The sequence below is a fragment of the Osmerus mordax genome, chromosome 4 (genome assembly GCF_038355195.1).
Source record: "Osmerus mordax isolate fOsmMor3 chromosome 4, fOsmMor3.pri, whole genome shotgun sequence".
Classification (NCBI taxonomy): domain Eukaryota; kingdom Metazoa; phylum Chordata; class Actinopteri; order Osmeriformes; family Osmeridae; genus Osmerus; species Osmerus mordax.
The window spans coordinates 22,517,047-22,589,135 of NC_090053.1; the positions used below are offsets into that span (position 1 = coordinate 22,517,047).

At 45.3% G+C, this 72,089-nt stretch overlaps 3 protein-coding genes across 5 annotated transcripts; 1 reads left to right on the plus strand and 2 right to left on the minus strand.

Moving 5' to 3' along the window:
* Nucleotides 1-7,310: 7,310 nt before the first annotated feature.
* On the minus strand, nt 7,311-23,816 carry ldhd (lactate dehydrogenase D). Of its 3 annotated transcripts, none has more exons than XM_067234304.1 (11): nt 23,615-23,816; nt 23,368-23,480; nt 21,840-21,981; nt 21,616-21,757; nt 18,306-18,465; nt 17,457-17,656; nt 13,045-13,173; nt 12,830-12,957; nt 11,905-11,950; nt 9,666-9,777; nt 7,311-8,138 (listed from the first exon to the last, which is right to left on the minus strand). In XM_067234304.1, exons 1-11 carry the CDS (start codon nt 23,696-23,698, stop codon nt 7,973-7,975), a joined length of 1,422 nt encoding a protein of 473 aa, XP_067090405.1. In that variant the 5' UTR covers nt 23,699-23,816; the 3' UTR covers nt 7,311-7,972. The 3 variants fall into 3 exon arrangements, with proteins under 3 accessions (XP_067090405.1, XP_067090403.1, XP_067090404.1); XM_067234302.1 differs by having other exon boundaries at nt 11,905-11,995; XM_067234303.1 differs by having other exon boundaries at nt 11,905-11,995; nt 23,368-23,530; nt 23,615-23,807.
* Nucleotides 23,817-31,838: 8,022 nt separating this feature from the next.
* On the plus strand, nt 31,839-53,606 carry snrkb (SNF related kinase b). The gene is made up of 7 exons (XM_067234301.1): nt 31,839-32,077; nt 38,594-38,884; nt 39,049-39,499; nt 42,695-42,836; nt 49,993-50,202; nt 51,101-51,202; nt 51,389-53,606. The coding sequence occupies exons 2-7, from the start codon at nt 38,750-38,752 to the stop codon at nt 52,623-52,625; spliced, it is 2,277 nt and encodes a 758-aa protein (XP_067090402.1). The 5' UTR covers nt 31,839-32,077; nt 38,594-38,749; the 3' UTR covers nt 52,626-53,606.
* Nucleotides 45,135-47,729, minus strand: LOC136941586 (uncharacterized). Its single transcript, XM_067234124.1, has 2 exons — nt 47,532-47,729; nt 45,135-45,587 (listed from the first exon to the last, which is right to left on the minus strand). Exons 1-2 carry the CDS (start codon nt 47,727-47,729, stop codon nt 45,135-45,137), a joined length of 651 nt encoding a protein of 216 aa, XP_067090225.1.
* Nucleotides 53,607-72,089: the final 18,483 nt, after the last annotated feature.

Genomic DNA, 72,089 nt, shown 5'->3' on the forward strand with positions numbered 1-72,089 from the left:
ATTCCCTTTAAGAGCAGGCGCGCTTGTTCCATGGCGGATTGTAACGGTGGATTTGCCAGGCGCACGCCAGGAGCGGTTCACAGCCGAGGAGACCAACGTTCTCGTCAGGGCCGTAAAAGCCCTTATTTTTATATATTATTTTTTAAATTGTTATATTTTTTAATTGTTTAGTTCTTAGAATTAGTTTAACCATTGTACTTTTTTACTTAATTTAAGACCCGTATATGTTTATTGTTTGCACCTTCCTGCCACAGTAAATTCCGTGTTTGTGTAACATACATGGCGAATAAACCGAATTCTGATTCTGATTGGGATGGGAGAAGAAACCCACCCAAATTAGCTTCGGTTAAACAGGCGTGGGAGGAAATTGCCGCAATTGTTACAAATCAAGTTCACATACATAGAGATTTCTCATGAAAATCTTTTTAATCATTGACATGAAAGAAATGTATCACAGGCATACAATAAATTAAAACAATGTAACGTAGCTTCGCAGGAAAAAGACCCTGGCCTCGCCAGCAGTGCGCACGGGCCAAGCATGCGCCCTTAAAATAGCATCTGAATAACGCGCCATTGACTTTAGACTACGTTTTTCGTGTTCTGTGGCGGATTGTTTTTCTGAAACTGAAAAATAGCACCAGGGAACATTTGCGCCTGAACACGCCTTCTTTTTTCGCTGAACCGCCCCCGGCAGCGCAAGGTCATTCCCTAATTTACCTGTGTGTCTGTGGAGGGAAAAGTCTGTTTTGCGTCGAGTGCAAACTAGGAATGATACTTGCGCTGGGTGCAAGATTGGGACCTAAGACTAGGTCTATTTTTATGCAACTGGCCCCTGGTCTGTTCTGGTCTGATCTAGTCTCGTCTGGTCTCATATAGTCTGGTTTAGTCTGGTCTGGTCTCATCTAGTCTGGTTTAGTCTAGTCTGTTCTGGTCTCATCTAACCATGGTCTAGTCTGGTCTCATATAGTCTAGTCTGGCCTCATCTAACCATGGTCTAGTCTGGTTTCATGTAGTCTAGTCTGGCCTCATCTAACCATGGTCTAGTCTGGTTTCATGTAGTCTAGTCTGGTCCACAATACATAAATCTGGGCCACATAACACGCTATTTGAAACATAAAGGACAATGAAAAGATTACGCAGCACACACTATACTACTGACATCTGCGTAGTTTCATAATTGCTGCCTCTGAGGAGCACAAAGTTAAAGACAGTACCTACGTCAGTTTCTTGGAACATATTTCCTCCAATATTTGGCTACCAAAACAAACATGGTTGCCATACAGCTCACAACTGTTTGTACATTATCATTGTGATAGGTTGCAGATCTGTTTTGTCTGACATGTTTTACAGACATTCAGGAGTCCATACTAGCTACTAGCTAGTTTCTGTGAGGTGAGCATTGTGCATGTTTTTCACTCATCTTGTGTCGCAAAACTAATCTAAAACACGAGTCTTTCACTCACACACACAAAATGATTACAGCTACGACTCTACAGCACAACTACTGTGGGGTACCAGCAAAATTGTTGCCACAAAGACTTGTCAATGGCCTTCTGCAGACAAATACAAAAAAAGGAAGATCTTAGACAACAAGATAAAAGAGAGAAGTTAGACATGAAATGGTTGGATGGTGTTTTTCCCTCCATTTATACCTTATGAGGGAGTAGAGATCCTGGCCTGAGGCTCTCTTCAGAGGCCCACTGAGGGTTAGGGTCACTAACTCACCATGGCAACATCCCGATGGTTTCCACCCTTCCCTTCTCCATTCCACACAGGAGAAGATGACACGCCATAACCTGAAGAGAACCAGCTGATCTGACCAGACAGCACCAGTAGGAGGGAGGAGTGGAGGTGGGAGATAAGAGAATGACTCCTGGAGACCCAGATGAGTTTCCATCAGATCATTCAGCAGCTTGTGTAGGCCACTATAGTGCCTGAGGATTGACCTGCCTAAGCAACAAAGGTTAAAAGGGGAGAGTATAGCTCGTTGGTTAAATAATTTGACTGTCCAGGAGGTTGCAGCTTTAAATCCCCCCTGTACTGTATATCTCTTCGGATAAAATCACCTGTTAAATGAATATATTATTATAATACAAGTACATTAGTAAATCATTTGAACAAAACTTTAACATTTATGACCTGGTTTTGTTGTGATGACCAGTCAGGTCAAGCAGCCTGCCAGTACTATTACATACAGGGGTGCACTTCATTTAGGTCAACCTGTAAAACTGCGCCAATGGAACCAACCTATAGTGTAAACTCTGACAAAAATCAACCACACCTTCAGTACTCCTGTTATATTCAGGTGTGTTTACTTTAAGTCCCCCTCCTATCCTTTCTCTATAAGCCTCCCCACACCCATCCACCCCCAAGGGCAGTACTGTACTCCCATCTTTTGCTTTCTTTCTTTCATTTGACTTTGTATTTGTTTTTCAGAGGATGTGAATGGCTGCCTGGGTTTTGAGGTACCAGATTACTGTCAACTGGATGTGCAGTACAATATATATATATATATCTATATATATAATGACAATAAAAAAAGGTCAAAATTAAATTTCTCCCGTCTCATTTCCACAGTTTCAGTTTGAGCTGCATCACTACTTTGATGAGTGTCCTGTAACTTCTGGACATATTTACCATCTTCGCTGTATTGTTTAATCCTGTAAATAACCTTTAACCTTCACTGTCCTTCTTTTCATTGATGTAGGTTTGACTACATGAACATAATAAGTTGATTTCAAAACATTATTTTCCTGAACATGAAGTTACAGTAAATACAGTTTTGTATCTTCAGCTCACCTGGTTACCTTAAAGTTGTAAGTGCAGTCTAACAGTATAACTGTTATTATTAACTCTATTAGCTGTTCCAGGAGAGCTTTATGTTGCTGTTCCTGGTAATCTGCCTGACCCGCGGTAAGCCCTGCCTGCAGCACCCTACAGCTCCTCACTATACACTACACACTAACCCTCCCAGTGCCCTACAGCTCCTCACTACACACTAACCCTCCCAGCACCCTACAGCTCCTCACTACACACTAACCCTCCCAGCACCCTACAGCTGCTCACTACACACTAACCCTCCCAGCACCCTACAGCTCCTCACTACACACTAACCCTCCCAGTGCCCTACAGCTCCTCACTACACACTAACCCTCCCAGCACCCTACAGCTCCTCACTACACACTAACCCTCCCAGCACCCTACAGCTCCTTACTACACACTAACCCCCCCAGCACCCTAGAGCTCCTCACTACACACTAACCCTCCCAGCGCCCTACAGCTCCTCACTACACACTAACCCTCCCAGCACCCTACAGCTCCTCACTACACACTAACCCTCCCAGCACCCTACAGCTCCTCACTACACACTAACCCTCCCAGCACCCTAGAGCTCCTCACTACACACTAACCCTCCCAGCACCCTACAGCTCCTCACTACACACTAACCCTCCCAGTGCCCTACAGCTCCTCACTACACACTAACCCCCCCAGCACCCTACAGCTCCTCACTACACACTAACCCTCCCAGCACCCTACAGCTCCTCACTACACACTAACCCTCCCAGCACCCTACAGCTCCTCACTACACACTAACCCTCCCAGCACCCTAGAGCTCCTTACTACACACTAACCCTCCCAGCACCCTACAGCTCCTCACTACACACTAACCCTCCCAGCACCCTACAGCTCCTCACTACACACTAACCCTCCCAGCACCCTAGAGCTCCTCACTACACACTAACCCTCCCAGCACCCTAGAGCTCCTCACTACACACCAACCCTCCCAGCGCCCTACAGCTCCTCACTACACACTAACCCTCCCAGCACCCTAGAGCTCCTCACTACACACTAACCCTCCCAGTGCCCTACAGCTCCTCACTAAACACTAACCCTCCCAGCACCCTAGAGCTCCTCACTACACACTAACCCTCCCAGTGCCCTACAGCTCCTCACTAAACACTAACCCTCCCAGCACCCTACAGCTCCTCACTACACACTAACCCTCCCAGCGCCCTACAGCTCCTCACTACACACTAACCCTCCCAGCGCCCTACAGCTCCTCACTACACACTAACCCTCCCAGCACCCTAGAGCTCCTCACTACACACCAACCCTCCCAGCGCCCTACAGCTCCTCACTACACACTAACCCTCCCAGCACCCTAGAGCTCCTCACTACACACTAACCCTCCCAGTGCCCTACAGCTCCTCACTAAACACTAACCCTCCCAGCACCCTAGAGCTCCTCACTACACACTAACCCTCCCAGTGCCCTACAGCTCCTCACTAAACACTAACCCTCCCAGCACCCTACAGCTCCTCACTACACACTAACCCTCCCAGCGCCCTACAGCTCCTCACTACACACTAACCCTCCCAGTGCCCTACAGCTCCTCACTAAACACTAACCCTCCCAGCACCCTACAGCTCCTCACTACACACTAACCCTCCCAGCGCCCTACAGCTCCTCACTACACACTAACCCTCCCAGCACCCTACAGCTCCTCACTACACACTAACCCTCCCAGCGCCCTACAGCTCCTCACTACACACTAACCCTGCAGCACCCTACAGCTCCTCACTACACACCAACCCTCCCAGCGCCCTACAGCTCCTCACTACACACTAACCCTCCCAGTGCCCTACAGCTCCTCACTACACACTAACCCTCCCAGCGCCCTACAGCTCCTCACTACACACTAACCCTGCAGCACCCTACAGCTCCTCACTAAACACTAACCCTCCCAGCACCCTACAGCTCCTCACTAAACACTAACCCTCCCAGCACCCTAGAGCTCCTCACTACACACTAACCCTCCCAGCACCCTACAGCTCCTCACTACACACTAACCCTCCCAGCACCCTACAGCTCCTCACTACACACTAACCCTCCCAGCACCCTACAGCTCCTCACTAAACACTAACCCTCCCAGCACCCTACAGCTCCTCACTACACACTAACCCTCCCAGCACCCTACAGCTCCTCACTAAACACCAACCCTCCCAGCGCCCTACAGCTCCTCACTACACACCAACCCTCCCAGCGCCCTACAGCTCCTCACTACACACTAACCCTCCCAGCACCCTACAGCTCCTCACTACACACTAACCCTCCCAGTGCCCTACAGCTCCTCACTACACACTAACCCTCCCAGCACCCTACAGCTCCTCACTACACACTAACCCTCCCAGCACCCTACAGCTCCTCACTAAACACTAACCCTCCCAGCACCCTACAGCTCCTCACTACACACTAACCCTCCCAGCACCCTACAGCTCCTCACTAAACACCAACCCTCCCAGCGCCCTACAGCTCCTCACTACACACCAACCCTCCCAGCGCCCTACAGCTCCTCACTACACACTAACCCTCCCAGCACCCTACAGCTCCTCACTACACACTAACCCTCCCAGTGCCCTACAGCTCCTCACTACACACTAACCCTCCCAGCGCCCTACAGCTCCTCACTACACACTAACCCTGCAGCACCCTACAGCTCCTCACTACACACCAACCCTCCCAGCGCCCTACAGCTCCTCACTACACACTAACCCTCCCAGCACCCTACAGCTCCTCACTACACACCAACCCTCCCAGCGCCCTACAGCTCCACACTACACACTAACCCTCCCAGCACCCTACAGCTCCTCACTACACACTAACCCTCCCAGCACCCTACAGCTCCTCACTAAACACCAACCCTCCCAGCGCCCTACAGCTCCTCACTACACACTAACCCTCCCAGCACCCTACAGCTGCTCACTACACACTAACCCTCCCAGCACCCTACAGCTGCTCACTACACACTAACCCTCCCAGCACCCTACAGCTCCTCACTACACACTAACCCTCCCAGCACCCTACAGCTCCTCACTACACACTAACCCTCCCAGCACCCTACAGCTCCTCACTAAACACCAACCCTCCCAGCGCCCTACAGCTCCTCACTACACACTAACCCTCCCAGCACCCTACAGCTCCTCACTACACACTAACCCTCCCAGCACCCTACAGCTCCTCACTACACACTAACCCTCCCAGCACCCTACAGCTCCTCACTAAACACTAACCCTCCCAGCACCCTACAGCTCCTCACTACACACTAACCCTCCCAGCACCCTACAGCTCCTCACTACACACTAACCCTCCCAGCACCCTACAGCTCCTCACTAAACACTAACCCTCCCAGCACCCTACAGCTCCTCACTACACACTAACCCTCCCAGCACCCTACAGCTCCTCACTAAACACTAACCCTCCCAGCACCCTACAGCTCCTCACTACACACTAACCCTCCCAGCGCCCTACAGCTCCTCACTACACACTAACCCTCCCAGCACCCTACAGCTCCTCACTACACACCAACCCTCCCAGCACCCTACAGCTCCTCACTACACACTAACCCTCCCAGCACCCTACAGCTCCTCACTACACACCAACCCTCCCAGCACCCTACAGCTCCTCACTACACACTAACCCTCCCAGCACCCTACAGCTCCTTACTACACACTAACCCTCCCAGCACCCTACAGCTCCTCACTACACACTAACCCTCCCAGCACCCTACAGCTCCTCACTACACACTAACCCCCCCAGCACCCTACAGCTGCTCACTACACACTAACCCTCCCAGCACCCTAGAGCTCCTCACTACACACTAACCCTCCCAGCGCCCTACAGCTCCTCACTACACACTAACCCTCCCAGCGCCCTACAGCTCCTCACTACACACTAACCCTCCCAGTGCCCTACAGCTCCTCACTACACACTAACCCCCCCAGCACCCTAGAGCTCCTCACTACACACTAACCCTCCCAGCGCCCTACAGCTCCTCACTACACACTAACCCTCCCAGCACCCTACAGCTCCTCACTACACACTAACCCCCCCAGCACCCTACAGCTGCTCACTACACACCAACCCTCCCAGCGCCCTACAGCTCCTCACTACACACTAACCCTCCCAGCACCCTACAGCTCCTCACTACACACTAACCCTCCCAGCACCCTACAGCTGCTCACTACACACTAACCCTGCCAGCACCCTACAGCTCCTCACTACACACTAACCCTCCCAGCACCCTACAGCTCCTCACTACACACTAACCCTCCCAGCACCCTACAGCTCCTCACTACACACTAACCCTCCCAGCACCCTACAGCTCCTCACTACACACTAACCCTCCCAGCGCCCTACAGCTCCTCACTACACAACACACTTATGTGTCTCCATCCTGGCTGGCTTCCTGCATGTTAGAGGATGTAAAATCAGGTTTGGACCAGGAATTTCAAGAGGAGAGAAACTTGTGAACAGGACATATTTCATTAATCAAAATTCTTTTTTGAACTACATAATCTTGAGTTCTGTACCAGCACTCGACCCAAGTGAAGCATAGAAAGAAATTTAATCTAAATTCATTTATTTATTCCCACAATAAATAAATAAACTGGTTTTATCTATACAAATAAGCATCTTCTCATTCTAAGGGATCTAAAAAAAACGGATACATTAACTGTTTTATTCTTGGTGCTTATGACAGAAACACAAAACATCACACTACTGACGTCTGGTGGCTGGGAGATGTACTGCATGTGCCAGTGCTATTTACTGTATGGCATGCTCAGGTGAAGACTCAGTAACCTCCCTGGTTTGCACATATATAACATATATAAGTTATAAACGCACATAATACCACATTGCTGCTTCATAGTAGAGAAGACTAGCCATCTGGCCTGTAGATCAATAGAAGACCCAATTTAATTGAATAGATTAGATTAAAATATATTTTGCTGGTACAATGTAATATAATAACGTGTAATGGGGTTCCTAGCTCCTCTGGTTCCAGCTGGTCTCAGATATTGAACCCATGTGTTAGAACAGACAGTTTACCAGGGAGTGTATCACATGATCAGGACTGGGTCATGGGCCAAACAGAGCAGAGAACAGGAGGCTATACTGGAAACACAGCAGGCTACAGAACCTTCCCAGGATTCATCAAGTTCTTGGGGTCCAGGGAAGCCTTGAGGCCCTGCATGACCTTCATGGCCTGGGGCCCCACCTCTTCCCTCAGCAGAACACGCTTCCCCAAACCCACACCGTGTTCCCCAGTACAGCTGCCATCCAGGGCCAGGGCACGCCTGGGGGTGGAGGAGGGGGCAAAGGAGGAGGAGGAAGGGGCAGAGGAGGAGAATATATGTAGTTAATCCAGGGCACGCCTGGGGGGCGGAGGAGGAGGTGGAGAATATATGTAGTTAATCCAACCATGTACCACAGTCGCACAGTAGATAGATAGATACCACCACTGAAAATCAGTTTGGCTTTAAACCCAAGCATAGTACCGACCTATGTATTTATGCTCTGAAAGAGGCAATAGACACATAGAAGGCAGGGTTCTACTATGCTTATAGGGTTTATTGATGCATTTGACCTCGTCCACCACTTTAAGTTGTTTAATAAGATCAAGATTAGTGGTGTGCCCAGTAGCTTAGTACGCATCCTAGCTTACTGGTATGCAAACCAGAGCATGAGAGTAAGATGGGGGAGCACCTTATCTACCCCTTCTAAAGTTGGTAACGGTGTCCGGCAGGGGGGTATATTATCCCCACCCCTTCTCAATATCTATATGGACAACCTTTCCAGGCAGCTGGGGGGATGCAGAACAGGTTGTATGATAGGTGATTCTCTGGTCAACCACTTTATGTATGCAGACGACCTAGCTTTACTGTCCCCTAGTAGCAGTGGGTTTCAACATCTGCTCTAATTATGGGGTCGATTTTGATGTTAAATATAATGCCAAGAAGAGCATGGTAATGTTCTGTAGAACTAAGGATGACATGGATATTAAGTTCCCTGCCTTTCAACTTTCATCTTTCTGGGCAAACTCTGGGGGTGTCCAGTAGTACCAAATACTTAAGGCACATTATCATTATTACAGACACATTATCATTATTACAGACACATTGGAGGATGATGCCGACATGTTCAGATAGAGGGGATTGCTCTATGTCCAAGCTAACATGTTGGTTAGAAAATTCCACCACTGTACATTTGATGTTAAAATTCATGAGTTTAGAGCCTACTGCACCCCTCTCTATACAGCAGTAGCCTAGGGTTAGGGTTGAAAGTAGCCTATAATGACTCTTAGGATACTCCTGAAGAAACCCAAAAGTACTACAGCCAGTGAGCTGTTCTGTAATATGGGTCTAACCACCTTCATGGCCTTGCTGAGGAACCTTACTTTTAAGTTTATGAGTCGGCTGGACCGCTTTACAAATGTTATAATTGATCTGAAGACAGACCCTGGCCACAGCTCTGTCAAGTACACCTCTAAGATCTGGGAACACTGGCATGAGTGCCTTTTTTAGCTCTTCTTTCCTTGTATATTTCTATGTAATAAATTGTTTGTATGTATTTTCTTTTTTTACCATGAAGGCCTTGAGCCTGTAATAAAGTTTATCAAATAAATAATAGATCGTTTTTATTGTCATTCAACAGTACAGCTAAGTGCATATAAGAACGAAATGTTATTCCATCTATCTATCTACTGTATGAATGTGGTCCATGTTAGGGAAGTTACCAGCAGAGGGTGTGCTGGGACAGGGGGTGGCAGGGAGAGTAAGGAGGGAAAGAAAAAGACACAGAAAAGGAGAGAGAGAGAAGCCTACCTGGCGAGTCTGTCAGTGAAGAGGTGAACCCTCTCCACCTCATCCTGATCCTCTGGGTCCAGCACCAGGATACAGTGGAAATTCCCATCCCCCACATGACCTGCAATCGGCCCTGCAAGAGACACACACACACACTCACACGCTCCGTCTCTCCCATGTGTGTCTGTGTGCATGTAGGTGTGTATATGTGGGTGTGTGTGTGCATGTGGGTGAATACATGTGTGGGGTGTGTGTGTGTACATGTGGGTGTGTATGTGTGCATGTAAGTGTATTTGCTGTATGTGTGGGGTGTGTGTGTATATGTGTGGGGAGTGTGTGTGGGTGTATATGTGTGGGTTGTGTGTGTGTACGTGTGGGTGTATATGTGTGGGGTGTGTGTGTGTGTGTATATGTGTGGGTGTTTGTGTGTGTGTACAGTTAGGTCCATAAGTATTTGGACATTGACACAATTTTTATAATTTTGGCTCTGTATACCACCACAATGGATTTGAAATGAAACAATCAAGGTGTGCTTTAAGTGCAGACTTTCAGCTTTAATTTCAGGGTATTTACATCCAAATCAGGTGAATGGTGTAGGAATTACAACACATTTTATATGTGGCCCCCCCCTTTTTAAGGGACCAAAAATAATTGGACAAACTAACATAATCATAAATCTAATTGTCACTTTTAATACTTGGTTGCAAATCCTTTGCAGTCAATGACAGCCTGAAGTCTGGAACCCATAGACATTTACATTACATTTACATTTAGCAGATGCTTTTATCCAAAGCGACTTCCAAGAGAGAGCTTTACAAAGTGCATAGGTCACTGATCATAACAACAAGATAGCCAAAAAACATCGTGAGTAGCCAAAACATGAAGCACACATTGTGAACAACCAAAGTAAGTGCCAAAGGGAAGAACCATAAGAGCATGTAGTTAAACAAGTTACAATTAAACAACATGAACCGCTATAAGTGCAAGTGTACCTGTGGAAAAAAGCAAGCAACAGTAATAAAAACAATATATCACAGCAAGAACAAAAATTTAAAACAGTTACCACTAACCACAAGAGCAACAAGTCTCTAAGCAAGAGTCATTGTGATCCTTGAGGAAACTAACATCGGGTCAAGCGAACCATTCCTAAGTACCGTTGTACTCCCGGAACAAGTGCGTCTTGAGCCTTTTCTTGAAGGTGGAGAGACAGTCAGTATCTCTGATGGAGGTGGGGAGTTGATTCCACCACTGGGGGGCCAGACACGAGAAGAGCTTGTGTTGGGACCGGGCGGTCTGGAGCGGTGGGACCACCAGGCGGTTGTCTGAAGAAGACCGTAGGTGACGGGTGGGAGTGTAAGGCTGCAGGAGACATCACCAGACACTGGGTTTCGTCCCTGGTGATGCTCTGCCAGGCCTCTACTGCAACTGTCTTCAGATCCTGCTTGTTCTTGGGGCATTTTCCCTTCAGTTTTGTCTTTAGCAAGTGAAATGCATGCTCAATTGGATTTAGGTCAGGTGATTGACTTGGCCATTGCAGAACATTCCACTTCTTTGCCTTAAAAAACTCTTTGGTTGCTTTCGCAGTATGCTTCGGGTCATTGTCCATATGCACTGTGAAGCGCAGATGGACAGATGGACTCTGCACTGTGAAGCGCAGATGGACTCACCAATGGTTTACATCTTGTGGTGAACCCTCTGTATTTACTCTGGTGAAGTCTTCTCTTAATTGTTGACTTTGACACAGATACGCGTACCTCCTGGAGAGTGTTCTTGATCTGGCCAACTGTTGTGAAGGGGTTTTTCTTCACCAGGGAAAGAATTCTTCTGTCATTCACCACAGTTGTTTTCCGTGGTCTTCCGGGTCTTTTGGTGTTGCTGAGCTCACCAGTGCGTTCTTTCTTTTTAACCCTTGTGCTGCCTTCGGGTCACATGATCCAAAGGTTCATAACGAACCATCGTTGTGTTTACCCAATTTTACCCAATACAAAAACAAATAAAAATATTTTTCTTTTAACCTTCGCAATGTGGGGGGTCTGAGACAGCCCAACGGTTAAAAGAAAATGCTTCACTTTGTTTTTGTATGCGTTAAAGTTGCCGCAATACGACGGTGGGTCACAATGACTGATGGGTCAGAATGACCCGAAGATAACACAAGGGTTAAGAATGTACCAAAATGATGAAAATTGTGTCAATGTCCAAATACTTATGGACCTAACTGTATGTGTGTGTGTGGGGGGTGTATGTGTCGTGTGTTTGTGACCTGTGAGGTGGTTCTGGATCAGGTCCCTTTTGGTGTCCACGATGATCTGAGGGAGGTGGGACAGAGGCACACACACATCTGTGGAGTATGCCTGCGCACACACACACACACAGTGCATAGTTCATTACAGTATGCCAGCACACACACACAGTTATTACACACACACACGCAGAGAACACAGTAGCTCCACACACACCAACAGATCCCCCCACATACACAACCCTAATCCCAGACAGCCCGGGTGAGGACCCATACCCCAGACAGCCCAGGTGAGGACCCCTACCCCAGACAGCCCAGGTGAGGACCCCTACCCCAGGCAGCCCAGGTGAGGACCCCTACCCCAGGCAGCCCAGGTGAGGACCCATACCCCAGACAGCCCAGGTGAGGACCCATACCCCAGAAAGCCCAGGTGAGGACCCATACCCCAGACAGTCCAGGTGAGGACCCCTACCCCAGACAGTCCAGGTGAGGACCCATACCCCAGACAGCCCAGGTGAGGGCCCTTACCCCAGACAGCCCAGTTGAGGACCCATACCCCAGACAGCCCAGGTGAGGACCCATACCCCAGAAAGCCCAGGTGAGGACCCATACCCCAGACAGCCCAGGTGAGGACCCATACCCCAGACAGTCCAGGTGAGGACCCATACCCAAGACAGACAGACAGACAGCCCAAGTGTGGACCCATACCCCAGACAGCCCAGGTGAGGGCCCATACCCCAGACAGCTCAGGTGAGGGCCCTTACCGCAGACAGCCCAGGTGAGGGCCCTTACCCCAGACAGCCAGACAGCCCAGGTGAGGGCCCATACCTCAGACAGCTCAGGTGAGGACCCTTACCCCAGACAGCCCATGTGAGGGCCCATATCCCAGACAGACAGACAGCCCAGATGAGGGCCCATACCCCAGACAGCCCAGGTGAGGGCCCACCTTGCAGCCTGGTCTCAGAGCCAGGGCAGCATACCAGGCGTCGTGCCTAGCCTTCCACAGACGCCCTCGTGTCTCTGGGTCCCGCGCCCAGCTGAAGTCTGACCCCCCGTTCTCCTGGACGATTTCCTCTGATCACACACATACATACAACATACAGTATATACACACACACTATATTTATACACACACCAACAAACACACAGACACACCCACACCTGTGGAGGTCACCTGCTCCTCCAGGCTCTTCTCAGTCCCGTGGAACTCCAGGAAGAGGGTGGGGCAGACTGGGTAGGAGAGGGAGCTGAACCGGTTACATGCTGCTATCATCACGTCATCCAGGAACTCTGGTGGACACACACACACACACACACACACTTAAGGCCGAATTATACTACTCCGTTTTCACGGAGACGGACACAGGGAATGCCCTCTCCGATGTGGAACGCCCTCTCCGAGCCCCTCGGAAAGCTCTACGTGCACCTCCTGATTTTCCTGACTATCCGTCCGCTCGTCAGTAATTTTACGGATACCCCTTGGCTGTGATTGGTCCGCAATTGGTTCCACACACGAAGACGTCATGTGGCAGGATTAAAAAATGTTGCTCCACCTACTTTTCTGGCAGTGAATTGTTTTCAGCACCCATAGCCTTCGGAGTACTATAAATTCAACGCATCCGTCAGACTCTGTTTGTCTGTCTCTCTGTAACGCCTGGGACACACTGGCTGCAAAGCGCCTGGAAGCGCTGTGCAGAGCCACGATCAGCTACGATCGTCTCAAAGCTGTTCACACCAGACGCGCATTTCTCGGCGCCGGTCACCAAGCCTTTCAGCTACTCTGAGCTTTCCTTTACGCTGACATGGTACATAAACATGGCTTTGGCTATATCCCAGCATTGATCCTTATCTACCAGGGTTTTTCCTGCATAGAGAAAATTTGGGCACACGCCAAAGCCGTTTTCCCAAGCACCAATGACAAATTCCGAGCGCCAAAGGCAAAAAAAAGTCTGCGATGAAAAAAAAAAGAAAAAAAGCTGTGTTTATCACGCGTGCAATGCATGTCAGCGAATATGTTCTCAATAGTATGTTTCAAATAGGCTACAGCCGAACCCTCGTTCTGTTTTGATCAATAGTCATCGAGTTGATAAGCGTGTCTTCTTGTCTGATCAATACGCAACTGTGAGGTGCGCGAAAGGACAGAGCGGCCAGTAAACTGTCGTTCCGCTGCGAGGGCCAGCCCGACGTGCACGAATACACCTGTACAAATGCGAATGAAATTTCCACTCAAAATGCTGACAGAAGTTTAATTCACGATTTCCAACGCAGCCTCCATTGGTATTCTTAACCTTAACAGTGTTTCCTCTATGGCTAAATTTCAGCCACGGTATCAAATCAGGCTGTACAACATTTTAGGCCATCTATCAGCAGTGATTGCATGTCAGAGAATTGTACGGACACGCGCTTCACACCGCAGTTGAGATTGCGTGTGTGCGTCCTTGAGAACTGTAAAGGCCGAAGGAGTCGGACGGATTGGTTGAATTTATAGTACTCCGAAGGCTGTGGGTGCTGAAAACACTTCACTGCCAGAAGAGTAGGTGGCGCTGCACTGTGATGCTAGCTAGGTTATCGAAAAGTCGGAGCAAATTTACAAATTAGCCGTTTCATCAATAAAATACGCACATTTTCAGCAACTACACTCCCCATTTCTAGTCCCATTTTAATTCAGTTGCTGATTTACGTGTAATGTTTAGCTGAAATATGAATTGTAACAACTTACAGCAATGGCGGTCAAAGGATTCTGTTCGTCCTGTTTATCACGGCGCCCCCGCCCCTGACGCAAGCGGTTCTTAATACGGACCAATCACAGCCAAGGGGTTTCCGTAAAATGACGGACGGACAGACGGATAGTCAGGAAAATCAGGAGGTGCACGTAGAGCTCTCCGAGGGGCTCGGAGAGGGCACGGAGAGGGCGTTCCTTGACGGAGAGGGCGTTCCCTGTCTCCGTAAAAACGCAGAAGTATAAATCGGCCTTTAGTCGTATAACTTATGTTGTCAGTTCATTTAAGCCTGTTATTGTATACGTCTATAGTTCTTGCAAATTTAAATCAAGTTAACTGGTGATTTTTGTTGTTTGTATTCTTCCCCTGCTAGCTAAATTGTCTGTTGATTCGATAGCGATTGATGCCCTTGCTCAGGTTTGTATTTTAGGTGCATTATTATGCTGAAGTAGTTTTAATTAATAAAAAGTGGGTTTATTGTTATTATTTTCTACAGAATGCTTAGCCTATCAAGATCAAATGAAGCAGGCAGTGTACATGCTTCAGAGTTGCCTACCTTAATCGATAGCATGGGCGTAGATTTAGGGGGGGACGCTAGGTACTAGTCCCCACCAATATTTTAAGATGACAAAATTGTCCCCACCAATATTTTAGAGAACTCCTTTGTGCTGTAATTTGGATCGTTTCCGAAAAAATATTTTGCACAATATATTTGCAAAACTCATTTGTATTATTGTTCGGCGCCCAGAAAAGTGAAAAATACATTTTCAAGTTATCCAATGCGCCCTCGAGCCTGCGAGACAAGATGATGTAATTTAATTGGCTGAAGTGGCAGTCAGAAACACTTCGTGAATCTTGACTTGCAGAAAGAGAGCTGTCAGTAGTCTGACACGGTAAACTACTAAATACGCCAGGAAATAATAAAGCCTCATATTAGTATTTCGTGTTAGTGTCTGTATTAAATTGATGAATTACTGTGCAGGAAAAACAGCACTCTGAAGCTACAGATGTAGAGCAGGTTGGTGATGAATCAGCATCAGGGGTTAAGGTTAGAAGTTGAATTTGTTCATTTTGCTAAAGATTGCATTAAATTGCTGTTTTTTAAGGGATGTTTAGACAATGTTACCCATGAATGTTATCATTCACACTTATACTTGTAGGTAGTAAAAAGGTGCTATAAATTGGGATGCCCAAATATAAATCCTTATTTCATTGCTCAGAAGTCCAGTACAGATGATGTAGGCCTAGTACAGCTTTAGTACTGCTAGTTTATGTACCCTTAGTATAGATAGTCCCCATATTTAAATTTTAGGTCCCTATATGTTTATTGTATGCACCTTCCTGCCAAAGCAAATTCCTTGTCTGTGCAAACTTTCATGGCGAATAAATCCCATTCTGATTCTCCATAAAACCTAAACCAATTACCTACATATATTATTTTTTTTATGGGGGGGGGGCGTTCAGTGTCCCTACCAAAGCTGAGACCAAACCTACGTCCTTGATCAATAGGCTAGGCTACTGACCATTTACAATAAGTTGTTATGTCAATTATTAATTGGCAGCATTTATGCCATTTACAACATACTTTGTGAGTGCAAGGTGTCTTTAAGTAGCCTAACTTTATTGCTTTAGGGGAAATAGGACGAAAATATGTGCAATATTACATAAGCTATTAGACTATTACATTAACCTGTTCCAAGAATATATATATATACATATATTTAATTTTTTTGAGCACCGAAGACCCATTTTGACCCAGGAAAAACCCTGTCTAGGTTGTCCTTGTCAAATTGGTGCTGGGGGTCATACAACTCTGTGTGCTTTTCAACTTCGAGATCAAATTAATTTGATCTCGTCCATCTCCTTGAATTTCTAGCTGATTTTATAAATCGACTTGGGGGTTTTCTCCCGGTAGGCTATATCTGCACGCGTGTGTATTGCGTGCAACGCGTGACAACTCGTTTCTCTCAAACAAACAAAACAACTACGGGCATGCTGGCTCAACAGATCAATCCGTTTATTTTCATGAGGATAACCACATGGAAAGGCCGCTCGTTACCAACATTGTGTAGTTAGGTTTTATATAGAGTGAATATTGTACGTAGGCCTCCAAAGTAATATAAAAAAAATATTTATAATGTCTACAACTTTACAAATGTTCACTGTAGTCTACAATTAATGTAGTAAAATCACATTTTAATAAGCGTCAAATAACTTTTTTTTCTCAAATATATAAACTAATATGGTGTATCTTATCCTGCAGCCGATTTCGCAAGCGTCTTGTGATAAAATTCCACCAGCTGCCGAAATGATTGCTGCAGATCGCAGGCAATCGCGATGCTTTGCAGCGCTTCGCAGCCAGTGTGGTCGGTCCCATTTGATAACATGGGTGCCGAAAGAAAAAAGGCAGCGCTTCCAGCACTTAACACCAGATCACAGCAGAATGCACGTAGTGTGTCCCAGGCGTAACAGAGTCGGAGTAGTATATTTCAGCCTTAACTCTATCCCCCGTTCCTATGCCTATCCCCTACCCCTCCTTACCTACCCTTAACCTTACTCACCCGTCCCTAACCCCACCGCTAACCCTACCCCTCTTCACCTACCCATACCCACCCCTAACCCCACCAATACCACTACCCCTCACCTTCCTCACCCACCCCTACCCCCACCCAAACCCTCCTTACCTCACCTACCCCTGCCTACCCCTAACTCCACCCCTCCTCACCTACCCCTAACTCCACCCCTACCCCTCCTCACCGACTCCTCCACACCTACCCCTAACTCTATCCCACCCCTCCTCACCTACTCCTGGTGACCTACTCCTAACTCTATCTCACCCCTATCCCTCCTCACCGATGCGAGCGATGGGCACCCCTGCCTGCAGGACCTGCACCGTGCTGTCCACAGCAGCCTGGACAGAGGGGAAGGAGCACACGGCCGACACCACGGCCTCAGGGACACCGTAGAGACGCAGCGTTGCCTTGGTGATGACCCCCAGCGTGCCCTCAGAGCCCACAAACAGGTTGGTCAGGTTGTAGCCTGCAGACGTCTTCCTGATAGAGACAAGCAGACAGGTAGACAGACAGGCAGACCAGTCAGACAGGTAATAATAATATTAATATAATATTTTTTTTGTAAAGCGCCTGTCTTGCACTCAAAGCACTACAGTACAGTTAAAATTATAATCATAAAAACATGATATACAATAACAATAAAAACAGACTAATAAATAAAATTAACCAATTAAAAACCTGATTAAAAAGATACATTTTAAACAACTTCTTAAATTGGCAAAGCGAAGGAACATTTCTGATTGAAACAGGAAGTTCCACAGTTTAGGAGCAGTGCATGAGAAGGCCCTTCCATCGAAGGTTTTAAATTTGCTGAGAGGCTGGTACAGAGTATAGAAAAGACAGATAAACCGATCTGCTACTTCACTGCTGAAGGCTAATCAAGTTCCTCTTGATCACTCCTCAACCATCCTCCTCCTCCTCTGCTCCTCCTCAACCATCCTCCTCCCCTTCCTTTCCTCAACCTCTGTCCTCAATCTCCTCAGCCTCTCCTCCTAAACCATCTTCCTCTTCCTCACCCTCCTCCTTTCCTCATTTTACCCACCTAAACCTCTCCTCCTAAACCTCCTCACCTCCTCTCCTTGACCTCTCCCCCTCAACCTCCTTTCCTCCTCTCCTTCTCCTCCTCTACCTGGGCCTGCGGCGTTGCCCTGCGGTGTGGAGGATGGAGCCGTCAGCCAGGACCACCTCCAGGTTCAACACGTTCTCCTTCATGGTGCCGTAGCGCACAGCGTTGGTGCCCGAGGCACTGGTGGCTGCCATGCCACACAGAGATGCATCTGCACCAGGATCTGGGGAGGTGGAAGAAGGAACAAAGGCCTTCGTAAGACTGAAAACAGAACTCCTCATCATCCCGGCCAAACCGTCCATCTCCCACGATCTCTCAATCACCCTGGGATCTGCGACGGTGACCCCTTCATCCTCTGCCAGGAACCTCGGGGTGACCATGGATGACAATCTCTCCCTCGCAGTCACATTGCTGCGGTCTCCCGGTCGTGTAGATTCACCCTGTAGCATAGTCACCGACAAACCACGTGCCATCACACCTTTCCCCTACCCCCGACAAGGAGAAAGGGGGTTTCCCCCCTTGTCCTTATCTCCCAGAGCAGGAGCCTCAAAGCTTCTGGCCCAGCATGGGGTCAGAAACAGAGACCACATGGCCTCAGTATCAGACAAAGGATTTTGAAGGAAGAACTTTCTTATGTGGATTTACAAACATATTCTCAAGGACTACATGGCTCATGGACACTATTTCAATGACAGTAGTTGATGTGTTATAATGTGTGTTTTTCTCATTTACTTAGAACGTTGTTTAATTGAGGTTTGATTATAACTTCCCTTCAAGTATAGTTAAGTCAGCCAATCTTGATATCAAAATGATTGTACCATACTAACAAAACCATTTATGAATGTTGTATTGTTATATTCTGAAGTTTAAGCATTCCATGGACAGTTGAAATAACGGAACTCAAAAGGTACAGCCACTTCACACCTAGGCAGATCTCAGGACGACGCCCAGGTGGGGGGAAACTGACCAATGAAAGAGGTCACCTTCACGGGGACCCCCCCCTTGTTCTTTGGAGTATAAAACCCCAAACGTACAATCACCCCCGCTTGTTCGTAGGATTAAACTGAGGTGAACGCGTCACTCTCTAACCTATTCCTCTCAATTGGCACATTCACTGAGCGCCTGGAACTTTGACGAGAGATTCCGCTTTCTATTCGTTGGACATAACGAACCTTTGACTCCTTCTTCAAACCGACAAAAGTAACTGCGATTTGCAATATTTCTTACTTGTGACAAATTGGCATGTTGTGATTAAATTGTTGATGTTTGATTGTATTTTACAAATGAGTTAACTTAACCCTCGTTAAGTCAGTTGCCCTTGCTCGTCCATTGTTACCAGAAAGGCCTACCTGTCCCTCTCTACCCCTCTCCCTCCCCCCTTCACATGCGCTCTACACAGCCATTGTGTTGCTCGCCCTCATTTGCATCCAGCCACTGTACTACTCTGACTAACCCATAACTTATCTGGTATTTGTTCATTATAATTACATTTTCCTAAATAAATCATTGTGTATAATATTCGCGTATCACTCACGTTATCTGATCTGCTCTACTTTCATAGAATTCACTACTTAAGATTAGACTGATTATTATATTATTCAATAAGGTTTCCTCTGTCCCTTTAACAAATAAGAGGTGGTGCCCCCAAGAACTACATACTTTATTATAAATTAAGTATTGCTAATCTTAAACGAGCAAACCCCACTACAATCCTATACAACATCCGGAAGATCAGGAGATACCTGTCTGAGCATTCCACCCAGCTGCTAGTACAAGCACTTGCCCTCTCAAAGTTGGACTACTGCAACTCGCTGCTAGTCTTCCAGCATGCGCAAACCTGCCCACTCCAGAGGATTGAGAACAAGGCAATGGTCGTCTGGTCCGTCTGGTCTTCAATCTGCTCAAGACGCTCCCATGTTACCATGTTACCCTGCTCCTCATCTCCCTCCACTGGCTTCCCATCGCGGCCAATATCAGATTCAAGACCCTGGTACTGACCTTCTGAGCGGTGAACGGGACTGCACCCGACTACATCAAGTCTCTCCTCCAGCCTTACACCCCCACCAGCCACCTACGGTCTTCTTCTGACAATTGTCTGGTGGTCCCACCGCTCAAGAGCGCCCGGTCCCAACACAAGCTCTTCTCCTGTCTGGCCCCCAATGGTGGAACCAACTCCCCACCTCCATCAGAGACACAGACTGTCTCCCCACCTTCAAGAATAGGCTCAAGACGCACTTGTTCCGGGAGTACAATGGCACTTAGGAATGATAGGCTGGACCTGATGTTTCAGGATCACAATGACTCTTATTGAGAGTCTTGTTGCTCTTGTTGGTTAGTTGTAACTGACTTAAAACTATTGTACTTGCTGTGTAATATATTTTTGTTGCTTGCTTTTTCCCCACAGGTACACCCTTACACTTTTGAGGTTCATGTTGTTAAATTGTTTAATTGTAACTTGTTCAACTACATGCTCTTATGGTTCTTCCCTTTGGGACATATTTATTTTTCACAATGTATGCTTCATGTTTTGGCTACCCGCAATGTTTGTGGCTATCTCGTTGTTATGATCAGTGATCTAAGCACTTTTGTAAAACTCTCTTTTGGAAGTTGCTTTGGATAAAAGCGTCTGCTAAATGCATAAATGTAAATGTGATGATACTGAGATAATCTGAACCTGGTTCTGAGTGAGACACAGATACTCCCTTTCCACCTAAGCTAACCTGGTTCTAGTTCAGGGATGTTGCTAGTGCTGGTTTGCAGTTGGTTCAGCTTGCAAACCTTATTAGAACCGGTTTGCTTTTCAATGGGCAAGACAACTACGTCAATGACATCACTGCATTGGTTTCTTCACTGGGGAAACTATGTGCAACTAGCTAGTTCTATTTGTTAGCTGTTAGTGTCCTTGTTTGCATTGTTGGTTTTAGAATAAACCGATGAAAAGGTGGTGATGGCGAAGATGGTACTAGCTAGCTACTATGTTTTTGGGTTAGGGTTAGAGAGGGACAGAGAGACAGACAGAGAGAGAGACAGACAGAGAGCTTTGGGAAGTGTCACGGCCACAGCCGTGCCCCCCCCCCCGGTTTCAGTTTTTTGTCCTGCCCTAGTGTTTCCCTGTCATTGTCTTCACCTGTTCTCGTTAGCGTTATTGTGTCCACCTGTGTGTCGTTTGGTTCTGTGTATTTAGGTTTCTGTTTTGTGTCCAGTCTTTGTCTTGTCCTTACAATACCTGTCCTTGTGAGTGCCCTATCTGTTCCCCGTTTTTGAGAATAAAACCCTTGTTTCTGCCATGCCTGCCGACTCCCCTGCGTTTGGGTCCAACCCCACCTCACACCCTGACAGGAAGTCTACGAGACAGCTTAGACAGCTTGCTCACCCACAGGGAACCACAGGCCCGTGTCTCTCAGGTAAGAGTTGAGGGCCTTGCGTGTCACACCTGGCTCCACCGTTACGTCAAAGTCTTCCTCATGGAGGTCCAGCACACTGTCCATGTTCCTCAGGCTGAAACACACTCCGCCCTTGCAGAGAGATACACATGCTCACACACGTGCTCACACACGTACCAGCAGTGTTTACATCAGAGTTGTCAGACATCCTCACCTTCAGAGCTCCGACGCCTCCCTCCAGACCTGTCCCGGTGCCGAAGGGGATGATGGGAAGGCAATGATGGTTGCAGATCTTGGCAAGAGCACTGACCTCCTCCACTGACCGTGGCCACACCACCACGTCAGGAGGACAGCACCTGACACAACAGACACTGTTACACATTACATTTACATTTAGTCATTTAGCAGACGCTCTTATCCAGAGCGACTTGCAGTAAGTACAGGGACATTCCCCCCGAAGCAACTAGGGTGAAGTGCCTTGCCCAAGGACACAACGTCAATTGACACGGCCAGGAATCGAACTGGCAACCTTCAGATTACTATCCCGACTCCCTCATCGCTCAGCCATCTGACTCCCTGTATCGGTATTGTGTGTATCAGATGTGTGTTCACATCTGATACATAGAATACACAATACACACAACACAGACAATGTTACACATCTGATACACACAACACAGACAATGTTACACATCTGATACACACAACAGACACTGTTACACATCTGATACACACAACACAGACAATGTTACACATCTGATACACACAACAGACACTGTTACACATCTGATACACACAACAGACACTGTTACACATCTGATACACACAACACAGACAATGTTACACATCTGATACACACAACACAGACAATGTTACACATCTGATACACACAACAGACACTGTTACATATCTGATACACACAACAGACACTGTTACACATCTGATACACACAACAGACACTGTTACACATCTGATACACACAACACAGACACTGTTACACATCTGATACACACAGCAGACAGGTGTGCTGTCAGACAGACAGACCTACATACAGGCAAAGGCAGATAGACTGACCCTAACCCTTAAATGCAAATACACATTTTATTCATTTAGCATAGGCTATACACTAGTATAGTATGGTTCTAATACACTAGTATAGTATGGTTATATACACTAGTATATCAGAGATCTATACATTAGTAAAGTATGGTTCTAGACACTAGTATAGCAGAGATCTATACATTAGTATAGTATGGTTATATACACTGGTATAGTATGTTTCTATACACTCGTATAGTATGGTTCTATACACTCGTATAGCAGAGATCTATACACTCGTATAGTATGGTTCTATACATTAGTATAGTAGAGTTCTACAGTATTTTGGTGGCCAGAGTCAAGGTGCAGTCTGTATTTACTAGCCACTGGTAACATCACCATGCAACAATTACATCTCAACTCATCTCAAATTAGGATCTCAATTCCTCAACTACAGTCTAACAAGGACGTTTTGATAACAGTAGTGCCTACTGCCTAGTACAGTTCAATGCCTAGTACAAAAACAACATGTCTTACGTACAACAACAACTAGGCTACATCAAATACAAAGTACAGAATACAAATTGTCCCTTTGGTTCAGGGACAAAGTACCTGTATCACCAAAAGTTATAATTTGCGGAAACAGGAGTTGGGCGAAGTAAGATTGAAGAGGAGCGTCCAAAAAGACAGACAGACGAGCTCACCTGTGTACTGACTCGTCTCTGCCATGTTGCTCTCTGACAGCTTGGCTTAAGGACACCCCATCTTCTCCACACACTGACCGGAAAGCAGAAACCACGCGCTCCAACCCACCATTCTGTGACATACACGCGCATGCACAGCACTGGAATTCAAGATGATGTTGTGCTACATACACAGAAAATGAGAGTATATTACGCTACCTCAAATTTATAAAACGAAAATGTCGTCCACTTTCCTGAACATTCTTACTTTTAACGAGTGTCCTTTGCTGATAAAACGGCATTGTGCAAGACGGGACATGCGAGGGATGAAGCAACGGATCGCGAAAAACATGATATTAATGTCTAACTAATTGACCCAGAAACCAAGGAACCAGCAGGACTCTCTACAATGTACTTTGGATCCAAGTCAATAACTCCTACACGATCTGCTCCTACTAGACAACCGTATTACAACCAGAAGGACTAAATATACTTCCGGATCAGTTCATGACGTCGCGTGGCAAAATGTTTTGGCAACTTGCTTTCACTTTCTACCTGGCATGTTAATAGGTGCGTTGGACATGAACTGACTTCATGCAGCGCTGCAGCCGGCTGCAGGCGGCTGACTTGAAATGGTGAATTCTGGTTAGAGTTTTTGTCCGACTTGAGACGGCGCCGAGGCTAGGTCACTGTGACGTAGCCATCACAGTACCGTGAGATCGATTCGAGAACTGCCGGCTGTCTAGCCGAGCGCATTTTCTCAAGAGCAACTGCAAGGGTTCTAATGACGACACAGCTATTTCATGATTGGCCAGACTCACACACGACAACTTTGACGCATTTTTCGTAATTATTCTGACACCTTAAGTGTCGCCAACGCTCAAATCCAGACCAAACAGTTTAATTGAATTAGAAATGTGTTGAAGAAAGGGTTTCAGTCCGCATCTTCACTAACGGAAAGACTAAGTTTAATTATCAATACAGTAAAGTAAGCAAACAGCGCTTGATCGGCCATGACTGACGTCAACGCAGCAAACCACGAGATGCTGGAATGTCCGACTTCAGAGTCGTTTTCAACTCCTCCTATTTTCGCGCCCCTAAAACTCAGTCAATATTTGGCCTACATAGACAGGTGTCAAAAGTTTCGTCTTGGTAGCGATTGAGTTGCTTCTATTGGGATTTACGTTCCGTTGCACGGTTTAAGTAGAAATTGAGTTTTTGTGGCGAAAAGTGAAGCTAACGGTGGCTAACTTGCTAACCACAGTCAATGACGCTACTTATGTCACTAACATCACGAAAACTCGCGTGACTACCTCTAGCAGAACAGTTTAGCAGCTCCTTAACTTCTGGGAGATAGCTAAACTAGTAACTACTTTACTGCAAGGCAGCTGCAGAAACGCCACAAGCAAAGAGGCCAGGGTGATAACTATTTACTCATTTTACTTTGTGATATGACACACAATTGTAATGTGTAATGTACAATATAAGCTGATATTATTAAGGAAGTACATCTACTTTCGGAAACAGTAGTCTACTATTTCACTGAAGTATTAGCATCATGACATTAGCCTCTGTTGCCCGGGCAACACATACTACAGTGGTCTATGATGCATCTGTTTTCAATCGTTAAAATAAACATTCCTCACAAATACATTTTCGTTGTAGGATTTATTATGACATTAGATTACAAGTAAACGATTTGTGGGTGAAATTATCATTACCTGTGGTTTCAAACCAGTGTAGCTCACTGCAACGCTGTAGCCTACGCGAGACACTACAAAAACATCTACACAGCTGTTTAGGAAGTCAAACGGCGACTGAACATGTTCGGCACTCCCCTTACTTAAATCAAAAATCTAACTACTAACCTTAACTTCAGCCTAAACTTTGTCAATCTGTTCATGAAAATAATTAATTTCAGCCTAAACCGTACAACGGAACGTTAAATCCAATTCAACCAATGCAATCGCTACCAAGACGAACACAGCAGTAGTCTAGTACTGTACTGTAGTAGTACAATTTACCGGGGCAGCTTCTCCACACAGGGCTATATCGCATTTTGCGTTGTTACTGACAATGATCGCTACCAGTGAGCTTTTTATGAATGAGCGATTTTCCACTAAATAAATGTCAAGCTTATTTACGTTTTGGGGTCCATATTTTCAGTTAGCAGACGGTACTGTTTGAATCGCGATTCCATCTTCTACTGCCGGTAACGTCGTAAAATAATCTTCAAAGGGGGTTCTTTATTAACGAATGAATGCAATGAGTAGGCTACATTCCTGAAAATATCACAAGAAGGGAAAAACTTAAAAGGACGTTTAAGATAGGTACATTTTTACACCGGTGTGCCACTTTTATTCGTTTTGATTCAACGATGATGCTGTCTCTTGCAGGGGAAATTAGAAGACATCTATTTCATTCTACACCAGAATCAGAATGGGATTTATTCGCCATGAAAGTTTGCACAGACAAGGAATTTGCTTTGGCAGGAAGGTGCATACAATAAACATATACCTAAAATTTAAATATGTGGACTATCTATACTAAGGGTACATAAACTAGCAGCACTAAGTGGGATTAGAATATAATTAAATATACAATAAAGTATAAGTTGCCGTAAATTACAATATAAAAATACAAATATTACAAAAAATACAAATGTACAAGATACTATTTTTGTAATGCAGTGCAAAAAGCTGTGTGTTTTAAGCAAGAAGTCATTAGAGTCAGTGTGGTCCCTAGGCCTTGTTGAAGAGGCCAACAGCGGAAGGGAAGAAACTGTTTTTGTGGCGTGAGGTATTGGTCCTGATGGACCGCAGCCTTCTGCCGGAGGGGAGTGACTGAAACAGGGAGTGTCCAGGGTGGGAGGAGTCGGCCACAATCTTCCTCGCTCGCCTCAGGGTCCTCGAGGTGTGCAGGTCCTCGAGGGTAGGCAGATTGCAGCCAATCACCTTCTCAGCAGTGCGGATGATACGCTGCAGTCTGCTCTTGTCCTTGGCAGTGGCAGCAGCGTACCAGACGGTGATGGAGGAGGTGAGGATGGACTCAATAATGGCTGAGTAGAAGTGCACCATCATTGTCTTTGGCAGGTTGAACTTCTTCAGCTGCCGAAGGAAGTACATCCTCTGTTGTGCTTTCTTGATGAGGGAGCTGATGTTCAGTTCCCACTTGAGGTCCTGGGAGAGGATAGTGCCCAGGAAGCGGAGGGACTCCACAGTGTTGACTGGGGAGTCACACAGGGTGATGGGGGTGAGTGGGGCTGTGTTCCTCCTGAAGTCCACAACCATCTCCACTGTCTTAAGAGCATTGAGCTCTAAGTTGTTCTGGCTGCACCAGGTCACCAGGTTGGCCGCTTCCCACCTATAATCAGACTCGTCTCCACCAGAGATGAGCCCAATAAGGGTGGTGTCGTCCGCAAACTTCAGGAGTTTGACGGACGGATGACTGGAGGTGCAACTGTTGGTGTACAGGGAGAAGAGCAGAGGAGAAAGGACGCAGCCCTGAGGTGATCCGGTGCTGATGGACCGGGAGTCAGAGACTTGTGTTCCCAGCTTAACGCACTGCTTCCTGTCAGACAGGAAGTCTGTGATCCACCTGCAGGTGGAATCAGGCACGTTCAGCTGGGAGAGCTTGTCCTGAAGCAGGGCGGGGATGATGGTATTGAAGGCAGAGCTGAAGTCCACAAACAGGATCCTGGTATAGGATGCTGGGGAGTCCAGGTGCTGTAGGTGAAGTGGAGGGCCATGTTAACTGCATCGTCCACAGACCTGTTGGCTCTGTAGGCAAAATGCAGGGGGTCCAGTAGAGGGTCAGTGATGGATTTAAGGTGTGCCAGCACCAGGCGCTCGAAAGACTTCATTACCACAGAGGTCAGGGCGACGGGTCTGTAGTCATTATGTCCTGTTGGCCTTGGCTTTTTGGGTACAGGGATGATGGTGGAGGACTTGAGACAGGCTGGCACATGGCATGTCTCAAGGGAGGTGTTAAAGATGTAGGTAAACACCGGAGACAGCTGGTCAGCGCAGTGCTTGAGGGTGGCTGGAGAGACAGAGTCCGGCCCAGCTGCTTTGCGGGGATTCTGCCTCTTGAAAAGTCTGTTAACTTCACCCTCCTGAATGGAGAGAGTCGTCACTGTAGAGGGGGGGAGGTGGGAGGCCTCCTGGGTGGGAAGGGGTAGTTCACTTCACTCTATTTTCAGTTGTAAATGAGCAGCAAAAAAAAAATGCTTTTAAATCTATGTAATCTTTATAAATAATAAGTATGCATTTTTATATAAAATATACAGAAATATCAGTTGTAAAAATTTCATTCAAAAACGGACCCCTGTGCAACCGACGCAAGCAAGCACACCCTACAATTTCCCCAGAAATCGTACCCTCTCTAGTTGTTATTATTTTCCCACCCCTACAACAATATTGAATATTTGCACTACATAGACAACGTCGGTGTCAAAATGTTCATCTTGGTCCCGATTGAGTTGCTTGTATTCGCGCGAATGTTCCGTTGCATGGTTTAAGTTGAAATTACGTTTTTGTGGCAAAAAGTGCCTTTTGTCAACAAAGGGTACTCAGTGCTAGCCTACGCCATAACGTCAGCACACGTTAGCAACGACGCATGGATACAACGTGCATAGATGTGCTGTTGCACAGCTCGTATCGTGTCGTGCCGTGGTGTACTAGCAGCACATGTAGGCCTAGGTTGCATTTAAGCAAATCAAGACTTGCATGTACAGTAAGTAGGGATGGGCAAACGATGCCTTGTAGTGATGTGTCGTTCGTGAACGATCCTTACAAGGACTCGGGAGTAACGAGTCCTCTCAAAGAGTGATTCGTTCATTTTCTCTTGGCCGCGCATCGGGACTGTTGCATAGGCTCGTCCAAGTAAACAGAAATGATTAGTTCATTTCCCGACTCGGTCTTCGGGTACGAGTCTTTGGATCATTTTTCACGTGACCTGCATAGGCTCTGTAGTGGTAGCTAGAGGAAACACTAGGGGGAACGATTCGTTCATTTCCCGACTCGGTCTTTCTACGAGTCTTTGGATCATTTTTCAAGTGACCTGCATAGGCTCTGTAGTGGTAGCTAGAGGAAACGAACGATTCGTTCATTTCCCGACTCGGTCTTTCTACGAGTCTTTGGATCCTTTTTTCACGTGACACGCATTTTATTTTTTAGTAGAGGAAACTGTTTCCTCATTCCCTTTAGCGTGGCCGCTGTTTTAGTAAGACGTGAATGATATTCGCTCGCAAGTCATCATACTGACTGGTTTTGTTATTTTCACTTTACATCTACACTTACAGTTTAGTGCAGTGTAATTGTTTGCCGTGATAATTAAATGCTAGTGTGATAATAAATGACCAAATCATACAAACTGTCATGATACATTATTTTAATGCAGGAATTTCTTTTAAAATAGCATATGCTGGTGCACATTTACATTTACATTTAGTCATTTAGCAGACGCTCTTATCCAGTGCGACTTACATTACAGCGACACAGTACAGGGACATTCCCCCGAGGCAAGTAGGGTGAAGTGCCTTGCCCAAGGACACAACGTCAGTTGGCATGACCGGGAATCGAACTGGCAACCTTCGGATTACTAGCCCGATTCCCTCACCGCTCAGCCACCTGACTCCCACATGTCATGCACTAACCTACATGAGAATATGATACGTGTTTTCAGTGGACGGATAGCCCCCCCCCCCCCGAGATTCCCCCAGTAAAATCAGTAAAATGATCCGAACTTCCCATCACTAATGCCTTGTGAAGCTTTGGTGTTTTTTTCCGGATTGTGCCGAACCAAAGAGCAAAACTATTGGCGCAATGAAACTGGAGAGCACAGGGACATCTAGTGGTCAGCTAAAATTATAGCAGCCGTTTAAACTAACTGGATGAGATGTACCAGTAGTTTCTGACGGTACTTCGCCTGTTAATTATTCAATGTCGTTCATTTTTGTAAGGCTACGTGATGGTCTAATATTCTTGTTCATTCATTAAAACCATACATGTGTATTTGAGAACTGTGTAATTTTCATACAATAAATATGTTTTACTGTGATGTTCAACTAGTCTACACCACACTTTGTAATGTTCAGCAAACAGTATAAAGGCGGTAGAACGCTTAAGTGTATGGAAGTATTAAATGACCGCTGATACAGAGTAGTAGCATACACGACCACTCTGCTTATATAGCTGTCTCTTTCCTTACATTTGTGATATGTATTGTGAATCAGGGGAATACTTGGGACAGTGGGGATGTGCTTGTGCAATAAGAAAAGGCAGTGTACCATAACGGGGTTCGGGGGAATGTGTTTGTGCAACAGTCTTATTTGATAACATTTATAAGTTCTTATTCAGGAACAGGATTTGTTATTTGTTTGTTGTTGTTTAGAAGTGCGCCACAACTTTGAACCAGTTCGTGCTAATTTTCAGTTAGCAGGTGGTACTGTTTCAATCGCGATTCCATCTAGCTAATACTACTGCCGGTGAGAACGTTGTTACTTAGAAAATCTTGTTTCAAGGGGGTTCAGCTTTTTTCAAAGGTGGTTCTTAATGAATGAATGCAATATGAGTGGGCTAAATGCTTGAAAATATCACTACTGTAGAAGGGAAAAACTTAAGGTGACGTTTTAGTCATGTAGGTTAAGTTCATTCTACATTTACAGTACATTTTGTCATTTTAGCAGACGCCCGTATCCAGAGCGACATACAGTAAGTACAGGGACATGCTACACTTAACTTGAGCAGCAACAAATGTAGGCTATGCTTTTAAATCTATGCGATCTTCATAAATAATAAGCAGGCATTTTTATATAAAATATACAGAAATATCAGTTGTAAAAATTGCAGTTAATAAACAGACCCATCTGCAAGCAAGCACACCCTACAATTTCCCCTCTCTAGTTTAAGATGGCCTGTCCTTAAATACAACCGGTAGATGACGCTGCGGTGTTCCAAAGGGAAACTGCTTTGTTGGGAAGTTTTTGGGTGGGTCTAATGTAAAATCAACGGTCCAGAGGTTTGAAACTTAGGGAAACTGAGTGTGTGTGTGTGTGTGTGTGTGCGTGTGTGTGTATGTATGTATGCTTGTGTGCATTCGCCCGAGCGTGTTTTGAGACAGACAGACACATACAAACTACTACAAACACGCACTAACTAACAACTAGTTAGTTATTTTTTGACACAAAATGATTAAACATTTAGGTCAGAACAATATCCAAATAAATCAAATATACAATAAACTCATAAATTAGGGTTACCATAACCCATAAATTAAACCCAACCCTAACCCTAACTGTGTGTGCATGTAGTACTAGTAGTAGTCGGTAGCCTATTTTCTTGATCCCCAAAGGGAAATTTCAAATATGAAATAATAATTAAAAAGAAGTTACCAAAACTAAATATTAAATATACAAACACAAGAGGGAAAAAATACAAATATACAAAATGAAGCTTGCGCAAGTTCAGTCAGGCAAGACCAATCCCTGCACTCGGGCTTAATCGTAGTGTACACTACTCACTCCCCCCGCTAAGAACGCCCTACCTTCCCCCGTTCCCTGGTCGGGCGGTCACTGGGGTTCAGGTCGATTAGCGCTCCCGCTATCAATTAATGGCGTCACATGATCCGTGCCTTTTAAATATGATTCTCTCCCTGTGTAGTTTGTCCATGCTATCAAGTGCGCGACCCTCCACCACCCGGTTCCTGTCTCAGTCTTCGTACATTTATTATTCTGTAATAAACATCTTTCACTCATCCCAGGTCTCTCCTGATTGACATACCCATTACCAAAAATACACAGACCATTTTTAAATGCCCAGGCCTACACGAGCAGACACACAGTGATGGGATGCAAAAAGGAAGTGTTGTTGCAGTGCCGACTGTTCTGACCAGGGCCCGTGGGTTGTTCCTTCAATCGTTCCATTTGTTCCATTCTTAACATTCAATAGAAGCTTTCACTCGCCTTATAGTTGTAGGCTATAGAAAGTTTTCTGTTTAAACAGTACTCCAGTGTCCTCGGGATTACAGTATTGCACTCATACACTCATTTGAGAGTATTACTCACCATCTGAAGTGAATTCAGGACTACAATATTTATGGTGACTATTTAAAGTATTTAAAGACTAACCCTAACCCACACTGAGCACATCTAACCCCTCCCATAATCTTTCTCAGGCAAATATGTAAAAATGCATATGGTTAATTATGTGTCTTGCGTTTCCCCGCCTATTAATCATAAACGCGCTTACTAGTTGCGTAACAGCCTTCTGAAGTCTATTCTTCTCTCTCTCTCTCTCTCTCTCTCGCTCTCTCGCTCTCTCGCTCTCTCGCTCTCTCTCTCTCTCGCTCTCTCTCTCTCGCTCTGCAAGGCACACCATGGGCCGGAGGGTGAAGCAAGCTGGAATGCATTGACGTCAGAGGCCAGCAGCTTTCAGAGCTGTTCAGCGCGAGGAGACTGCGCGAGCACTGCAGAAGAGACGCACTGAGAACAACAGGAGCTAGGACTCGCGCTCAGACAGCATCTCTGTTGCCTAGTCTTTAAAGGAGATGCCCGGAAACAGACCGCAAGTGCAGTTTATAGAATATCAGTTGATAAAATCTGGTTGTATTGACGACTTGGTATCAATTGTGTTTTTGATAACTAATCAGTAGCTTGTAACAAAGTGCAGAGCTGTTCGCTGTGAGTCGTCGCTACTTTAACCTAAAGGATACAACCTCTTTATTGACGATGGTAAGTTCTCTGTTCGTCGTTAGTGTGTCTGTATGTTTAGAAACCGACCGTTTTCAGCAGCGCATTTTTATTGGACGTGTTTGAGGCAGTGTAATGTTACCATGACGCTGTTGTGCATTTCATCAGGGGTGTAGATGCGTATTTATCACCTCGGTACTGCAGTGGAGTGGACGTTTACCAAGGAAAGTGATAACGGTCAAGAGTAGACCTCTGCTGGGAGAAGGCGTGTATTTTGTAGGTGTTAGATTTTGACTAAAACAATAAATATAAGCCCTTCTGCCAGTTTGTAGAGTTGATGGACACTTTCTAAACTTTGCTTAACTTCAACATAACTTAAGGAATTCATTTTTATCAGGACTAGTCTGATCCTGTTTGACCTGACTTGACAGACAGATACACGGACAGACAGACAGACAGAAAGAGAGACAGGAAGACAGACAGGGAGGCAGGCAGAGAGAACAGGAACAATCTGGCAGCTAGAACACCAGATTAAACCCATTAAATTACATTGATTAACCATAAAATAATTTTAATTTTCCTGTACCAAATTTACAAGATATATCTGTTATATTTCATTACAGGCTGTTCTTTGCCGGTAAATATGACTTATTTATTGAACTTCTCTGTAAAAAAACAGCATGTCTCATTTAAATGTGTACTATTATCCTGAATAAACCAGATTTGCGATTTGTAATTGTACAAACATATACGTTGTGTACGTTCACATTATAACCCATGTTATGACAAATTCCAGTACCGAATTTACTAGATATATCTGTAATATTTCATTACAGGCTGTTCTTTGCCGGTAAATATGACTTATTTATTGAACTTCTCTGTAAAAAAACAGCATGTCTCATTTAAATGTGTACTATTATCCTGAATAAACCAGATTTGCGATTTGTAATTGTACAAACATATACGTTGCGTACGTTCACATTATAACCCATGTTATGACAAATTCCAGTACCGAATTTACTAGATATATCTGTAATATTACATTTCATGCTGTCCTTCACCGGTAAATAATATTTTTATTAATTTAACTTAAAAACACCGTATGTTCAAGAGATGATAATATCAAATCAAGCCAAAACAATATATCACAATTTATTAAATATATTAAACTGTTGCGCCAGCTACCGGCACGGTATGGAGAGAAATATCGCTCTCCCACAGAATAATTTATGGCAGGTTAGATCGCCATCTAACTGGACAACAGTCACACTCAGGGTAAACACTGAATTTATCCAAACTACAGACCATCACATTACACATATCAAAACAGAACGAACACAACAACAAAACTCCAAACAATGCTTATTTAACTGAGCTTAAACCTTTAACTTTTCAGCTTTTCAGCTTGCCGCGGGGCATTCTGGGTAACAGGAGTGTTGCCGCTACACAACTATCTAATCAACTTTATCCAAAGCGACTTCCAAGAGAGAGCTTTACTAAAAGTGCATTGGTCAATGATCATAAACAACGAGATATCCCCCAAAAGGCTTTTGCAGTCTTTGATATTGACTGGTGCATGATGGGACTTCATGACGTCAACTACCCGAGCTCAGTTCACAATTCAAGGTTCCTATGTGTAAACCAAAAATTATGTTAAGAACTTATTTGTCCGTGGGATGAAAGTAAATATCTGCAAAATAACTGTTAAAATAGCTAGAAATTGTGTTTTAACAGAACATTTTGGTGAAAAAGTTATTATTATGAAATGATGTGTTTTAACAGAACATTTTGGTGAAAATGTTATTAATATTTGTAAAAAAAACGGACATTTTAGTGTATTTTTAAGTAACAACATTTGGCTGTTATATTTATGTAAAAATATACATTTACAGTTTGCCATTGTCTTTCTATCTGTATTTCCTGTAATTCAGAAATCAAGACAGACAGCGATATCAGCGAGCCCTTAGCATTAGTACAACAGTCAGGTGAGTCAGGGGGGGAGTCAGGTGGCTGAGCGGTGAGGGAATCGGGCTAGTAATCCGAAGGTTGCCAGTTCGATTCCTGGTCATGCCAACTGACGTTGTGTCCTTGGGCAAGGCACTTCACCCTGCTTGCCTCGGGGGAATGTCCCTGTACTTACTGTAAGTCGCTCTGGATAAGAGCGTCTGCTAAATGACTAAATGTAAATGTAGTACTGTAGCTAAAAGTCAAGGAAAGTTGAGGCTACTTTTCACTAGGTACCTACAAACATGTCTTAATCTGTTAGACAAGTTGGTTATCCCTTCGTTCTTTTGGTGAGCAGTCTCACAAGCCCTACTTATCCGGCGTCATGGAGCCGACCAGCTAAATAGTTATTTAGCACTAGTGTTGCTACCTGCATATACCCTGGCAGCTGTGCGCCGTTTTGCTCCTAGATTCAGACCAAGCCACAGTAAATTGTAGAGCTAGCCCTAACCCTAACTTCTAGACTTCTGCTGTGTGGGAATTGCAGGAGCTAACCAGTCAAAGGACGTAAAAAAATACAGGGTGTTGATATTCACAGCCTGGAAACATACCCTTCTGCAACTGACGCAAGCACACCCCACAATTTCCCCAGAAATTGTACCCTCTCTAGTTTCCTCTCCATCCTCTCCAGATAATGAGAATCAGAATCTGAGCAGTGGAGATGTGGTTCTACCCAGACAGGAGTGAAGACATGTCTCTAAATCTGCTTGATGATAATTGAGGGAATTCGTAAGAGAGACCATTTCCCTGCCTGCCTGCCAGTCTGTGTGCTTACCTGTCTGTCTGTTTGACTTCTTGCCTGCCTGTCTGTGTGCTTACCTGTCTGTCTGCCTGTCTGTCTTCTTGTCTCTTCCTGTTTCTAAGTTCTCCCTCCTCCTACCTCCCTCCTCTCTGTCTCAGGCTCCCTCTTCCTATCTCCCTCCTCTCTGTTCCTTAGTTCCCACGGTGACCTCACCATGCTGAATATTGCATGATGGGAACAGAACAGAATATGAGATCATACCTTGTCTGTCCCTTCTCTTCTCCTCCCCTCCCCTCCCCCCACCCTCCTTTAACGGAGAGAGAGATGAGTCATAAAAGCTCTTGATGGTGTGCGTGCGTCTACTGTATGTGTATGTCTGCCTTTGTGTATAAGTACCCGTATGTATTTCTGTCCATGCCCTTGTGCTAGTGAGGAATGTCTCCAGTGTTGTGGGTCTGCCTCACATGGCCTGTTCCTTGGTGTTCAGTTCTGCTGAACTAGCAGCTTCCCAGCAGCAGACTGGACATGGGAGACTCCTCTGCTGACGAGTCTGGAACCCTGCAGGGTTTGTCTGAGACTGTGTGTGTTGTTATTATAAATGTGTGTGTGTGTGTTTTTTATTATGAATGTGTGTGTGTGTGTGTGTGTTGTTATTATAAATGTGTGTGTGCTTGAATGTCCTGTCCTGGCAGGGAGTCTGTGTGATACAGCAGAACACTTCCCCCTTCTGGTACAACTTTGGACAGAGCTGGGGTAGTTAAATAAGGCTGGGGTAGTTGAATAAGGCTGTGGTAGTTAGACACAGCTGGGGCAGTTAAATAAGGCTGGGGTAGTTAGACACAGCTGGGGTAGCTGAATAAGGCTGGGGTAGTAAACACAGCTGGGGTAGTTAGATACAGTGGCATCCCCACACCCCAGAGCTCACATGATGTTCTGTTATTGTATTGCTCAGTAGTACTTATGATGGAAGACTGGTATCTTACCCTATGCCACATCTTTATACACATCTGCCACACACACTCCACACTTACACCTCCACACACACACCTTCACACACACACCTCCCACACACTTACACCTTCACACACACACCTCCCACACACACACCCTCCACACTTACACCTTCACACACACACCCTCCACACTTACACCTTCACACACACCTTCACACACACACACACCTCCCACACACACACCTCCCACACACACACCCTCCACACTTACACCTTCACACACACACCTCCCACACACACACCCTCCACACTTACACCTTCACACACACACCTCCCACACACACACCCTCCACACTTACACCTTCACACACACACCTCCCACACACACACCCTCCACACACACACCCTCCACACTTACACCTTCACACACACACCTTCCACACACACACCCTCCACACTTACACCTTCACACACACACCCTCCACACTTACACCTTCACACACACACACCCTTCACACACACACCCTCCACACTTACACCTTCACACACACTTTCACACACACACACCCTACACACACACACCCTCCACACTTACACCTTCACACACACACACACACTTTCACACACACACCCTACACACACACACCCTCCACACACTCCCTCCATACACACACCCTACACACACACACCCTCCACACACACACCCTCCACACTTACACCTTCACACACACACACTTTCACACACACACACACACCCTCCACACACACACCCTCCACACACACACCTTCCACACACACACCCTCCACTGGGGATGCGTATTGATAAGATTTTAACGATTCCGACTCCTTATCAAATCCTGCTTATCGATTCTCTTATTGATTCTCTCCTCTACAGCCAACTAGGTCTGTGCTACCTGCAGCCCCCCACACACACACTTGTTCTAAACGAATTTCTCAAACTGGCTTTGACTGGCTTTGAAATGAGCTAATACCTACCACTTCTAGGCCTCTTCAGGCCTCTGTTTTCAAAACTAAATCTAGTCGGAGATAGAAACTTTCAGTTTCCTTGTGTTCAAGCTTCTATTACTCAACACCAGTAGGACTTACAGGGGTCCTAACAACAGGGGAAATAACTTCAGTGTCACCTTTCAAAAGAGACCATTTACATGCATGTACTCCAAATGGTTCAACAACAGCTTTCAATGTACTTTGGGTATGTTGTTTAGGCGTTTTCAGGCACATTTAACAGGACTATTAAAAGGTTAAACAATTAAAATGGTAAGTTTAATAATGGATTAAAAATCGATATGCTCAGTTTAATAATGGGACACGCGAACGTTTGCTGATATCACACGCCGCCCCGATAACGTGAAATGATCAATAAGATCAATACTAATGGGAGACGAATGCTGGAGCTAAAATGTATGCTTCAAACGACGGGACAGAAGATAACTAGATCGACTACACACAATAAAGCCAAACTGCTTCACACGGTAACAAGTGGTTGTGATCACTTTTGAGCAGTTTAGCTCTACCTTAGATAGTTAGAGATGAAGCGCGAACGTTAGCTGCGCTGCTGCATGCATTGAACACATGACGTTCCACTAACTTCATTCCATGCTGTGTGTTCAAATGCTTCTTCATATTTGTAGTATTTCCTCCCTTCGACGAAATAGACTTTTTACACTCGTTACAAGTGGCGTTGTTGTCATTTTGTTGTGTGAAATACAACCAAACTTTAGAAAGCTACTTTCTAGTTGCCATGTTTGCTGCAGTCTGTCTGAATAAACTATAAAAGTTCGCGCATACGCAACGGCACAGAGAATCGTTAACAGAATTGTTAAGGAATTTTGCTAACGATTCCAAGGAATTGATTCACTGGGAACCGGTTCTAAACAATCTCGATACCCATCCCTACCCTCCACACACACACCCTCCTCACACACACCCTCCACACTTACACCTTCACACACATACCCTCCACACGCCTGTATTTTTCATTGACAGGAGACATTTATTTTACTTAAAATGGAGCATGTACAGACTACATTTACATTTTACATTTATTCATTTAGCAGACGCTTTTATCCAAAGCGACTTCCAAGAGAGAGCTTTACAAAGTGCATAGGTCACTGATAATAACAACAAGATAGCCACAAAAACATTGCGAGTAGCCAAAACATGAAGCACACATTGTGAACAACCAAAGTAAGTGCCAAAGGGAAGAACCATAAGAGCATGTAGTTAAACAAGTTACAATTAAACAACATGAGCCGCTATAAGTGCTTAGATTAGAACATAAATGTCACCATTTGATGCACCAAATTAGATTATTACAGAGTAAAAACATAAAACAAACCCACAAGACACACACTTATAACATACATTTTAAATTGGTTTTGAAGTGCTGATGGACAACAGCGCCACAGCATCAGGGTATTCTATTGTGTTGTGACTTTCACAGAAAAAGCTGATTGCCCGTGACTGCAAGTGTTTGTGTGTATAAGGACTCAAGAGGTCTTGTGACTGGTTGAAGTAATGGTGTGACTTGTTTTGTAATGTCAGATCTAAAATATGTAAAATACCAAACAACATGTTGATAGCTGTTGTGTCATGTGAATTGTGTAATTGATGTAGACTGCACACAGTGTAAGAGGCGTTAACCTTTACCCTATGGAAAGTCTTTGTGGCCACTGTGTTCATGTCCTCTTTACGCCACTATTTATCCAGACAGACCAGTATGCACCTGCATGACTTGTGTAAAACATGTCTATCTGTAACGTCCTGGATATTTACCTGTGAAAGAGTACATTGCATGGCCTGTATCTGACCTGCTTCCTCACCTCTCTGTCTCAACAGGTAATACATAAGGTCCTGCTCTAGTCGCCCCTCATAGCCCTCCCCATCTCTCTGATGACCCCATTCCCTGACCCCTGTCCCCTGTTCGTGACCCTGTACCCTGTACCCTAACCCTGTCCGTAACTCCTGCCCCTGTTCCTGACCCCTGTCCCAGTCATGGCGGCCGGCAGGAGTGGTCCCGAGGATCAGATTGCTGGCATGTACGAGCTGGACCGAACGCTAGGTAAAGGCCATTTTGCTGTGGTCAAACTGGCACGACACGTCGTCACTGGCCTGCTGGTGGCCATCAAGGTACGACAGAGTGTAGGTAGAGTGCAGGTATATAGAGTAGAGTGCACGGTAGGGTACTGTTGCATAGGTCTTTCTTGGCTTTGAAACATAGTGATAGGTTATAGTACCAGATGGAGTGATTATTTCGAAACAATAAAAGCATTATCATCATTCCCGTCACACAGGTAATCGACAAGACCAAGCTGGACGCCATGGCGACAGGCCACCTCCTACAAGAAGTGCGCTGCATGAAGCTGGTGCAGCACCCCAACGTGGTGCGCCTGTACGAGGTGATTGACACGCCCTGCAGGCTGTACCTCATCCTGGAGCTGGGCGACGGGGGGGACCTGTATGACTACATCCAGCGCCACGAGGGAGGCGTGGCCGAGGGCATGGCCAGGGTATTGTTTGCCCAGATCGTACGCGCCGTGGCCTACTGTCACCGTCTGCACGTGGTGCACCGTGACCTCAAGCCAGAGAATGTGGTGCTCTTCAACCAGCAGAGGGTCAAGATCACAGACTTCGGCTTCAGCAACCTCTTCCAGCCCGGCGCCATGCTGAGCACCAGCTGTGGATCCCTGGCCTACTCTGCCCCCGAGATCCTTCTGGGGGAGGCCTACGATGCCCCATCCGTGGGTAAGGAGGGGGGGGGAGGAGGGAGGAGGAAGAGGCGTACGATGCCCCATCCGTGGGTAAGGAGGAGAGGGGAGGCAGGGGGGGGGGGAGGAGGGAGGAGGAAGAGGCCTACGATGCCCCATCCGTGGGTAAGGAGGGGGGGGGGGAGGAGGGGGGAGGAAGAGGCGTACGATGCCCCAGCCGTGGGTAAGGAGGAGAGGGGAGGCAGGGAGGGGGGGGGGAGGATGGGGGAGGGAAGATGGATGAGGGGGCAGGGGGGGAGGAGGAGTGCAATGCCCCAGTTGTGGGTAAGGAGGGGGGAGGGGAGGAGGAGGGTGGGAGGAGGAAGGGTTGGAGGAGGAGGAGGAAGGGGGGAGGAGGAAGGGGAGTAGGAGCACAGAGAGAGAGGGAGGGATAGAGGGAGGAGGTAGTGGCTGACGGGTCCAGATGTTGCTGAGCAGCAGAGAAGAGATGTGCTGGCGAGGCCAGGGTCTTCTGTTGCTGACAGAGATAAGCTTATACCTGAGTGACAGTGACTCACGCTGTCAACGCACATAATGTCAAGACATACACCGATACACACACACATACTCTTAACACACACACATATAATGTCAACACACACACACACATAATGTCAACACACACATACATAATGTCAACACACACATACATAATGTCAACACATACACACACATAATGTCAACACATACACAGATACACACACATACTGTCAACACACACATGTATACACACCAAACACACTCAAAACACACAAACACACTCCATATATCAACCATTCTTTCTTGTCTTTTTGGATGTAGAGAAAGTACAAATAACCTGTGTGTGCGGGAGTCCTTGGACAGAGAAAGCAGTACTTGTGTGTGTTGTAAGTGTTGGTGCGTATGTGTGTTGTGTTTGGGTGTGTGTTGTTTTGTGTATGTTTTGGTGTGTGTATGTAAGTTGTGTTTGTGGTAGAGTTACATTTTCATTACATTTTAGTCATTTAGCAGACGCTCTTATCCAGAGCGACTTACAGTAAGTACAGGGACATTCCCCCAAGGCAAGTAGGGTGAAGTGCCTTGCCCAAGGACACAACATCATTTGGCAAGGCGGGGAATCGACCGCTCAGCCATTTGATTCCCATCTGATTTAGAGTATGTACAGTGTACAGTATAGTGTAGCATAAGTAACATAGTATCTGTTGTTTAGTATTTGTAGAATACTACATATGGTATAGGAAGTATGTTGTGTTGTATTTGTAGAATACTACGTATGGTATAGGTAGTATGTTGTGTTGTATTTGTAGAATACTACGTATGGTATAGGTAGTATGTTGTGTTGTATTTGTAGAATACTACGTATGGTATAGGTAGTATGTTGTGTTGTATTTGTAGAATACTACGTATGGTATAGGTAGTATGTTGTGTTGTATTTGTAGAATACTACGTATGGTATAGGTAGTATGTTGTGTTGTATTTGTAGAATACTACATATGGTATAGGAAGTATGTTGTGTTGTATTTGTAGAATACTACGTATGGTATAGGTAGTATGTCGTGTAGTATTCCCCCAGACAGGTCCTATTCAGGATCTGGTTCAGGATTAAACTAAATTCACTGAATTCAGAAGTGAGACATTTCAGGAGACTTTCATGTCCTTGTGTAACACTGCCCTGTGTGCTTGTGTGGCTGTCTGTGTGTGTGTTCTTGTGTGCTTGTGTGGCTGTCTGTGTGTGTGTTCTTGTGTGCTTGTGGCTGCCTTGCCTGTGCAACATAAGTATGTGTGGTAAGGATGTAAGAATGTATGTGACACAGATCAATGCTTGACCATGCTCAAACGTGTTTTTGTAAGGTGTGTGTATGTGTGTGTGAAAGTTTATATGGGACAATGTAGGCTAGGAAAAGTGTGAGGAACATTGTGTACAGTTTTATGTCTTCTTCTGAGAAAGTAGCATACAATAACCCATGTGAGTGTGTGTGTGGAGGGTGTGTGTGTGTGTAGCTAATACCCACAAACAAAACTGTGTCTGTAGATGTGTGTGTGAAGGCAGTTAGAACACCATCTCTGTCCCAGACCTCAGAAACACATGATTGTGAGAAACATGCACGAGGAGGAAAGGAAGGGTCAGAAGGCTGAACATTCTTAGAATAGAACATTTCCTCTCTTCTCCCTCCTTTCCTTTCATTTCCTATCCTCTCTCTCCTTTTCTCTCCTCTCCTTTCCCCTCCTTTCCTCTCTCTCCTTTCCTCTCCTCTCTCTCCTTTCCTCTCCTTTCCTCTCTCTCCTCTCCTCTCTCTCCTCTGCTCCTCACTTCCTCTCTGATGAACCGGTCACCATGTTCTGTGTCCAGGATGTTCCGGGCAAGTTCCCAGAGACTTCAGGTTACCATGGTTACTCCGGCCCCTGTCCAATCCTGAGGAAGGTGGAAGGGGAGGAGACAGGAAAGGAACACGCTAAAGAATGTGTCAGCACAAGCGAAGGACATGTGGACATTGTGTGTGAATGTGTTCGTTATTGAGTAGATGAGAGGTTAAACTGTCTCAAGGTCTATCCTGTGTGGACACTGTGTGACTATACAGGCTAGAGTGGCTGCGTGAACAAGGAATTGCAAAGGTACCAGTGCTCCAGGATTCCAGATAAGGCATACAGTCCAACACTATTAGGGGTTATATGAAAAGTAGTGAGGAAGGTTTCAGAGAGTCGCAGAGTAGGGTAAAAAAAAAGGATTTAAGGAGCTGCTCAACTAGGGGGTCAGATGGCTGAGCGGTTAGGGAATCGGGCTAATAGTCAAAAGGTTGCCGGTTCGATTCCTGGACGTGCAAAATGAAGTTGTGTCCTTGGGCAAGGCACTTCACCCTCCTTACTGTAAGTTGCTCTGGATAAGAGTGTCTGCTAAATGACTAATACAAATGTGACTAGACGCACAACTGTTTGTTACATCGAACCGCCTGCCAGGATTTAGCAGTAGGTGTCAGAGCTTAGTCTTGGCTAGCAAAGCCAGGTTCAATGACCTCAGACAGAGTTTAGAATAAGTCAAGTCTCACGTTTTTTAGAGGGAGGCCAAGTCAAATCTCGTCAAAAGTCCCTTTCGTCAGTAGTCCCTCTCTGTTGTAACTTTGTTTCATGATCTCTTCCGGATTAATTATTAACAAAATGAAATATAAATGAATTGACAAGATGATTATAATGATATATATACATGTGTGTATTTCAGACATATGGTCACTGGGGGTGATTCTATACATGTTGGTGTGTGGTCACCCACCCTTCCAGGAGGCCAATGACAGCGAGACGCTCATCAGGATCATGGACTGTCGCTATGCCATGCCCACACACGTCTCACAACGCTGCCAAGAGTAGGTTCTTCCCTTTGGCACTTACTTTGGTTGTTCACAATGTGTGCTTCATGTTTTGGCTACTCGCGATGTTTTTTGGCTATCTTGTTGTTATGATCAGTGACCTATGCACTTTGTAAAGCTCTCTCTTGGAAGTCGCTTTGGATAAAAGCGTCTGCTAAATGAATAAATGAATGAATGAGGAGAGAAAGGTGGATGGGGAATGAAGGGGAGGATGGGTGAGGGGAGAGGAGGGAGGGAGGATGGGTGATGGAGGAGAGAGGAATGGAGGGAGGGAGGAGAGGAGGATTGGGGAGGGGAGAGGAATGGAGGGAGGGAGGAGAGGAGGATGGGGGAGGGGAGAGGAATGGAGGGAGGGAGGGAGGAGGGGAGAGGAATGGAGTAAGGGAGGAGAGGAGGATGGGGAGGGGGGAGGATAGGTGAGCGGGAAGGGAAAGGAGAGAAGGGAGGAGGGGATAGGAGTGAGGATCGAGGGGGCGACGTAGACGTAAGTTAGTAACTTGCTGTCCCCTTGTGTCTGGAGGGGGTGGGAGGAGGAATGGTGGAGGAGGGGTGGAGGAAGGGAGGAGAAGGGAGGCAGGAGGGAGAGAGGGAAATGGTGGGGAGGGACAGAAAGAGGGAGGAGGAGTGTAGGGAAGAGGAAGGGTTAGGAACTTGTTATCCCTTTGTGTCCTCTCACCCAGACTCTAAACTCACACTCCTCTGTCTAACCCATACACACACTCCTCGGGACATGCTGTTCTGCTGTGAATAGCATTCTGGTGTGTTTGAGTGTGTGCCCTGGGTCTATAACCTTAACTGACCCCCAGCTGCCCCACATACACACACACACTCTGTTCCTCCGCTGATATCTCTCCTCTAGACCCACTCCTGACTTAGATAAACAGCACCCATCTAGGTTTATTAGTGGAAAGATCAGCCTACTGGCCTCTCCATTCCTCCTTCCATCCATCTCTCCATCCTTGTAGACCCCTGGGGTGTGTGGATGGTCCTGTGTGCAAAACGTAAATCCAGTGTTCAACTTGGGTCAGAGTTGGTAAATGTCAATTTAAGCAGAGGTAGCCACAGGGCTGGGGACTGTGATCGGCGCAGCATCACAGGCAGGGGAATGAGGAAAGGGACCGGGAGCTCGCTGTTGACTGTAAACTGGTGTCCACTTGGCGACTAGACCCATCTTTGGCAGACTGTTACAGATTTATGTCCACCTGCGACCAGGTCCAACGTTGGCAGACCGACAACCAGGCAGGTGCTGACAGCTCAAACTCCCCATACCACAGGGGATGTGTGGAGGGGGGACAGAGAGGAGAGCATGAATTAGAGAATGCCAGGAGCAGCTAACAGTTACAGTATTATTAGAACGAGGTCCCCACCGGTCAAGTGTGGACTAGTGCAGCAATTTAGCAGAGCAAAAAGGGTATTTGATGCAGCCCTAGACACTAAGACAGCGCCAGCCCCCCTCAGTTGGAACATGAAATCTGTTCCAGGGAAGAGGAACTCTAAAATACGAAGAAGCCCCGTCCCCCGTCGTCTCCAAGTAGTAACAGAAACAATAACAGGAATAATATACAGTAGCAGGTTTACTTTATTTGTCAAATCAAGTCAGGCCTCCATGGACATATAGAAACTTTATTTGTAATTTAAAAGTTAGAGCCAATTTCTTATCCTAGGTTTGAGTGGGGGCAACAGAGTCTAGTGATAGCTGAAGATCCAAATTGAGAGTATAGAGTAACTATACAAAATTAGGGGGGGGGGCAGGAGTAGTAGCATTAATCCTCTTTAATGTAGTTGGTGGTTTTATATATATTTTTTTTTATGTTTTGAAGGTGTTCACAGATTTTAGGCTGAGGTTGAATCTGGCTTCATATATCATAGCAACACCACCACCTTTCTTTGAGACACGAGGAATGTGTGAGTACGCGAAATCTGGAGGCAATGCTTCATTCAGAGCTGAATATTCGTCAGATCAATAATCAAAACGGCCTTTGTGGATAGGGATCTGATGTTTAGGAGCCCAATATTCCAGTATGGGTTTTTGGCAGCTTTAGTCATAGATATTTCCTCTGAAAAGGTGGCACTGTTAGCAGCAAACTTAGTAGTATGGACAACGGGGGAGCAAGGCAGGATAAAAGTTAAATCCCTAACAATTGAAGGCCGAGGCTTTTTGGAAAAGGGGCGGGGGACCGAAACCGTCTCAAACTAAGCTATCGGGCTACAAACTAAGCTATCGGGCCCCAAACAACTCGCAACATATTTATCAGAATCTCGAAGAGACTGTGGCCTGGCTTGTTCTTGCGAGTGTCAGGTCTGCTCTAAAATAGTTTCAGTGTTCCGAGACAATAGAAAAGCACCTCTCCAACTCGGATGGAGCCCATCACTTTTCAACAAGCCAGGTCTGGCCCAGAAACTAGACCAGTTATCTACAAATCCCAAACCCTGTTCTGTGCAGAAGCGAGCCAACCAGTGGTTATGTCTGCTGTAGATCTCATCAGTCCCCCTAACAGGTAGTGGACCTGAGGCTATTACTCGATGCCGACTCATCTTTTGAGCAAGGTCACATGCCCGAGCTATATTAACCTTTGTGTCCTCTGACTGCCTCAGCCTAACATCATTGGTGCCGACATGTATGACAATATTCTCGTACCTATCATCAGTGTATGCGCCATGTGCCTTAGCTTTGGCCTTGGTGCTAGCCACACTGTAAAAAAAAAACTTGTAAAAAAACTGGAATAATCTGGCAGCTGGGACGCCAGATTAAACCCTGGGAATCAGGTGGCTGAGCGGTTAGGGAAGCGGGCTAGTAATCTGAAGGTTGCTAGTTCGATTCCCGGAGAATGTCCCTGTACTTAATGTAAGTCGCTCTGGGTAAGAGCGTCTGCTAAATGTAAATGTAAACCCATGAAATTACAGTAAAAAAAATAAATAGATATATATATATTAACATGAATTAACCGTAAAATAATGTTAATTTTCCTGTACCAAATTTACAAGATATATCTGTAATATTATATTACAAGCTGTTCTTGTAGCTGTGCTACTTCTTTGTAAAAAAACAGCATTTCTAATTTTAAATGTGTACTGTTATCCTGAATAAACCAGATTTGCGGGGGAAAAAACGTTTTGTATTTGTACAAACATATGTACGTTGTGTACGTTCACATTATAAACCCATGTTATGACACGTTTTTTTTTGTTCCATGTAAAAATACAGCATTTTCAATAAATACAAATATTCAATAAAGCCAAAACAAGATATAACGATTTAATAGTGATGGGTCGTTCGCGAATGATCCGGCTCTAAGAGCCGGCTCTTGAAGGTGAACGTCGGGAGCTGGCTCGCATATCTGAAGAGCCGACTCTATTTTTTATAGATTAATACAGCCTATAAAAACCTAAATGATTATGGAATAATGAATTTTAATTGTATTTAAAATAATTGACTAATTCAAAGAACAACAAAAAAATACTTGTAGGCTTAGAGGAGAGCCATGACAAATCAATGCATTTTTAAAGATATGTGGTTACGATCGAGTATGATTTCATAATTTAATTCAAATAGTTTTCACACCCATCATAGTCAAATTCATAGTTAAAACATGTATTTTTTAAAGGGCCGTTCGGGAGCCTAAAGAGCCGGCTCTTTTTGGTGAGGTGAGCCAAACGAGCCGGCTCACGAAAAAGAGCCGGAATGCCCATCACTACGATTTAACATGTTCAATCCAAACAATTCGTGTGCACAACATACAGCCATTATATACAGATATTTACAACTGTATCATCAGCTAGCTGTAGGAATTGGACAGGAACATTGCTGACCGGACGATTATCTTAAAAGACATGTTAGATGGCCATCTAACTGGACAACAGTCACACTCAGGGTGAACACTTAATTTATCCAAACTACAGACCATCACATTACACATATCAAAACAGAGCGAACACAACAACAAAACTCCAAACAATGCTTATCTAACTAAGCTTAAACCTTTAACTCTGTAGCTTTTCAGCTTGCCGCGGGGCATTCTGGGTAACATGAGCGTTGCCGCTACACAACTATCTAATCAACTTTCCTTCGTCCTACTCTGGAGTCTTTACATTTATTCATTTAGCAGACACTTTTATCTAAAGCGACTTCCAAGAGAGAGCTTTACTAAAAGTGCATTTGTCAATGATCATAAACAACGAGATTGCCCCAAAAAGGCTTTTGCAGGCTTTTGCAGGCTTTTGTAGTCTTTGATATTGACTGGTGCATGCTGGGATTGCATGACGTCAACTACCCAAGCTCAGTTCACAATTCAAGGTTCCTATCTAAACCAAAAATTATGTTATTAAGAAGTTATTTGTCCGTGGGATGAAAGTAAATATCTGCAAGATATCTGTTAAAATAGCTAGTTTTGAAATTATGTGTTTTAACAGAACATTTTGGTGAAAATGTTATATTTATGAAATTGTGTTTTAACAGAACGTTTTGGTGAAAATGTTATTAATATTTGTAAAAAAAAGTTATTTTTTTGTATTTTTAAGTTAAAAAAAGAAAAAGTGTATATATATAACAACTTTTTATGTAAAAATATAAATGTACAGTTTGCCATTGTCTTTCTATCTGTATTTCCTGTAATTCAGAAATACAGAAAAAAAGCACGTATAATTTACAGAAAAAGTGCGGTAATTTAATTTAAAAAAATTACAGTGCAGCACACTAAGATTAGCTACTATGTCGGTAGCTCTGGCCCCAGGCACACAGTAAACTGTCGCTGGTGGCTCTAATCTAATGTTACGAGTGATGGAGTCACCGATCACTAACGTCTGAGGAGTCCCACTCCCACCAAGCTGCGAAGGCGAAACTGGTGGGGCTAGTCTGGAGTCCTCCCTCTCGTGATGTTGCGCCAGTCGCATCTAAAGTTACTAGCTTACTCTCTTCCTCGAGCGACTGCATACGTCTCTCTAGGAGAATCAACCTATCGAGTAAAATGTCACATGTAGTACAATGTGAGTGGGTGAGAGACATTGTAGTCAACTTACGTTAATAGCTTATGCCAGCCAAGAGAATCCATCAAGTGCGTTGGAGTTGGCTAGTCGAACTGGTACAGTAGCGTCGAGTTCCAGGAGGAAAAACCACATAGAGAAAAACTATAGATAATACTATAAATGTTTAGATTGAATCGGGAAAGAGAAAATAAATTAAGTAATATGTAATATATAGCTATTAACAGGAAAAAGTGTGTAAAAAAGTATCCTCAGATACTCCTCCATCCCTCCACCCCTGCACTTCCTCCCCTCTCCACCCCTCTATTTATCCACCCCTGCACTTACTCCCCCCTCCACCCCTCTATTCATCCACCCCTGAACTTCCTCCCCCCTCCACCCCTCTTTTCATCCACCCCCGCACTTCCTCCCCCCTCCACCCCTCTATTCATCCACCCCTGCACTTCCTCCCCCCTCCACCCCTCTATTCATCCACCCCCGCACTTCCTCCATCCCCATCTCTCTCCCCATGCAGTCTTCCCAAAGAATGCAGGATCAGTTAGGACAGTATGTCAATTATTCATGAGTGTATATATTTAAGGATGTTTATGAACCACCTGTTAACAAGACAGCTGAGGGGACCTGTTAGTCTGAATGGACTGCAGACTCAGTCCCTACAACAAGTGGGAGCTATTGAAGTCGAATGAACTGCCAACATACACACATACACGTGTTCCATGTGAAGCGGAAGAACCTGATTGAGCAGTGCTCCTTCTCCTGGTCATACAGGTGTACTGCAGAGTCAAGTTCCTCTCTGCAGTGCAATAAAACTGTCAAATAGATGAGTGCCTTTGCATAACTCCCTGGAGACAGCTTTGTCTGGCAAATGGCATGAGAGAGTGGCAGGTTAATCAGAGCAACGTTTGGAGGGTGTAGACTATTTAGAGTATGAATTTGCAGACAAGAGGGAGTTTTGTAATCTTTCCCTTTAATGAAATGGTAGAGAACCTCAATGATGCACTATTATCCGTGTTAGACTCTGTTGCACCACTGAAAACCAAAAAGAAGTGCACAAGCAGAACCTCCCCATGGCTGTGAAATAAAAATGTTAGTGAAACGAAAAGAAAATGCTGTGCAGCAGAGATAAAATGGAGGAAAACAAAAATCACTATCCACTACAATATCTACAAAGATACACTAACCACCGATAACAAAATCATCCGTCTAGCAAGGCGAGAATATTTCTCCAACATTATTACAGAAAATGCCAGAAATTCCAGAGTTCTTTTCTCCACCATTGACCAGCTGCTAAACACTGTCCCTGCTCCACCCCAATCCTCAGCAGTTAAATGTGAAGAGCTTGCTTTGTTCTTCAAGAACAAAATAACTTTGATCAGAGCTAGTATTATTAATAGTGGGGTCGAAACTGACATCAGTAGATTCTGCAACATAACCATGAGCACATTTACCTGTATCACACTTAGTGAACTTTCCAAAATTGTCTGCGAATCTAACTCCACAACCTCAGATATTGATCCTATCATATTATTAACCAAAACTAAAAGGAGAGAACACATTAGTCCTGTCCTAGCTACTTTACACTGGCTCCCCGTTACCTTCAGAATTGACTTTAAGGTCCTTTTCCTCACATACAAAGCTCTACACGGACAAGGACCTAGCTACATTGCTAACTCCCTTATAAACTACACACCAGCTAGAACACTGCGATCATCAAATGCAGGCCTATTAGAGGTCACCAGAAGCAGTCATAAGAAGATTGGTGATTCGGCCTTTGTCAATTACGCCCCAAAACTATGGAACAAATTACCCATAAATATTAGGGAAGCAAATACGCTAGACATTTTTAAAAGACAGCTTAAAACCTACCTTTTTACCGAAGCATTTAAGTAATTTGATCTCAGAAGGGTTTTACTACTTTTATTAAATGTATTAGTTATATTATTGTTTTTATAATTTGCTATTTTAATTATTACTTTTATCACTTGTATTATTGTTTTTATTGATTTTATGTAAAGCACCTTGAGCTACAATTCTTGTATGAAATGTGCTATATAAATAAAGTCTTACTTACTTTACGTCTCTCTCCTCCCACTACCCCTTTCTCTTCCCTACCCTTCTCTCCTCCTCCGATCACGTCTCCATCTTATTATATTCCTTTCTCCCGCTCTCCCAGTCTCATCTCCAGGATGCTCCAGAGAGCGCCGTGCCAGCGGGCACCCCTGCAGGAGATCGAGGGTCACCCCTGGCTGCAGGGTGTGGACCCAGCCCCCCATGGCTCCTCCAGCCCCCTCTCCTCCCACCTCAGCTTGACCCCAGAGGAGCACCAGTCCATCCTGCATGCCATGGTCAGCCGACACATTGCTGACCAGGACACCATCCAACAGTGAGATACTCCTCCTCCCTCAGTCTTCCTCAGGTTGAGGTTCAGGTTAATTTACTTGTACCCGTAGGTAGATTTGGTCTGCAGTGGATTGCGAGTCCATACATCTTGACACATAAAAAAATTGAAAACATTGAATCTGAAAAAATTGCTCAAAGTTCTCCTTATTCAACATGGGTAAAGTACAATAAATAAGGACTTAAATAAACATTACTTTTGTATACTGTATCTATGCAAGATTGCTAGGACTGAGTAATAGTTGCTGGAACAAAGCTGTTTCTACTGTTTTTTTCTGCACTGTGGAACTATATACCTTCATCCAGAAGGAAGTAGCTGGAATTCACTGTGCAAAGGATGGGAGTCATCCTTTTAGATCGATCCATTCATCCGCTTTAACTGTGTGGTGTACAGTGACACAGTTGTAACTCCACAATCAACCCTACTAGACTGTTTAACAATTTGACTCAAAGAATATATATATTTTTTAAGATAGATTTATGTGGGGAGTTTCATGTTGTTCAATTGTAACTTGTTTAACTGCATGCTCTTATGGTTCTTCCCTTTGGCACTTATTTGGTTTTCCACAATGTATGCTTCATGTTTTGGCTGCTCGCAATGTTTGGGGCTATCTCGTTGTTATGATCAGTGACCTATGCTCTTTTGTAAAGCTCTCTCTTGGAAGTCGTTTAGGATAAAAGCGTCTGCTAAATGCGTAAATGTAGATTTACAAACCAAGATAAAATTGATGAAATTGATTACCCCCCCTCTCCTCAACACTCCTCCTTCTCCTCCATTCGTCCTCCTCTCCACTCTTCCTCCTCCACTTCTCTGTACTACCTTCCTGTGTTTTCTATCCTTTGTTTCTCTCTCCTGTCTGGTGGTGCTTGCATGTGTGTGTCAGGGCGTTGGAGGCTGATCTCTACAACCACATCACAGCTACCTACTATCTGCTAGGGGAGCGTATCCTTGGAGACAAGGAAGACCGGCCACCTCAGCTGTCACAGTAAGACCCAAAGCATATACCCTGTATGTGTGTGTATACATGCAAGTAGCCTGCAACATATACACCACAGCTCCCAGCACACTCATTCTATCATTCACAAAGTCTCCACCCTCAAAGTATTGGGTGTTAGTAGTGTTAGAAACACAGATCCCTATGATTTTCTGACTTGAGAATCTGTATCTACAGCACCCCTCTGGTACCGTCCCTGGGTCTGCAGGACAGGGGGTTCCACCATGGGGCTGTCAGAGGGGCGCTGCCTGCTGGCTCTGCCCACAGGGGAGCGTCTGAGTCTTGGAAACTTCTCGCCGCGAGGCCCCTGCTTCAACCAGGTCGTCCAGAGAACCCTCTGTCTGAGTACACCCCTGTACCCTGTCAAGTTCTCTCTCTGCACCCAACACCCCCCAACCCCCCTGATCCCCCCCTCAAGAGTCTGGGAGCCCTGCGGCTGATCTGTGAGGAGGAGGAGGAGGAGGAGGAGGAGGAAGAAGAAGAAATAGAAGAAAAGGAAGAGGCCCAATTGCTCAGACAGGCCTTGCTGTCCAGCACAGTGCAGACAACACAGGCTGTGCCTACCCCCTCAGATCCAAGGGGTTCTGGGGGGCTGCAGAGTCCCGCTAGACCAGCCCTTGTCCAGGAAGAGGGAGCAGGACAGCTGGGGGCTCTGGAGGGAAGCCCGAATGAAGAGGTGGATACTGTGGTCGTGAGGAAGGAACAGAAAGAGATGGAGGACCAGAAGGAGCAGAAAGAAGAGTACACGATGGAAGAAGAGGATAGTCAGAACAGGGAAGAGGATGATCTACATGAGCCAGCAGTACAGGAACAGAAAATGATGCGATCTGAGCTTGTATCCATGTATGACACATCTGAGCCACTGAAGGTGAAGTCAGGCAACCATGTTACTGCTGATCAGCGAATCAGTGGGGTGGACAACCAGGTTCACACAGTGGTAGACTCACCCCCACCATCACCCTGTCTCGAAGGGGTGGTGCAGTGTTGCCGGGGGAAACGGGAAATGCCTAATTGGGATCCCAGTTCTAGCGTTCTGGAGAACAACAACAACACAGCGGCCAAGCTCAGCCAGAGCTGTTTCCTCTCCAGCAACGACTGTGTGGACCTGGGCCCAGATGGGGTGGAGGCACGTAGGGTGGCGGTGCCCAGCACCGAGGGGGAGGAGGGAGGTAACACAGAGAAAGGGCTCCACCTGGCGAGGTCTGACTACCAAAATGCACCTCCGGACATGTGTGTGGCAAAAGAGGCGGGCTATGAGGCGGCACTGAGGGTGGAACCTGGGAAAGGGAAGAAGCTAAGAGAACGGCTGCTGAAGCTCCCGTTGTGTGAGAAGGCCCTTTCCTTCAACATCCAGCCCACCTCCAAGGAGAAGCTGCTGCCCTTTGCCCAGTACAACTGCTGTCATGTCCTTTAGGTGTTCTGATCTGGTCTGGTTTGGGCTGGTCTGATCTGGTCTGGGCCGGGGTGTGCTGGCCTGCCTGCCTGGGAACTACTTTTTTAACTTGATCAAAACTCCTGTATTGAAATAAGCTATTGGAATAGACACAAGTGTAAATGGTATTGACCGCTTAAAACCACTACTGTGAATGGTATTGACAGGAATTTATGATCTGTTACCTGGACCTCGACTCCTTTCACTGTGGAATAGAATTCATAGAATTACTGAGAGTTTTGACATTCTCCTTCTGTCTGGCTGTGTGTGTAAGTGTGTGCATGTGTGTGTATGGAGATTTGGCAGGTATACTTTTTTCAACTCCAGCACAAGATGCCCTGCTTACCTTGCTACCTGAACTTCATCACAACGGACCGTGGAAAAGAGAAACAGTTCTCAAAGCTCCATAAAGTTCTCAACATTCTACTTGAAATTCATTCTACTGTGACCTCACCGGCTGGGTGTTCTACCCCCTAACCGGGTTAGCCCCTCTTCTCTTAATTTAGGCTGGACTTGCTGCTCCTCCTCCGAGAAACCTAAGGGTTAGGGTTGAGCCCCACACCCACATCTTCGGCCTTAGATAGCAACCTGAACCAAAACACATTTTGCAGGCAGAATATGTGGAAACCTGTAATCTGACATTACTGGTCTACTGGCCTGAAATTCCTGGAATCCAGTGGTGTCACTGCAGGCCAATAGTAATAATAATAACAACGTGTCCACTTAGCAGACACTTTTATTCAAAACAACATACAAGAGGGATTTGAACTTGCTACCACTTGATCTGCAGTAATATTCTCTACCATTGAGCTATACCCATCCCCATGCTCTACCACTGAGCTATACCCATCCCCATGTTCTACCACTGAGCTCTACCCATCCCCATGTTCTACCACTGAGCTATACCAATCCCCATGCTCTACCACTGAGCTATACCCATCCCCATGCTCTACCACTGAGCTATACCCATCCCCGTGCTCTACTACTGAGCTATACCCATCCCCATGCTCTACCACTGAGCTATACCCATCCCCATGCTCTACCACTGAGCTATACCCATCCCTGTGTTCTACCACTGAGCTCTACCCATCCCCATGCTCTACCACTGAGCTATACCCATCCCCATGCTCTACCACTGAGCTCTACCCACATTAATAAAAATACTCACTCTTCCCATGTCCAATTTTCAACTATATTTAACAAACTATATTTTATATAAATATACACATTTAAAGTATATGTAATTATATAAATAACATATATAAAATACATGTAATTTTTGTACATAATTTGTTACATTTTAACCGTAACCCTATATAAATTATTATTATATGTAATTATTTAAATATTTGATGTGAAAATGTTACACATAACTGAACTCATTGTTATGGGTGTACTGCAAACCTAATCCCAAACAGGACAGACTCCTAATCCTAACCAAAGTTCACGTTTTATCTGAATGACATAGATGACTATGGTATGATGACTATATGAATATGATATGATGACTATGACTGTGATATGATGACTATATGACTATGATACATTTCAGGTCTTATATTTACTATGGATATGCAGGTCTTCTTCATTATATAAATATACTTTTGTAGACAAAATCTTGAATCCCTTTCTTTTGAAATGCTATTGAAGCCTTTTATTATATTAGAAAACATTGTGTTTTAACCAGCAGAGATAGTTTGAAGCTGCATACTTGGTTAATATTCTACACATAACTATTTAATCCTATAAGAAATTAGACACAAACCTTATGTTATCTATATAGTATATATTTCTCTGTGGGCATCTCTTCAAATAAGCTGTCTCCCTGAATGCAGATCTTGCTAGGACCTGACTAGGGATGTATAGTATCATGTACGGTATGACACAAACACACTACATACACACAAGTACACACACCACATACACACCAACACACCAGGACACATCATTCCTCACCTGTGTCTCTGTTGACAGGAAGGGTCTCTATTCCATCGCTTAGATCTCCTCTGCATCTGGCCACGGCTGCGTTCAGGAGTAAGAAAAGTTATAAAATGAATACACTTTCTGGGGGATGTCAGAAATGTGTAACGATGCAGAGCATTCAGGAGGGATGTGATGATGATCGCTTAGGTAGAAATACTGTAGACAAGTGGACTAAGAGTATAGGGGCTTGGCGTCTTGCTGGGTATGTGCTAGAACTATACTACAACCTTGAGGAGATTCATTTATTTTTGTATTTATTTATTAAAACAAATTAAACTAAATAATTTGTGTTTAGTCTGGTGTTTCTATGTAATACCTAACTTTGTGTTCTTGTGTATCCTGCTTGCAGTGCTGCACGTTACCCTGGCCACCACACACTAGGGGTGGAACGGTACATGCATTCGTACCGAACTGTACAGTACGGGCGTCATGGTTTGGTGCATGAAATTACACGGAGAATACACGGTATAAAATCAATAAAACTTGCGTGCAAATTAATTAATGTAATGCGGAACTACTGTTAGATACTCGTGTTCTTTAGGGACATTTAATCTGTAGCTCTGAAGCTCTGATTGGCGCCGCCGTGAGTCACGAGAGATAGAGGACAAGCTGGCCTTTTTAAGATTGCAAGTTTGGGAAAACTTCGGTTTCCCATTCAGTTACAGTAGTACAGGCGAGAGAGTGGTGGATAAGACAAGCACTGTGTGTCGGCGTTGTTCAGCAGTTGTGGGCAGTGACGTGCAGTCTGGGTAGGCACTGCCTACCTGCCAGAATTCAAACGTAAACATTTTTATTAAATCATTTTATTTAATAAACTTGTATTTGTATTTTTACTGTTTATTCTTGTGATTTATATATGCAATGTGTGTTATTCCAATTGTTTAGATGTTACGATGACGAATGTAACAGTTACGCATAATCAAATACAAAAAAAAATTGTTGAATAAGCAGTGCTTTTACTGTCCGTTCACTGCGGACAACAAGCGAAAAAGTCACTTGCGCACTTCGATCCTGTATTCTTCAACATGTACAGTACCAGTCAAAAGTTTGGACACATTTTCCCATTCAAGTGCCTAGAGCTAGCCTCTTACTGACATCACCGCACGTCACTGGTTGTGGGGTATGTGAGTGTAAATACATCTAACATGCTAACGCATATAACGCATCTGGCGTGTGCTAAATGACTAAATATCCGACGCCATCACCCAGTTGTGCCAATCACTGGAACGAGACAAAAAAAAGTTCAACTTCTCCCTGCAGTGCTTAACCAGCCATTAGATACACATACAAATAGGGCCAAAAGATTACTGATGCAATCGGAACTTATATGTCATCTTCAATGCACCGTATTCACTTGTAGAGGAACCTGGTTTTTGCTTTTCCCTCCGTTGTACCGAACTCATACCGAACCGTGATGTCTGAACCACGGTATGAACCGAACCGTGACTTCAGTGTACCGTTCCACCCCTACCACACACACACACAACAACTTCAGAAATACACTTTACACAGTGTACAGTTGATAGTGAGGACAGCAGGTATGGTGTTGGATTTATGTCAAAAGTTGCGGGAGCATAGATTATTTCACATGGGCAGAAAAAGTTTTGAAACCAAGTTTTGACATCTGGTCTTGACACCAGGGGCCTCATGTATAAACGCTGCGTACGCACGAAAAGCTTGCGTACGCTGGTTTTCACGCACACGGTGGGATGTATAAAAATTAACTTGATGTGAGAATGTGTGGGCCGTCACGTAAACTGTTGAGCAGACGTGAGAATGTGCGGACCATCCGCAAAGTCTTGTCTGGCTCTGTAACGTGGCGAATTCTAACTGAAAAGTGCAGAAACTCACAAAACATAACAAAATAAAGTTTCCACCACAGTTACTGTAGAAGATAAAAATAAAAGTTTGATCATTAATCAAATCAAAATGTATTTGTATAGCCCTTTTTACATGCAAGCATGTCAACCAACCTAAACCCTCAAGGAAAATCTCCCAGAAAAACTCACTGGAGGAGAAAAAATTTAAGAAACCTTGGGAGGAGCAATTCACATCAATAATGTGGATGTTCACATTAAAATGCCAAAACCCAAACGGGAAATCCTACTGTTTAATCCGCCACCACTTAATAACTTCTGTTAAACTTGATGGTGTCAAACGAACAACAAAATCACTCAGGAAATGCATTTCACGCTAACCCTTTGCTGCCATGCTGTTACGATGCACCACCACTTGTTTCTCAATTTCGAGTTTTACATCGGACCATTTCTTTTTAATTTCTGCCATGGTCCGGTTCTCCGAACCCACAGCATTTACGGCCATATAATAATAATAATTGTATTTGTAATGCACTTTATATTTAGCTAAATCTCAAAGTACTACAGGTAAAAAAAAAAGAAAGGGCGCAAATAGTGACAGTTTTCTACTCCGCCGACTTTCTTTTGTTGCTAATAACTGATGACAGGCCGCCAAACAGGACACATTTTCTCGCCTCCACCTCTGTTGTTAGAACCTCGATCTTACAGTCTGTGAAATTTTCCTTTTTTGCATGTTTAGCCATTTTAATTCAGACAAAGAAATGACCTCAGGAGCACATTTATAGGCCATCTGCATATTCATTTATAGGAGGAGGAAAGGCGGGGTCAGTGGCTCATTCACGTGCGGTCGATAAAGAGAAGGATAATTTTATTGTCATTCCAAAAACATTTGCATGAGCCGGAACGAAATTCGGTACTGAGGTTCCGGTTAAAACCGCTCACAAATAAATAACTAAAACCACTCATCCTATACAATAAGTACAATAAATACAGACCATATCACACCACCAATCATACACACACATCGATACATACTAAAATAATCTGAGATAATAGCAGCATAGTGGAAACAATACAATGTAACAGTTCAAGTTTGTCCGTTCTGGGGTGTGGCAGAGTTAATAGGTGCGTTCGACATGGACTGCAGCTGCATGAAACGACCGGCGAGAGTAGCCGCTTGCAGTCTGGGAGGAGTTAAAACGGCTCTGATGTCGGCTATCCAGCTTCTCGTGGTTTGCTGCGTTGGCATCCGTCATGGCCGATCAAGCGCTGTGCTTACTTTACTTTATTTATAATTAAACGTAGTCTTTCCGTTAGTTAAGAGGCGTACTAAAACCCTTTCTTCAACACATTTTTTATTCAACTAGAGAGGGTACAATTTCTGGGGAAATTGTAGGGTGTGCTTGCTTGAGTCGGTTGCAGGTGGGTCCGTCCCCTTAAGTTTTTCGCTTCTAGTGACATTTTTCAAGAATTTAGCCTACTCATATTGCATAATTCATTAAGAACCCCCTTTGAAACAAACTACTGTAACAACGTTGTCACCGGCAGTATTTCAGATGGAATCGCGATTCAAACAGTACCATCTGCTAACTGAAAATATGCCCCCAAAAACGTAAATAAGCTTGACATCTATTTAGGGAGAATTTGCTAATTCAAAAGAGGTTTGCTACGAGCAAGCTAGTTGCGGTGGCTAGCCAAACTTCACTGAGTGAGGGGATTGTTTGAAAGCGCCGGAAATGAGAATGTTTCTTTTGACATAAAGTTTAGGCTGTGCCACTGAAGCCAGCGATGCACCACACAAGCTTGAGTTTAAATACATTAATTAATGTTACATTACTTACTGTACATGCAAGTCTTGATTTGCTTAAATGTACATGTATGATGCTGCTAGTACACCACGGCAAGATACTCGCTGTGCAACAGCACATCTATGCACGTTGTATCCATGCGTCGTTGCTAACGTGTGCTGACGTTGTGACGTGGGCTAGCACTGATACCCTTTGTTGACACAAGGCACTTTTTGCCACAAAAACTTAAGTTCAGCCTAAATCGTGCAACGGAATGTAAATCCCAATAGAAGCAACGCAATCGTGACCAAGACGAACATTTTGACACCGACGTTGTCAATGTTGTCCAAATATTCACTGATCCTTAGGGGTGGGAAAATAATAATAACTAGAGAGGGTACAATTTCTGGGAAAATTGTAGGGTGTGCTTGCTTGCGTCGGTTGTACAGGGATTTTAATGACATTTTTACAACTGATATTCCTGTATATTTCATTTAAAAATGCATAGGGCCTACTTATTATTTATAAATATTACATAGATTTAAAAGCATCTTTCTTTGCTGCTCATTTACAACTCAAAATATGAGTGAAGTGTAGAATGAAATATGATGTCTTCTTATTTCCCCTGCAAGAGGCAGCCTGTTATGGCAGTTCTTGACATAGTTACAATATCTATGTTTCTTTAAGCGGTAAAAAGTAAGTTCCTTTGTTATAGACAGACAAATGTAAGAAACTGAGGCTCTGTGGTGTGGTTTACTCTGTAGAATGGACACTCAGATTGTCTTAAGGTATTTATGATACCTAACTAAGAGCCAGAGGGTCTTAGTTAGGTCTGGGGGTTGGGGGAGATTGTTATCTCAGTTGAGCAAGCTGACCTAACCTTTTGGCCAAGGAGATTGTGTCCTGTTTGTGTATCATTAATCATCTCCTTCTTTAGAGAGGGAGCTGGGGCATCAAAGAACTGTGGGACACTTGATGTGGAGTCAAACTGTCACTGAGTAGTGCTAGCCAATCACAGAGACCGCTATATTGATGGATTGACCATCAGAAGAACCATTTGTTCTAAGTTTATATAAGGCAGGGTTTTAGGGTTGTTCTTCACGACTCTCTCGGACGACCAGTAGGTTATATCTGCATGTCTTTCGCTATGACCGGTCCAGAGTACTCTGTTAATTCTTAAATTGTACAAACTAAATAAATTATATTGAAACCGCCATCTTGACTATTCAGATCTACACAGTGCCACTTGAATTTCCACCATGTCAAGCCTCATAGCTGAATCAAAACAAATAAATTTGTCAGACCGGTGTAAAAATTGACCTAATCTCTATGACTTAAACGTCCTTTCAAGTGTTCCCTTCTCGTGATATTTTCAGGCATTTAGCCTACTCATATTGCATTCATTCATTAATAAAGAACCCCCTTTGAAGATTATTCTACGACGTTACCGGCAGTAGAAGATGGAATCGCGATTCAAACAGTACCATCTGCTAACTGAAAATATGCCCCCCAAAACGTAAATAAGCTTGACATTTATTTAGTGGAAAATCGCTCATTCATAAAAAGCTCACTGGTAGCGATCATTGTCAGTAACAACGCAAAATGCGATATAGCCCTGTGTGGAGAAGCTGCCCTGGTATATTCTACTACTACAGACAGTACAGGGGGGTATTCATCGTAGCTCGCTAAGCGGTTTAGCGAGCTAATTTTCAGGCTAAGATAAAAAAACGCCCCTCTTTTTGGTTCGTGGAAGCAACTTTGGATAAATCACCATGGTAACATATCAATTAGCACTAACCTGCTCCAGAGCAGGCTAACATAAGTGTAGCTGGATAAGCTTGCCACACCCCCGAAAGAAAACATGGCAGCTCCTTTTTTGAGAAACCCAGTTGACGAAGGAGCTATTCTAGTTCGATTAGCTTTCCATACCGATAGAGTTATTCGCGATCGCCAAGATCCTTTGTGTCACACGGATGAGTTTCTGTTTGAGCGATATGGATTCAGCCGACAAGGACCCATTTATTTGCAAGACCTTCTCGGGCCATACATTGCAAATCTCACACGCCGCAGCAGAGCTTTAACTGTGCTTCAGACTCTCTGCATAGCCTTGAGGTTTTTTGCGTCAGGTACATTTTTATAAAGTGTAGGCGATGCAGAAAACATTGGCAAAGCCACAGCATGCGTTGCTGTAAGAAAAGTGTACTTGGCGCTCAACCAGCTGATGAATAAATTCATCATATTCCCAGGCCATGTCCCAGTCAATGACATCAAAGAGGGATTTTATGCAATTGTAGGTAATTGAGTAAATAAATATTTGACCATTTCATGAAAATGCATTCTTATCACTATTCATTACGGAGCTCACATTATTTCCTAATGTCAGTGGCGCAGTGGACTGCACCCATATCCGCCTGAAAAAGCCCTCTGGGCCAAACGAGGCCGATTTTGTGAATAGGAAGGGCTTTCACAGCCTTAATGTGCAGGTACTTATTACATAATTTTCCTAAAATTACATTGCTCTAAAAACAATCATTTGTCTTTGACAATAGACATGGACCTTGCAATTGCCTGCTGTAGGCTACCCATGTACTGTACAATACCCATGACTTGACTGCAATTCATCTTAGATGATCTGTGACTCCACTTGCCTGATCACAAATGTTGAGGTCAAGTGGCCGGGGTCTGTCCTCGAATCCCGGATATTCCGAGACTCCACACTATGCCACAGCTTTGAGCAAGGTATAGCAAATCTCATGTCATTCAGAAATTGATTTTTATGTAGAGGTGATCCAACATTGTTCATATCATATACTAGGTAACTATGATGGGCTCCTAAACTCCTTCTTCAGACAACCGCCTGGTGGTCCCACCGCTCAAGACCGCCCGGTCCCAACACAAGCTCTCCTCCTGTCTGGCCGTCCAGTGGTGGAATCAACTCCCCACCTCCATCAGAGACACTGACAGTCTCTCCACCTTCAAGAAAAGGCTCAAGATGCACTTGTTCCGGGAGTACAACGGTACTTAGGAATGGTTCGCTAGTATTTTGAAAAGTATTTTGAAAAGTATTTTGAAAAGTATTTTGAAAAGTATTTTGAAAGTAATTAGAAAAGTATTAAAGTATTTTTGAAAGTATTTTGAAAAGTACTTTAATAAATAACTTTTCTAAATACTTTAATACTTTTCTAATTACTTTTCAAAAATACTTTAATACTTTTCTAATTACTTTTCAAAAATACTTCAATACTTTTCTACTTTTCATGCCAACAGGTCTTTTGCTCTAAGAGAAAGCTGAGACCATGTCAACAAGATCATCTCAAAAAGTACTTTGAAAAGTATTTTGAAAGTATTTTGAAAAGTACTTTAATAAATTACTTTTCAAAAATACTTTAATAAATTACTTTTCAAAAATACTTTAATATTTTTCTAATTACTTTTCAAAAATACTTTAATATTTTTCTAATTACTTTTCAAAAACACTTTAATATTTTTCTAATTACTTTTCAAAAATACTTTAATATTTTTCTAATTACTTTTCAAAAATACTTTAATATTTTTCTAATTACTTTTCAAAAACACTAATATTTTTCTAATTACTTTTCAAAAATACTTTAATAATTTTCTAATTACTTTTCAAAAATACTTTAATACTTTTCTAATTACTTTTCAAAATAATTTAATACTTTTCTAATTACTTTTCAAAATACTTTTCTAATTACTTTTCAAAAATACTTTAATACTTTTCTAATTACATTTCAAAATACTTTTCAAAATACTTAAATACTTTTCCAATTACTTTTCACAATACTTTTCAAAAATACTTAAATACTTTTCAAAATACTTTTCAAAATACTTTTCAAAATACTTTTTGAGATGATCTTGTTGACATGGTCTCAGCTTTCTCTTAGAGCAGAAGACCTGTTGGCATGGTCTCAACTTGTTGAAATCCCATGACACACCCATGTTAAACCTCCTAAATATACAGATAAATATAAAAATACAATATACTAAGACAGACACAGACAGACAGAAAGGTAGGCAGGCAGTTAACAGATTAGTCAGGAGTGTGGGGGAAAAAAAGGCAAGACATTTCAACACCACTTCAACACACTGCGACACCATCATTTGGCAGACACTTCAAAACACGCCGGGAAGGGGGGTGAGCATCGCTTTTCAGAGGACTCGCTCCGTGGAAGGGAGAGAAGAGGCGTGGGAGTTTTCGGAGAGGTCGCTTGCTCAGAAGTGTGGGAAAAAAAGGCTTCAGAGGGGGTGTTTCCAAAAAATCCAAATCCAAAAATCCCATCCAAAAACTGCACATAGCGGGGCTTCTAATGAGCAAACCAGACCAAGTTTGGGGCCTGGGGGAGCCTCCTAGGCAGTTATGGGGGGGGGGAAGGTAGACAGAGTCAAGCGGTCAAGCGGGAGTCCAAAACCCCCTTTTCTTCAAAATGGTACAGTCCAAAAAAAACCTACATGGTAAAGTCCTAACCCGCCTTTCTTCTCCATGGTAAAGTCCTAAAGTCTCTTTCTCTAACCCTAACCCTCAGGTGCCTGGTCCCGCCCTACACTGCCATGTCCCCTGGACTGACAGGTCGGTGGACCCATTTAGTTTCACAGGGGCCCCTCCCCATCTCTCTGGGGGGTGGCCCTGGACCTCTCCTCATTTCTGGGGAGTGGCCCTGACACCTTTGGTGCCAGTCAAGCAATTGCTGTGTCTATCAGACAAACAGATTGGCTTGATCTTCACTTAAAATTATGCCTGTACCCCTCTTCGTGGCTACCATTTCTACCTTTTGTTTCTCTCAATCAAGCAGAAGTCAAGCGGGAGTCCAAACCCCCCTTTCTTCAAAACGGTAAAAGTCTCTTTCTCTCTTGTCCATGGTAAATTCCAAACCCCCCTTCTACATGATTAAGTCCTAACCCCCCTTTCTTCTCCATGGTAAAGTCCTAAAGTCTCTTTCTCTAACCCATAGGTGCCTGGTCCTGCCCTACACTGCCATGTCCCCTGGACTGACAGGTTGGGGGACTCATTTTATTTCACAGGGGCCCCTCCCCATTTCTGGGGGGTTGTCCTGGGCCTCTCCCCATTTCTGGGGGGGTGGCCCTGACACCCTCAGGTGCCTGGGTCCTCCCTACACTGCCATGTCCCCTGGACTGACAGGTTGGGGGACTCATTTTATTTCACAGGGGCCCCTCCCCATTTCTGGGGGGTTGTCCTGGGCCTCTCCCCATTTCTGGGGGGGTGGCCCTGACACCCTCAGGTGCCTGGGTCCTCCCTACACTGCCATGTCCCCTGGACTGACAGGTTGGGGGACCCATTTTATTTCACAGGGGCCCCTCCCCATTTCTGGGGAGCGGCCTTGACACTTTGGTGCCAGTCAACCAATCGCTGTGTCTATCAGAGAAGCAGATCGATTTAATCTTCACCAATACTCAGGCCGATACCCTTCTTCGGGGCTACCATTCCTACCTTTGGTTTCTCAATCATTTTCCAGTTTGATTAGGCTCAATGGGGTTTTTGATACCCGTTGCTGACGCCGCTTGCCGCTCTCACCGTTGAAAGATTTGCTACCTCAGTCGATGGGGTCTCCCTGAAACAATTCAAGGCCTCATCCGGATCCCTCGGCAGACTCCTGATGTAGGGGTTCCAGACCGGGTTTTACACAGCTTTGGTGAGTATGCTTTTCCGAGGTATAGTTAGCGTCGGTAAAAGATTGGTGGGTCCAGTGGTTTAGCACAATGGGACATATTCCCAGGACTCACCCGCCGACAAACCTAGGCCCTAGCCGCTGGTAGAAGCTTGTAGGGAGTTCCAAGGCTCGATAGGAGCCTTACCTCCCTTCCGCCAGCACTCCTTAACCCCCGCTGGGTAAGCTGCGACAGGGGCAGCTTGTCTGGGTGGGCAGGAGACTTTGATCCACTCTGGGCAGGCTGTGACCACAAGCAGTCTGTCCGGGCAAGTGGTTCTTCAGGCCCTCTCCGGGCAGGCTGTGGTAACCTTGCGGTGTTAACAAGCAGTCTGTTTGGGTGGGCGGTAAGTATGCGGCCCTCCTGCGTCCCACTCGGGACAGCACGCAGGATGTGGTGGTCCAGGGCTCAGGACCTTGATCGTAGCCCAGTCTTTTACGGGGGGGAAGCCCCACTCATGCCCCACTGCACTACACCTTGACTGATTTTGATCATCACCCTTTAGCCCAAGGGGTGTGATCAAACCCATACCCCAGGATACGCTTTTGCCTCCCTGGTTTCTGGTGCTTGTTGGCTTCCCCATGAGAAATTTATTCTCTTGGACATGTTCTCTTGCACAGTTTATTGTGCGTCTTACTGGGTATCCATTCTACCCCAACATTTTCCGTGTGGCGAGAGCAGTGGGCAGGATCCAAGGTAGGAATTGCACCATTTTTGCTTATTAGCATTAGCACTGATTGCTAATATTTTATTTATTTTTTCAAAGAAATTTATTTTTCCAAAAATTCAAGCTTTACAATTCAAATTTTATTTCACATTGAACTTACTCTCCAATTCCTCCTAAAACTTGCACCATTTTGCTTATTAGCATTAGCATTGATTGCTAATAAAAAGGTTTCCTTCACAAATTAGTTCTACTGGCCCGATTTGGACAAGAATGGGGTTAGTCTTCGGACAGCGGTATGTCATCACTTTTAACACTTCCAACAGATCTCATCCTAGACCTTGGGATATCCAGTTTGTCATTGCTAGACCTATATTACCAAATGTTGGGATTGATACCCTTCTTGGATCTTTACTGGACTTTAGACATTATACAAACTCTATACTAACCCTAGTTTATCATAAGGGGACGGAGTTAGTGGGGTTTCAGGTGGGCGTGCCTAAATGGGGCCTCACCTGTACTGGGGTCCCACAGGGTGTTTCCTCATCATTACTGCCACACCTTACCCTCATTAATGCTACCTAACCTGCCTGGGCCTTGGTCTCTACTCACCCCTACAGCTCCTTCTCATTCCAACCTTAGATTTGCCTTGATTCCTTATCATTAAGAAGATCTGAAGATTTGCCGTCAATTCTCTCTCCTTCGGTTCTCTTCCTTTACCCAAAAAACCCTCTCCCTTGCCTTGGGGACCCCTTGATAGCAGCTGTGTTCTTCTGGGAAATGGATACAGTCCCCCAATTTCACCCTGCAATCCTCTCCTCTGGGAAGGTGCTTATGATTCTTCACCTAAAACCCTACCCTTAATTACCCCTTTGCACCCTCTCCTCCCATCCTTGGGACCACCCTTTGGATGGGAGGTAGACTTGCTTAGCCCTGTGGGCAAGTGTCCTTTGCCCTGTGGGTGTTGGCTCTGTAGTCATTTCTCTCTCTCCCACTTCCTGACTTCTCCTTGTCATCTCTCCTGTCTATACATCCCTGAGCCTCTGGACCAACACCTAACCCTAACCTTGTTGGAGCTTTGGACCTGTACTAGTCGCTGTTGTAACCAGAACCCTACCCAACTCTGACTCTAACCCTAACCATTTGGGACCTATGCCTAAAGGACCCGGTTCTGACCTTCCTTCTACCTACAGCATCCTCCACTCCAATGGGACTTTTTTTGACAAACTCTCATTGGTTGTCTCTGTCCACCACACTGCCCACCCCCCTCCTGTGCCTGAAATTGTAAAGGACCTTTTTCTTGAAAGGCTTTCATCTTACCTGCCACTAGTCACCCTGACCGATGGCTTTCCATTCATTGAACCCTTGTAGGGCCCTCTCCCACCCCAGTGGTCATCCTGCCATACCTTCACTTCATTGGGACTTTTTTTTAAACGCTACCGCCCATCTCTGGTTACCCCCACACAGACTCACATTCTCATTGGACCTCTCTGCTACCATCATGACTTTCTCTCTTGGGCACAATTTGAAGGGACTCTTATTTTTAAGGACCTTCCTTTCACCCACCACTGGTCAGTCATGGTCTTCTTACAATAAGGCCCTTGTAAGATCTTTCCTTACCCCCAGTGATTGTCCTCTTCCTAATGGGACTTATTTTGATAAGCCTTTTGGCTTTCTGCCACGGTGTAACTTTGACCTTATACTCCCAATCATTCTCAGACTTTTTTGAAAACCCTGTCCATCTCCTGGCAACCCAACCCTGGGTTTTCATCCATTAAGACCCTTGTAGGGCCTCTCTGACGTATCTTAAAGGACTCGGTTCTGACCTTCCTGCTACCTGCAGCATCCTCCTCCACTTCAATGGGACTTATTTTGACAAGCTCTCATTGATTGTCTCAGTCCACCACGACTCTCGTCAGACCTACCGACCTCCTCTGCCTGAAAATTGTAAAGGACCTTTTTTTTGAAAGGCTTTCCTCTTACCTGCCACTGGTCACCCTGACCCATGGCCTTCCATTTGTTGAACCCTTGTAGGGTCCTCTCCAACCCCCAGTGGTCATCATCCTGCCATACTTTCACTTCATTGTGACTTTATTGAAAATGCTACTGCCCATCTCTGGTTACCCCCACACACACATTGGACCTCTGCTACCATCATGACTTTCCCTCTCGGGCACAATTTGAAGGGAGTCTTGGTTTCAAGGACCTTCCTTTCACCCCCAGTGATTGTCCTCTTCCTAAAGGGACTTATTTTGACAAGCTTTTTGGCTTTCCGGCACAGTAACTTTGAACTTATACTCCCAATACTCGCTCATTAGCCTTATCTCACCATTCTCAGAGGACTTTTAGTTTGAAAACCCCATCCATCTCCTGGCAACCCAACCCATGGCTTTTCATCCTGAAGACCCTTGTAGGGCCTCTTATTCAGAACTCGCTTCCCTCCCTTGGACACCCAGCCCTGATCACATTACTCCAACAACCCCCTCATTATCTTAACAAGGGGCCAAGACACTGGTTGGATGTAGAAGCTGACACCAAAGTTGTCCTCCGCGATTGCTAAACCCTTACCGTCCATGCCTGTTTCCTTGGGGAACCTTTGTATGACCCACGTACATACCTGTGGTCACAGAACAGGCATTACCCATCCCGTTGCAAATTACCTGCATTTTGACCCCTCAACATGTTATATCCACCACAAGGGGCAGCAATTGTGACCTTATAGTATGGCAGTGGTTCAAAATCTTAGTTTTTGGGGCCCCCCTGTCTTACATGCCCGATTCAAATGAAGGGTGATTATCAAGCTTCTGCAGAGCTAGATAACTACCGATTCATTCAGAACAATTGGTCTGTAATGCTTAAGGTCGAAAATCACAGGCTTAGGTCACTAGTGCTCAACCCTGGTCCTCAGGGCCTCCCCTGTCCTGCACATTTTAGATTTTTCCCCGCTCCAACATACCTGATACAAATGAATTGGTTGTTATCAAGCTCTGGAGAAGCTTAGTAATGACTGTTCATTTGTATCAGGTATGTTGGAGTGGGGAAAAATAAAAAATGTGCAGGGCAGGGGGGCCCTGAGGACCAGGATTTTGCAACCCTTGGGACCAGGGGGCACCCCCGGAGTAGAGGCCAGGCTGTGGGCAACTAGGGTTGGGGTTAGGGTTAGAGGCCAGGCTGTGGGCAACTAGGGTTGGGGTTAGGGTTAGAGGCCAGGCTGTGGGCAACTAGGGTTGGGGTTAGGGTTAGAGGCCAGGCTGTGGGCAACTAGGGTTGGGGTTAGGGTTAGAGGCCAGGCTGTGGGCAACTAGGGTTGGGGTTAGGGTTAGAGGCCAGGCTGTGGGCAACTAGGGTTGGGGTTAGGGTTAGAGGCCAGGCTGTGGGCAACTAGGGTTGGGGTTAGGGTTAGAGGCCAGGCTGTGGGCAACTAGGGTTGGGGTTAGGGTTAGAGGCCAGGCTGTGGGCAACTAGGGTTGGGGTTAGGGTTAGAGGCCAGGCTGTGGGCAACTAGGGTTGGGGTTAGGGTTAGAGGCCAGGCTGTGGGCAACTAGGGTTGGGGTTAGGGTTAGAGGCCAGGCTGTGGGCAACTAGGGTTGGGGTTAGGGTTAGAGGCCAGGCTGTGGGCAACTAGGGTTGGGGTTAGGGTTAGAGGCCAGGCTGTGGGCAACTAGGGTTGGGGTTAGGGTTAGAGGCCAGGCTGTGGGCAACTAGGGTTGGGGTTAGGGTTAGAGGCCAGGCTGTGGGCAACTAGGGTTGGGGTTAGGGTTAGAGGCCAGGCTGTGGGCAACTAGGGTTAGGGTTAGGGTTAGGGTTAGGTTTGACGTCTGAAAATCCCCCGAGCCCAGTAGTTCGGTACTTCGACCCACTTAGGCTCAGGACTGAGGCACACGCTATGCCAATGCTGAGTCATCCACCACATCCGAACAGGGGCTAGGCCCCTCTAGGAACCCCGAGGGGAACCCAGGCCGGGTAACCCCTGAAGTGCTCGCCACCCGACACAAGGTGAGTGAGGAGCACCCAGAGGGACAGTAATATATAAACATACAGTAAGAAACAATGCATAATATATAAGTATAGGTCGAGCACATGGATAGCCGTCTCCGTATCCACTTGACATGTTCAGGTAGCAGGGTCAATGCGGAAGCATGCTCAGGGTCAGAAAGGCCCCTTGTAGTTAGTAGAAGTTATTATCTGGAGGGTCTCTGTCCACCTGGGGACAAAGTAAACACCATCAGAGTATATAAAAGTCATAAATTGTTTGAAACCGAGTTATTATTCCAACTATGGTATTGATCCTTAGAGTCCCGATCCCAAAGGGGTCAAGGTACACATCCTCAGATTATAAATCAGGTTTGATGTCTGATGATCCCTCGAGCCCAGCAGTTTCGTGCTTCGACCCGCTTAGGCGTGAACTCTCACTGGTTGGGGTTAGAAAAAATGACTCAGTGAGGTAGCCCAGTGATCAGAGATAAACCCACTGGGGGGAAGCAACGGTCAAGTTTTAAGCGTAGACCCCCCCCAGGTTGGGGTTAGGATAAGTGACAGGGGGGCTATCCCACCCCATTAAGTCACGGTAGGTTAGTCGTCCGGTTAAGTTCTAGGCGTAGGCCCTCCCAGGTTGGGGTTAGGATAAGTGACAGGGGGGTTATCTTACCCCCTTAAAGTCACAGTAGGTAAGCCTTCCGGTTAAGTTTTAGGCGTAGACCCTCCCAGGTTGGGGTTAGGGTAAGTGACAGGGGGGCTATCTCACCCCATTAAGTCACAGCAGGTCAGTCGTCTGGTTAAGTTTTAGGCGTAGACCCTCCCAGGTTGGGGTTAGGATAAGTGACAGGAGGGCTATCCTAGCCCATTAAGTCACAGTAGGTCAGCTTTACGGTTAAGTTTAGGCGTAGACCCTCCCAGGTTGGGGTTAGGATAGGTGACAGGGGGGCTATTCCACCCCATTAAATCACAGCAGGTCGGCCTATGGGATGGTGACGGTTGGGTTGAGGTACGCGGAGGAGGGCAAGAAAGGGAGAAATATGCAGGCGTCTAGGGGGAGTACCCGAGGAACGCAGGAGGGATAGATAGAAATTAAATAAAGGGCCTGTGTGGACATATGAGGTGCAACTGAGTGTGTGAGTGCGTGTCCTACCTTGACCGGGCAGCTAACTTAATCTGAAAAGCTAAAAAAGGTTCTACCTGGAAAGTTAAGAATCTATACCGATCCCGGGTGCAGATGTGGGGAGGACCCCAAGGAAATGCAGGGCTGTGGAAGGAAGGGGTTAATAAACAAGATACATGAGTGTCATAGCCCTGTCCTCACTGCACATGAGTGCGATGAAGATAAAGCCATGCAGACAATAGTGGTGGGAGTGGGGTGAGAGAGATATAGAGAGAGGCGCTCCTGTTAGAGCAAATAAAAGTTGTAGTCAAAAACGCAGGACTCCATTCCCTGGGCGGTGCCTCCTGCCGGGCCCATGCCAGAAATTAAGCAGGGATATACGGGGTCCTAACTGGCCACGACCGGTTTCGTCCTCTCCCAGGACTCGTCAGGTGACGGAAATAAAACATGAGCAGGAACCAGGGCCATCCTAGGCTACGGACTGACAGGGGACCTCGAGGCTACACCAAAGAAGGAGGATGGTGGTCACCCCGGTGCCCTCCTGGCAGCCCACCAGAAGCGGTATTCAGAATTATTGTCTAGGGAAAAGAGTAGAGAGGGAGAGAGAGAGGGGGAGGGCGCGTGTGTGTGCGAGGCATGTGTGTACACTCAGGGTGGTGAACAAGCTAAGTGGGAGGAGAAGATCTGTAAAAGAAGAAGCATGGGTTAGGATTAGTGAAAGGGGGTCCAGAAAAACCTGTGGAAGGAGGGGGGGGGGGTTTGTCTTTATGTGTGAGTGCTTAATGCACAGAGAAGCCTAAAATATGTGTGTGTGCCTAGAGAAGAAGAGAGAGGGGAACAGACCAGTAGAGAATAGTAGAGAGAGACAGAATGTGTGTGTGAGTGTGTGAGAGTATGTGTGTGAGCAAAGCCTGAGATTATGTGTGTGTGCTTATGCACAGAAAGGAACGTGTGAGCATGGAATGGGAGGGGGAGGAGGGAGAGGGAAGAAAAGAGAAAGTACATTATATTCATGCATACATATACACAGACATGCAGTACAAGCATGCACACACACTATCAGCAGTTCATGCAAACGCGTGGGGTATGAGTATGAGGTGGTAGGCCCAAGTTATTAATAAATGCACCCTATTAAATCAATCAACCAAACTAGACTAGAAAGAAAAACTTACATATGGCCCCAGAAGATGGAGAAGTGAAGGTGAGATGGGAGATCCTAAGATGGATGCTTGCAGCGCGTGGTAGCAGCAGGTGCGTTCATGGGCAAAAAACAAGTGGGCTAGTTAGCAACAGGTCCGCTAGCACGCATGCGTTCACAGCATGGTACTGAATATGGCACAAAACAAGCTAATAATTCGATAAAAAACTAGATAAACAATTTATGAACGGCAAAAGCAAGTTAGAAAAATTATTGAGGGGTGGGAAATGGTCTTACGATCACGCAGCTCCGGTCGGCAGTCACAGTCTCAAACGAACACACAGGCTTATTAATACCGGAGTATTAGTGACGGCGAAGAAAAAAGTTTTTGGAGAGAGGACGTCAAGGGGCGGGATCTCCAAATCATGTCACTTGCCATTGGAGTGTAAGGTCCGTGATTGACGTGGCGAACCGGGACGTGCAGCCAAGTCCGATGTAAACAAACACTGCAAAACTAGCAACGCCGTTCGGTAGCAGAAAACGGAGACTTGGAGATGAGAAAAAATTCCAAACCAAGAGGCAGTAGAGTGGTACAATCCTCAGAGTGTAGGGGAAAAACGAATCACGTTTTACACAGGTGTAGAACCGGTCTGCACTGTTACGTTATGTGAAAAATAGCTGCCGCAGAAGAACGACCTGCTGCGGTGACGTCACTGAGAGGAAATCCCAGGGAAGCCCCTGCGCGTCCGTGGTCACTACAACAGGGTGTAGGTACAGGCGAAAAAATTATTATGTTGAGCAGCAATAAGGGACTGGACTACACATTAGCAGTAAACAGTAAACTAATATTATCCCTATTAATATAATATAATATATTATATAATAAACCCTTAGAATAAAAGGCAAAACCAGAACGTTCCAAGGTAAAATTAGGACTCCAAGATAATCTAAGGATGGCCAAAGTATCTAAAAAACAGTGGCAGAAACGTGATAAAAGCAGCTCTCAGACTAAGAATCACCATAGAGGTCACGACCAACATAATCCAGAGGCCTAGAGCCAGCCGTCTCACAGAGAAACCACGTCACACAAGCACATCCCTACTCTGGACAGCAACACAACTCAGACCACCAGAGTCCGCAAAGTGGTCGAGGTCACATCCGATATTCCCCAATCATCAATGCAGACCATGGTGCCTAATCCATGCCCTGACAGATGACAGCCGGTAGGCAAGACACCAGGGTCACATCAGATATACCTGATGTCAACAGCCACC

What these genes read in the sequence shown, in the direction of transcription:
- ldhd (XM_067234302.1), bottom strand. Translation starts at nt 23,698, where the DNA reads ATGTTTTTCGCGATCCGTTGCTTCATCCCTCGCATGTCCCGTCTTGCA. An exon ending in GCAAAGGACACTCGTTAAAA is followed by an intron (nt 23,481 to 23,614) that starts GTAAGAATGTTC and finishes TGTATGTCACAG; the next exon opens with AATGGTGGGTTGGAGCGCGT. An exon ending in GGGCCTGTGGTTCCCTGTGG is followed by an intron (nt 18,466 to 21,615) that starts GTGAGCAAGCTG and finishes CCACCTCCCCAG; the next exon opens with ATCCTGGTGCAGATGCATCT.
- snrkb (XM_067234301.1), top strand. Translation starts at nt 38,750, where the DNA reads ATGGCGGCCGGCAGGAGTGGTCCCGAGGATCAGATTGCTGGCATGTAC. An exon ending in GTCTCACAACGCTGCCAAGA is followed by an intron (nt 42,837 to 49,992) that starts GTAGGTTCTTCC and finishes CCGCTCTCCCAG; the next exon opens with TCTCATCTCCAGGATGCTCC. An exon ending in CGGCCACCTCAGCTGTCACA is followed by an intron (nt 51,203 to 51,388) that starts GTAAGACCCAAA and finishes CTGTATCTACAG; the next exon opens with CACCCCTCTGGTACCGTCCC.
- LOC136941586 (XM_067234124.1), bottom strand. Translation starts at nt 47,729, where the DNA reads ATGCGACTGGCGCAACATCACGAGAGGGAGGACTCCAGACTAGCCCCA. An exon ending in ACATAGTAGCTAATCTTAGT is followed by an intron (nt 45,588 to 47,531) that starts GTGCTGCACTGT and finishes CCCAGGGTTTAA; the next exon opens with TCTGGCGTCCCAGCTGCCAG.